Source organism: Passer domesticus, chromosome 4 (genome assembly GCF_036417665.1).
Source record: "Passer domesticus isolate bPasDom1 chromosome 4, bPasDom1.hap1, whole genome shotgun sequence".
NCBI classification, from domain to species: Eukaryota; Metazoa; Chordata; class Aves; order Passeriformes; family Passeridae; genus Passer; species Passer domesticus.
The window spans coordinates 5,561,587-5,632,662 of NC_087477.1; the positions used below are offsets into that span (position 1 = coordinate 5,561,587).

At 48.6% G+C, this 71,076-nt stretch overlaps 3 long non-coding RNA genes across 5 annotated transcripts; 2 read left to right on the forward strand and 1 right to left on the reverse strand.

The window, feature by feature from the left end:
- Window positions 1-19,534: 19,534 nt before the first annotated feature.
- Window positions 19,535-36,780, reverse strand: LOC135298463 (uncharacterized). The gene is made up of 3 exons (XR_010360439.1): window positions 32,570-36,780; window positions 21,240-23,673; window positions 19,535-19,553 (listed from the first exon to the last, which is right to left on the reverse strand). It is a non-coding gene; the product is annotated as an uncharacterized LOC135298463 (long non-coding RNA).
- Window positions 34,369-40,869, forward strand: LOC135298462 (uncharacterized). 3 transcript variants are annotated; one of them, XR_010360436.1, is made up of 3 exons: window positions 34,369-35,762; window positions 37,317-38,102; window positions 39,130-40,869. It is a non-coding gene; the product is annotated as an uncharacterized LOC135298462 (long non-coding RNA). The 3 variants fall into 3 exon arrangements; XR_010360438.1 differs by lacking the exon at window positions 34,369-35,762 and adding an exon at window positions 35,856-36,101; XR_010360437.1 differs by lacking the exons at window positions 34,369-35,762; window positions 37,317-38,102 and adding an exon at window positions 38,133-38,914.
- A 584-nt stretch (window positions 40,870-41,453) lies between these two features.
- Window positions 41,454-46,822, forward strand: LOC135298464 (uncharacterized). The gene is made up of 3 exons (XR_010360440.1): window positions 41,454-42,023; window positions 45,834-45,879; window positions 46,514-46,822. It is a non-coding gene; the product is annotated as an uncharacterized LOC135298464 (long non-coding RNA).
- Window positions 46,823-71,076: the final 24,254 nt, after the last annotated feature.

Here is a 71,076-nt window from a genome sequence, read left to right on the forward strand (position 1 = left end):
GCCCTCTTGCCAGCCACATCATTAACTCTGAAGTGAAGGATGAATGTAATGAAAATAATGGAATTAGCACTGAAAATATGATATAGAAAAATCCCTATAGCTAGCACATATTTTCTATTTTTCTGCATTAAAAAAAAAAGAAAAAACAAACTAAAATGAGCATTTGATACAAAATCCAAATAGTGACTACTGATTTTTGTCCAAAGGGATACTCTTCATTAGTTTCTTACATTTACTCTAATCCACATTAGTTTTGGAACAATTCATCAGCTCCTAGAATATGGACAACACCAGTGTTCAGAAAAACACCTGCCTGCTAAAGAGAATTAGAAAAATAGGTGAAACAAGAAAATACCTTGAGAAGACAAAAGGAGACTTGGAAGATATAAGAAAATATGTATATAGAAATGTTGTGGTATGACCAGGAAGTGAGTTTCTGGAAAAGTTGTGGTCAAACCAATCAGTGGCCAGATTTGAAATTGGCACTTGTTGTGGCTACTGAGGATCTGAGAACACACAGGGCTTAAAAGCAGAGGATTCCCAGAAGACTTCCTCTTTTAGAGTCCGGTGGTGAGTCAAGTCTGATCTCTCCCCTGCCCAGCTGCGTCTGGGTGGGGCAGGGGAGGCCATGTGGCCTGTGGGAAGGGAGGTCAGAGCCCTGCAAGGTGCAGGGGTGGAGGAGATCTGGGATGTCTGGGCAGCCCTCCTCCTGGGAGAGAGTGATAGAGACTGTGCTGGCAGCACAGCCAGCCAGAAGTGAGGGATGTGGCGAGAGAAGGTGCCCAGCTGCTGTGGGAGTTCTGGGCAGACAGAGGCGAAGATTTTAACTCCTTTGTAGAATAATGGAAACCTTACAAATACTGATTCTCCTGAATCAGAATGAGGAGAGAGAGATGAAACATGACAAAATGGCTAAGTGTGAGGAAAGTTTAGAAGAGGTGAGAAGAATCCTAAGTGGGAAGAGATGATAGAGTGGCCTTGAGCTGGACTCTTTCTTATATGGCCATGGACAGACCCATGTTTTTCTTGTGACCTGGAGACTGTATTTAGGGGGAGGTAATACTTTGGAGTCAAGAATGAAGTAGTAGTGTGAACAGAGACGGCTGAGGAGGGTGTGAGATGCCCTCTGTCTCCGTGGAGAGGAAGATCTCTGTTCACGAGGCTCCTCAGCCCCAGAGGGTAAATTTGGGGGGGGAACTGGTGTCCCGAAGCTGAGAGACTGCTGCTTTTGGAACTGGGTGGAGCATCCTTAAACGGAGAACCCTAAAAGCAGTTCTGGTCCATGTGCAGTGGTGAGAGCACTGGACATGGGGGGGAGAAGTCATGAGGGCCGATGTTCTCTGGGCGGTGCCACGAGTGACAGGGAAACACAAGAAGTTTCAATTGTGTTTCCGGGGGAAGCCTATGGTGCAAGGGTGGACTCCTCTCTCCCTGATGGATTTGAGGGTTGATTATTTGAAGGGTGATGATAGACTGAAAGTTGATTATCTGAAAGATGATGACGGGGTGGAAATCTATGGTGTTATTTCATTCTGAAGAGAAAATGGAGGGGAGGAGGAGAAGGAATGTATTTGGAGAGTTTTCATTCTTAGTTTTGTGTTTGTTCCTTTTTAGATATTGTAATTAATAAAGTGTTGTGTTTTTCCATCCATTCCCAAGTTGGAGCCTGCTTTGTTCTGTTTCTGGGTCACATCTCACAGTAACCATTTTAAACCTTTCATGAAGGCCCTGGCATTGTGCCAAGTTCAAACCATAACAAGAAAGAAGTTGTAAAACATTGCTTTTGTGATGAGGACTCTGGTATTATTAAAACAAATAAACAATTTAGTCATGGGCATGTGTATATTAATACTTCTATGAAAAAGCTGTAGAATAACATGAGTTTTCTACAAACAAACTCTTGGAAGTTACTTACATTGTGTAATATATTATAAAAGTCTTGTAATGACACAACAAAAAAGTTGTACCATTCCCTTTCCTGAAATCATCTTGGTTAAAGAGAGCTCAGCTGGCCCTCTGTTGTGTGTAGATATATACCCTTGGGGGTCTCACAGCAACTGGAGAGGTTTAAAAGGGTTAAAAATATCCTGAAATTATTACTGACAATTTCCTGATTCCAGTTCCATCCTTGCCTTAGCTATCCTCAAGTTATCAGCTACAATCCAGAGACATGATCTGGCTTTTTCCTTGTTCCAGTTACAATAAACAGCCTAGAGAAGGGAAATTAAATATTTCACCCTGGTGACATGACAAGGCACATGACAAGATTTTTGGTAATATTTTGCAGACTGTCCTGGTAGTTCTTTACAATGCCTCTTCATGAGACGCTCATCTGCCCCTGTCTCTCTTGTGAGCTGGTGCTCATCTCAGCTGCATGTCTGCTGTTGTTTCCAGGTGAGATCACTTAACATTTTAGTCCAAATACCAGAAGTAATCTAATTAAACCAGGCACTAATTATCAGATTAATTTAATATTTAATCAGGAAACTATATAAGCAGTTTTATTAGTTCTTAGCTCTCTCTTACATGCTAAAAATCAAATTAACTACCACCCCAGGTACTTGGGAAAAGGTACTAGAAAAAGCTGCCTTTTCATAACTGGTGTTATCTATAGCAATTTTGGAAAATTGTGCTAAAACAATGATAAAATATTAGTGAATTTTAGGCATTATGACAGAGGGAGAGGGACATACAGCATATTATTTCTTGAGTATATTTTAATTTTAACACATTTATAGAAATTCATGGCTCATTTGATATCACACAATTAACATGCATTCATGATGTTCTCATTATAAAATGAAATCCAATTAAGAAGTAATAAACTTCTACACAACAGGAACTTTGGAAAGAAAATATCAGAGCATTTTGAAGGCAACATCCATTTAGTGATTCATCTTTGTCAAATTTATTTCACAATCAGCAGTAAAACAGCATTGTTACCCCTTCCTCTGCAGATCTCCATATTGAACTAAAGTTCCAGGCATTTTGAAAACAATCTAGCTGCCACAGAGACACCTGGTTAAAACGTTCCTATGCTGAACTCACTGGGCTAGAGCTGCAAAGTTGGTGAAGCACAAAGGGCCAGGAAATTGCTGTTTAATCAAAATTTGTACACACAAGGTTCAGCAATGCAGTTCCAGAATAACTAATTTTTCCACATACTCTTTCTCAGCAATGGGTTCAGCTCCTACAGCATTATCCAAAGAGTAACACAGAAAATATAACCATGGTTGCAATGCCCAGAGTAGATGAGTTTTGTGTGCCCTTGGCATCCATCCCAGGTGGAAACAGCCAAGGTGTCACCAACAGGTGTGTTTTACTTTATAAATAATAGATCCATCAAACAATTGTCTTGCTGATCAAACCATTTGACTTAATCAGGACATATTTAACCATAATCAACCTTGATTAATCATTTTAAACTTTTGTCCAATAGGGAATTATGTGATAAGGAGATACAGCCGGCCAAAGGGACTGAACAGTAATCCAGGAGAGGTTTCACAGTGCATTAACCTGCAAGTAACTCTCTTACCAACCACAAAACTAACTGCATAAAATGTGACATACACCAAAGTCCTTTCAATTTGCCACATAATTTGGGCCAAGTTTGTTTTGTTAATTCTTGTAAAAAAGGCCAGAGAGGAGGTATTGGAGTCCAAGTCCCTCTTTTCCAATAGAGGAGGAAAGGCAGCTTCTGTGTACTGCTATGCTTCAGTCCAGTTCTGGAATGGCTGCCTCCAGGGCTGGGAATAGCTTTTTATCTGCCATACTAATTCATATCCAATTAAATATGACAGTTTCATTAACCACCTTATTTCTTATTAACTTGTTACAACAATCTTATTGTTACCACAGTGGCTAAAACTAATGAATGATCCAAATTTTTATCTGTTTAGCACTGGAAACTCTCTTATCCATGCTGCAGAAATGAAGGAGTAGCCACTAAACAACTTCAGCTATTTCTAAACCGGGGTAAATTCAGCTGTGTAATCTGTGTGGAATATTACCAGTATCTCAAGCCATGTCAATGTGTCTACTCACCATTGCATATAGCTAATTTTGTGAATTCCTATGACACCACAATTAAAAGAGGTTCTTCTTACATGTCTGCCCTTATTCAGCAGTGCCAGTGCTGAGTATTATTCCTCTGAAGGAACTGATCAGAGCTCATCAATCACATAGCTAAGCAATGCTTCTGCTTAGAGAATTCATTGGAACTGTTTCAGGCAGGTTTGCAAATGTCTGCAACACCAAGTGAGCACAATGACTCTTAAGCAAAACAAAAAACACAGACGATGCACAGAAGATGGGAAACTAGCACATATCAGAAAAAGTTGCTATTAAGTGATGCAAGCAGAAATGTTTTATTTAAAAGATACCATTCACTAGAAGCTTCTATCTTATTGTCAAAACCAGCAAGAACTTTAACAAGGGCTTCCTGAGGGTGATTATGAGTAAACAGGACACTGCGGAGCTTTAACTCATGAAGCCACATTAATGGAAGAAACTGTCCTAGCCTCAGCTTCAAATATTTCAAATCCCATAATGCTAGATTCTGAGCCAATTTGGATATCAGTGTGGTCCATCTACACAGAATTCATATGTGTGTCCAAAAATATGTGTATATAGCAGAGCAGCCCTTGCACCTTCTCATTTGAATCTTCTGAGAAAGGACCAACACTCATTATCTTTAGCTCACACCTTTTTTTTTTTTTTTTACAATCTAGCCTGTGTTTGATGATTTTGCAGTTTATTCACAGGAGAAAGAGAAGTAGACTGTAAATGAGTAATACAAACACAACACAGGTTTCTTACAATGTCTTCTCCAAAAATGCTTACTGTTGTGATCAGCATTTCAGCTACAGCTGTGCATTTTAAGTGCTTTATTCCAGTTGCACTCCCATTTGCCATAATAGATCCATGGAGTCAGTGGAGCAGCACAGGCATAACCAAGGGATTCATTTACTCATTAGCAGCTAAGGTCATGGCCACAAGCGATTTTAAGTCCTGCAGCATGTCACAAATGATAATCGCATTGAGCTGCTCACAGCATCTTCTTCTCCATTTTAATTTTCAAGGATACAGGAAGCAGCACAGTCTCAGAGTTCCCAGAGCACTTCCTTGAATATGTGCATCTTTCCTCGGATGCTTTTAAGGGCACAGCTCCCAGACTCATCTGCCCATCTGCCAGCTTCTCATGCAAGCATGCCTTGTATGCCTTCTGTTCAGCCAAGCTGAAGGAAGCTTCCCTTACACAGAGAAACTTGGAACTGACTGATTTCTCCCAAGGTATTCTACAGATTTCTTCCTCTTACAATGACTTAGGAGGAAAAAAATCACAAATAATTTACTTTCGGAGTTTAGAGAAAAAGGTGTCATGAATGCAAAACTCATCAGCATATAGGCAGAAAAAAATCCCCCAGTCCTAAATATATTGTATTTTCTTGCTCTGCATCATGTGACTTGAGGGCCACCAAGGTGATTACAGAGATGGAGCACTTTGGCAACAAGGAGAGACTATTTGCAGCCTCAGGTACTGCAGACTATTTGCAGTACCAGAATGGAGCCTACAGGAAAGATGAAGAGAAACTTTCTACAAGAGCCTGGAGTAACAGTACAAGGGGGATTGGCTTCAAACTGACAGAAGATTTGGATTAGATATTTTGTAAAAATTCTTCCCTGTGAGGGTGGAGAGGCCCTGGCACAGGTTGCCCATAGAAGCTGTGACTGTCCCAGGCATGGAAGTGTCCAAGCCCAGTTTGGATGAGGCTCTAAGCCACCTTGAACATGGGATGGTGTCCCTCCCTGGCAGGGGGTTGGAAGGAGATGATCTTTTAGGTAATTTCCAACTCAAACCATTCTGTGACTTGTTCCCAGGTGTGAGGAGCTGAGGGTACACTATCAGCCAGATTCCCATATGCAGTAAGGTTTTTCATCCCACTCTGACAGTGTAAAGATATTTGAAGAATATTTATTGCAACATTAAAACCCCAAAGAAGACTAAAGAAGCTTTGGCATAGATATAAATAAAGCCCTTCAGTTTCTGTGTAACAGCGATAGTGACAGTGATTGCATTTGCAGGTGAGCCAGCCTACACATGACTGTGCTATCCAACAAATGCAATTATAAGTGAAAAAAGAACATTGCCTGGGAAAATATTGCATGTAAAAATCACAGCAGTTTGATCTTCAGTACATCTCCCCAGCCATCAGGTACTCCACAGGACATAGACAAGTAATCTAAAGGTTTATGTTTTACCAGCAGGGCATCATGTAAACAAAAATTATTCACCCTTTCTTTGTCCTCTCTGCTCACATTTCATAAAATAGCAGAACTAAATGCCAAACACCTTCCATAGCTCTGCTGCCTTTGCTTACTTCCCTGCTCTTTTCCTTGGAGGTGCAGTGAGTACACTGAACTCAACACATTCTGACAAGGAGATGGGATTATGTGCTTGGCTTCATCTGTGGATGAGACACCCTAACACAATTCAGCAGAAGCTTCAGAAAAAAAAAACTAAGCTGAGAAGCAGGAGATGAATGAAATGAACAGAATAGAAGTGATAGTGTTACATTTCTGCCAGCATTAACATACTTCCAGTGTGACTATGGATATCACAGGGTGAAACCCTAGATCCACAGCAGTTCAAGATTTACCATTTCTGAAATATACTGCTATTTTCCTTAAACTTACACAGTTTTTGGTGTTTGAATGCTTGGACTCATTGCACACATGTAAATGGTGGGTTTTTTTGTTAAAAGTCAACCAGTACTTTCCTGCAATATCTTGTCAGAATAATTCTGGCCCCATTTAAAAATGAGTATTTTGTCAATCCCTCAGCACAAGAGGTTTAGTCAATTTTGAAGATAAAATTAGATAAAAATACATTATTTTGTTTATTTGTAAGAGAAATACCTGAACTTTTTTTGCTTCATAAAGAAGGGAGAATAGCTGGAGTCTCAGTCATACTGAACAAAGTCCATAGAAATGAGAAGAGAGGTAATGGTGATATGTATGTGGCATCCCCTATTGCCCGTTCTCATAGCCTCTTGTCCCTGGTCTGTGTGTGTGACACAGAGAGACACAAAATACACAAGGAGGAGCTGCCCCAGAATGACTCTGCAAGGCAGAGAACTTACCTGGCGATGACAGACATGACAATCCCCAACCTGGAGGTGAGCCCTCCCCTCCATTCCTGGCTAGAAGTTTGTATCAAAGCTCTAAGAGTTTGTCTCTCCTCTAAACTTGTTATACTTCTGTGTGCTGCCACAAAGAAAAAGACACTCAGCTGCACAGAGTTGGTACAGTCCTGGTTCCTCTCACTCTCTGAGTATTCCTCTTCACCCAAAAATATTGTTTCTTTCTTGGGAAGCCAAGTCATTCCTACTGTAAAAGTACAAAAATTTCTCAGCCTTTGCCTGATACTCATTGGCCAGGTTCCCTGACACTTAACCACAAGACAGAAGACTTTAAAATATTGCATGCTAGACACCAGAGAAACTACATGAAATAAAGCACTTTATGTATATCTTTACACTGGCACATACTTCAGTCAGAGCTTCTTTAACATGACAGGGTACTCAGCTACAATGCACAACACCAGAAGAAACCAGGCTCCCTCAGTTACAGCTCAAAAACTCCAAATTTGAGTTCTCTGCAGCACTGGGAACAGCTCTTGAGCTCAGAGCAGAGCCTTCAGTAGGGCTCACACTGGAATTCCTGGAGCTTTTGGTGGTTACTGACACTTGGGCTGTGACCATCACTTGGATGGATTGTTTCTCACAGAGCCAGTGGTGAAGAGCTTTGGACAGAGCCTACTCACACTGACAGCACCCAGGGCTACAGTGCCAGCCCCTGACGTTATCTAGCTGGGAAGCCAGTAAATGCCTTTAATGCCTCTGAATGCAACTAATATCTAATATCTAATTACGAAATAATTCAGCTTAAAAGAGCTTTTAATTATAGGAAGAAAAACTTCAAAATATGAATTCAGCGAATTCACAGCTAATGTAATCTGCATAATTTCAATGCATTTGATAGAATTGCACCATTTTAGATGAACTAAAAAGCTGGATTCAAAATGCTGCCCTTTACTTTGATTAACTACCTGGCAAGCACATCAGTCATGCTCAATTTATACAGGATACAAAATCTTTGCTCTTCTCCAGTATTAGCAGATGCTTTACCCACTTAATTAGTTAAGATACTGCAATGAGGTGGTCACTGACCCGGGAGAATAATTAGAGAGATACTCACTAAGTCTTAGATGATCAGCACAAAAATTAAATCTCCATATTTTCTGTGAAGATATAGCTCCAGGAATTTATTCAACACTGCCATCTGTACTTCTCAAAAAAGAAATACATTTCTAAAAAATAAAATGTGGAATCTTAGTAATAGACAAGTAAAGCCTAATATTTTGCCTAAATTTTCATCAGGGAGTACTAAAATGTTTTACTAACAACATTAAGCTTCAGACTGTAGAATCTTACCTTCTCCTGTGCAGTACTGCAATTTCTGCCCACTTCTCTAATTTCTCAAAGAGGACTGCCATTAGAAGCAATTACTAAATTAAACTATTTGTTTCAGAATCACTCCTAAAAGATCAAAACACACTTGGAGAAGCCTCTGAGAGCAGTTAGATAGACTGAAAGGAACTGGAGTTGAATTACGTACGCCCTACATATAAATCCTTTTGTGCACATTACAATACTTTTCAATTTATAGACATGATTGTTTCTTAAAATTCTCATTCAGAAATATGTAGAATAAATGACGTTTCTAAAATAAAGTTACCATTTCCACTGTACCTTTGCCAAAAGGTGTGACTGGTTGATCTCCTGTCTGTTCTGTTAAAAGTGGTGGCTTTTATCTGCCCTTTCTGAGAAAGTTTTGGGTCAGTGGCAATTTGAGAGTGACTCTGCAGTCTGATGGTTACTTCAGAAGTACAGTCTAAGAAATGTTTCCCTTTAATCATAAACTGGAACAAGGGGAAGAACTGAGATCTGAGATTATTTCCAGAATATTCTCTGCATCAGACATTAGATATTCTCAGGAGAAATGGCAGACCCACACCCAAATCCCCACTCCAATATGTCTGCTCCAAGGCAGGACAGTTCTCTTCTGTTTCCCAGAGGCACTGTACAGAGGTGTTTTACCACCATTATAAACAGCCCCTGATCATGGGTACAAGGTGAATCCTGGCACATCTCAGGTATGGGCTAAGACTGTCAACAAATAATTACACAAATACACAGAAAAATATTTATAGGTGCTTCACCAGCAAAATCGTCACTGCTGAGGGACAACTGCCCCCATGGTCAGTCAAAAGCTGAGTGAAGGTTTTTGTGAATGCTATTAACATCTAAATACTGGTATCTAAAAGAAGATTTAGTGTCTATTTGAGCCTGCAAATCAACCCTAAGGGGCCTTTTCCCATACTAGGCTTTCAAAAAGAAAAGATTAATTGACCATCAGTAACATTCTTTATCTTCCTTGCAAGCTCTTGTTGGATACAAAATGTAGATAATCATGTCAATCCATTTTCTTCTGTTGTTGACATGAAATATCATATACCTCCAGGCTGGAAAGCTTTCCTCGTTTTTGATATTGGAATAGTTTTAGGCAACTGAACCTCCAAACAGGGGAGTGAAATTGCCCAGGGAAGGGTGCAGGAGGACCAGTGCCATTTTGCACACAATTCATCATTACTTTTTAATCTCTAAAAATTTAGCCCTTCTACAGCCTACCCTGCAACTTTATCTGTTGTTCTTTCAGAGTGAAATGAGTCAGAAAGTTTAATAGTTCAGCAGAAAATCTTTGAAAGAGACTGACCTTAGAAACAAAACCCAAGGTACTCTCAATAGACAATATTCTGATTGTTGCAAAACCACTCCTGTAAAGCTGATGGAAGATAATTTAGAATTGTGCCATTTAAAATACAGCCACTCTCTAATCATTCCCTTCAGCTTAAATTCCACAGGAACAGTTCTCTGAAGATGCACTGGCAAGTCTGCATTACTGCATTCCTACTGCTTGCAGGCTTTACATGCATGTGTCAAAAAAAGACTGTAGAGACATTTATTCATCATCTTGCTGTCAAAGTTATCAGAGGTTCTGACAAGAAATTCACCCACCACAGTTCACAAATCATTGTTAGACAAGACTGTTGCTTCAGGACCATTAAATAGGTCAGTTCTACCCTCCTGCTGTACTGCACCTAACTGGCTTCCCACCAGAAGTTAACAAAAGAGTTGCAGGATTCTGTCAAAATTCTATCAAGACAACTGTCACCTAAAGGCACAACATTTGTGAACTCCACCAAATGCTGTCAAAAATGTCCTACAAGGAAAGGCACTCCTCAAATTCTCTTACAGAGATTTAATCTTAGTTACAGATGTTGAATAAATTCCCTAATACTGCCTTGCACTGGTATGCCCAGTATCTCCATGGAACTTTCCTGAGAAGAAATTAATTTCCTGCAGGATACAAATCACCACTGCTCGATTCTGTTGTCTGCCTGCTTCTTCAGCTAGAGAAAGCTGTCCTGTCTCAATCTAAATATTTATTTATGGCATCACAAGGACTCAGTGAGTTTGTCAAGATACAGCATGTTCATTAACTATATTTTTAAATTTAAAAATTAGTAGACTGGAAGTAGAGATAATATCAACTTACACCTAGCACAATAATTTATGCCATTTGAAGCAAAATTCTACTCCCTTAAATTTTCTTATGTCACTTTTCTCACAACACTACAAAAAGTGTAATCTCATACACTTTTTTTACACAAAGAAGTGTAACTGCCCATTTTATCTATACTTTGGTATAGATACAAAAATATATATGGTTTGGATTTGAAAGTTACATGAAATAAGGCTTTGCAATACCTTGATAAAGCAAGTGTAAAAATGCCTGAGACCACAAAGCTGGTTGCAGACTGTATGAAATATCCACTGACATTTCCTGGCCTAGTGAGAGAAACTTCCCTTCCTGACCTGGATATCCAGGCTTGGCACTTCTTACTAGTGCAGAATTCCCTTGGCAGTAAGTGGAAAGGTTTCTGCTAACAAATGCAGCCTAAGCAGGTTAAAAACAGTCCACGGAGATGGAGGTCCAGGCTCAGCCTTTGCATTTAGGCATGACAAATAGAGGTTAAATAAATTCAAAAGATCACAGACAGTACTGTCAAATTGTGTAACAGGATTATCAGAGAACATCACAAAACCCCAGTGTGGATGGTAAGTTCTGAGACAAATCAGTTCTTCTCCCTGAATCAGGTATTTTGTTTCCAAGGATCAATTTGCCACATCCTTGTAGCTTTCCTGATACTGAATAATTAAAAACATTTTGACACATTCAAAAAGCTCCATTCAAGTTCCTTTCAAGGAACAACACTGAGTCATTAGTGTCACTGGCAAACACACACAACACATAAATGAAATGGTTTAGAGTATGAGAGTAGCATAAAAATCACATCAAGAGTCAAAATAAACATCGCTTTAATTAAACTCGGTTTAAAAAAAAGTATAGATCTCATATATATAGACAATAGAACACCTGCAGAGAAATTAAAACCTGCACAAGAAAGCCTCCAAACATATTCTACCCAAGCAACAAGAAACTGTGATCCTAAGAATGCACTGGAGACGTTTTTCGGTTGGTTTCTTTCAATAACAACTATAAAAAAACCACTTGGTATGCAGTTTGTTGTGGAAATATTGCAATCATGTACATGTCAATTCTTCCAAAAATTCCCATCTCAGTCAGGGACACAACTGCAGAACAAAGTAATCAGGCCCTGCCCTCTATGTGTATGGCAGGCTGGGTATTCACCTGTGCTGCAGTTTCTCCCAAATTCCTTTTTAGTCTCTCCTTGAAAATGAAACCTTTTCAGTTGCCCTCTGGCTCATTATTTTCCTGACTTTTCTTGTCTGATACTACATTCAGGCCTTGCATATGCTGCAATTTGAACTATTTTCCTCTTTCTTATCCGAGTTATTCTTAGTCATTGCAAAATTTGTTAATCCAATAGTGGTATTAAAGAATGGAGAATCAAAACCATGCAGGGAAACTTGATCTCATATCCAGTAAGGTATTGGTCAAATGTACTGAAAAGGTTTGAAAGGTGATGAGTTCTGCACCAGACTGACATTTTTTAATATCATATCAGTGATATTCTACTCTGCAAAGTATGAACTTGTAGTTTGGGGGGTTTTGTGCATTTCAAGCTTTCAGAAATGTGTCACTTAGCAGATTAGATCTCAAAGTACATCTTTGTACATCAGCAGAGGTGTCCAAATTAATAACTAGGCAGCAGATGTTCGCAGCATCACTATTTGGCAGCAGCATTGCAAACTGCTTTCCTCTGAGGTGATCAGGAAACCCCTGGAGTTCTCTGCCTGAACCCCTGCTTCCTCCTCCCACCCCAGGCACTGCCCAAAATTCACAGTTTGCCCTTGAAGGCAGGAACATGTAATACAGGCAAATGTGATCCCATTTCAAAACAACTTAAATGTTGTTTTGAAACCTGACATAGAATTAATCTTGCAAGAATGAGGCAGATGATAATTCAGATAAGAGCCACTTCCCCCTCTTGTTCAGGACACTCTTGAGCTTCAGCCAGAGAAATGGGAATCTGTGAAAGGGTACCTTGCTGAACTGCAATGGACTATACCCAAAAGAAGATTAAGCCACAAGACAGAAATACCATGATGGATTTATTCCATTAGTCTGCAGAAAAGAGGAACATTTAATGTGAAAAAATTCTAGTTCAAATCACCAAGCCAATTTATTTTGTCTGTAACTAAGTTAACTGTCAATAGAGCTACAAGTAGAATAAATTTATCCTCTTTTGATAAATTGATTGATATTTTGATTTTGTGGCTTAAATACTTTATTATTTACCTGAGTAAATAATAAGTTATTTTTATATTATACTACCTTTTTGGTCTAAAGTAATAAGATTAATTTCCATTCCTGTGTTCAAAGTCATTATCTCCAAAGCATTTACTCAGATGGTAAATTTCACTTTAAATTTGATTCTAGCTTCAACTGGACTGTTTTTTAATTACATTTCTGGTGGAGGTTTTATCCTTATATCCATGTGAGCTGAGTTGTTCACAGTTAGAATTTTATTGCATCTAAATTACAAGTTTGGAATGTTGCTTCATATGTAATTAATATGAGTAATTGTCATGGGTCTGCCAAACAGGCCATGTTCATTGAGATGAGGCTTTATAAATCAGACAGGCAGTGGGTCTACCAGGAGAATTGGTGCAGTAGAGAAAGACTGCAATAGCTAGTGGTGTTTTCATGTGTAATTAGAAAATGCATCATTCTCCACTTAAGGAAATTAATTAAAATCAAGCAGATGGTAATCAAGGCATATTGCAATATAATGTTCTCTAGTGCATGCATTACTCTCAGAGCTATCAATGTACAGTATTGGTTTTACACTGTCAATTTAGCTCCAAGGTACATTATCCTGATTATCTATTTCTTAAGATAATCTTCTCACTTATTTTTCAATATCTTTCATTGAACTGTACAATTAATCCTGTGCTACACATAAAAGGCAGTGGCTACAAAATTGTTATTATGGGATTTTTTGTGTCCACAATAGTCCCGGGTCAAACACAAACTTAGATTAGCAAACATTTCATCCATATACAAATTAATCTCATTGTTATGTGATAGTATTGTGATGTGATAGCATTGATCATGTAATATAATGAGAATAATCATCATATTGACCCTGGAAAACCAAAAATGTTGCTCACTTTATAAACATTTAACATTGTCTATAAAAATAATTTACACAGAAACTGCATAATTTGTTATTTTCTTTCTAAACACCTCAGAGCTCCCAAGGCAAGATAGGTAATAAGACTGGCAAGAATGGCAAACATCCGACAAAAGCTAAAAATTACAAATGTCAAAACAACCTGTATCCCTGTACCATTTTCTTCATTATCAACAAACAATTCCGAATAATGGAGCCACATAGAAACCCCAGGATCAGTTTTCCCAGTTGCAAGTGCTGAAATTTAAAAAAATACAAGTGACAGTAGCTAGGGTAGCCCTCTCACTTTCAGTCATTCAAAAAGGCTAATTATGTTACTCTCCTTAACATACTAAAGATTTACATGTACACTCTATGTACTTCTTATAATGCATAATTTTAGTGAAAACAGATGGGAAAACATCCTTTCAAGCAATTTTTGATCCATTCCAGTTGTTAACAATATCTGGTTCCCTGTCCAAGGCTCTAAATACACTCCATTTTAAAGTGAGCTTGGCCAAAATATGTCAAGTAACTACAACAGACTTAGTGTCATGAAGCCAAAGTTTCTGGATCGTTCTGGCAAGTAAACTATGTCAGCATATAAACTGCACTTTCAGTTTACACACTGTTATAAATAAAAAATGCAAATTAGCCAATTTTAATAAAAATATGAAAAATATAATTTATTTTGCGACCGTAAAAACAGTCTCGACAGCCACCACCAAAACGGACAGCGTATCACCCCCGGGAAGTGATGCGGGTGAATGTGAGGAAAGGACCAACTGGCACCTAGACCTCCTCGTCCACACCAACTGCTTCAAGGTAGCAGTTCTTATACAGTTTATTTGGCCAAGGCAGAAAGTCTTTGTTTCCTTCTGAGTTCTTCATATTCAAGTTGGTTTCTTTCTCTGGACAAAGCCTCGTCCGGGGGTAGAATGGTCCATTTCCCTGGTTCCCAGAATCTGGCATTCAGATTCGAGGTGTTGATGGTTCTGGTCCCCACAGATAGGCATCTTGTCTGGGCCATCAGCACCTGGCGTCTTCTGGCGTTGGTGCTGATGACTGCTCCTCTCTTCGGACGCAAATGCCGTGATGTCCATCTGCCGCGGTTTCGAGGTCTCGTGATCTCGTCATCCGGTTGGATTTCTCAACCTGAAGGGAACGAAGGGATTTCCCCCCCCCCCCCCCCTTTCTCTCCCCGGTTTACTCTGTTCACATATATATATTTATATGCTGTTTATCTTCACGAATTACTACTTGTATTTCTAACACACACTAATGGGTTTTCTTTCCTTAGAGCCATAAGAAAATTGTACCAAAGTAGTTTTCTCCTTTCTAGAGAGGGGCACACACAGGGGCAGCTGTGTTCCAACATAGCTCGCCCACCTGCTGTCCCCGGCCTGTCCTGCTCTGCCACAGCGCCTCCGCCGCCTGCTGAAACCGGCCCCGCCGGGCTGCCCCCACCACTCTCATTCTTCTCAGTCACCATCCCGCACGGTGCCTGCTCCTTGCAGTGCTGTGGCCCACTGCTCAAGCCCGCCCGTGTTGCTTTGCACTCCTAGCTCCCCTTCAGCCCTCCCCTCTATTTACAGACACCGCCCCGCCCGCTGCTTGCTCCTGCCCCTCGCTCTTCCTGCCGCCGTCGTCCCCCTCACCGTCACCCAGCAGCAGGGTGCTGGCTCAGGGGGCGGCAGTACCGCTCCATGTCCACAAGGCGGCAGCACTGCCACGGAGCTCAGCCTGGGGCTGTCATGAGCATAACGGACAGGCAGAGAACGGAGGGAAAAAATAACGTCCAATCCCTTTCAAAAAACCCTCTAAAATAATGCCCCCCAAAACCCCAACTAAAACTAAAAAACCCCTGCCTCTAACCAAATGGAAATAAAAAACCCACATCTTTTAAACTGTATAAATTAATTAATCTAACACATCAAAACCACAAAAATAGAAAAACCTCTGTCAACACTAGTGAGCAGTACACACTAATCTCATCACAACATACAAACCCAAAACCTCTTTCTAAAACTAACATAACAAAAATCACAAAGTTTAACCCTATTAAAAACTCAAATAAACTTAACTAAAATAAAATTTAAAAATCCCATTATAAGTAGCCCAAACCCCCCATATGTTCTAAACATAAACTTCCTCCAAAATAAATATTTCAAAACCCCATGAAACTCTCAAATAAACATTTAAAATAACTACTTTTAAAACTTTACACCATTAAACACCTTGCCTAATCTATTAAAAAAAATCCATCTGCAATAAAACTTCCAAAAAACCTCCAAAACAACAAATACCAATTACCAAGTCAACAATACACTGCCAACAATACCAAACAACTCAAAATACTATAATTGTCATCCAGAAAATAATCCATAAACTAAAAAACCAAAGAATAATCAATAAAACCCACTCACCCTTCAACAATCCCATTTAACATGTATGCCAATCTGTAAAAAAAAAGACTATAAAATATAATACCTTAAATAAAAGAACTCCAGCTTTAAACACTACTGTGCCAAACATGTTAAAACTCCAATACAAACTGAAATCCAAAACAGCAAAATAATACACCACTGTTAACATTAGCAATACATTTTTCTCCATTCCTGTAACAAAACACAAACCTCAATTTATCTTCACCTAAAAAGTACAGTCTAAAACCAACTACTCCAGTAATAAAAACACAATCATGCCATCTACTATAAACTAATCCAAACTACATTTAAAAAACCAAAACTCCACATTATACACAATGCATCAGCATCATTATATTAAAAAATCATGTCAACACAAATATTTTTTAAAATCATCCAAGTTCTCCTAAAAACTCATTTCAACATCAAAAACCCAAAAAACCCAAAAAAACCAAACCAAGAAAAATTTACTAAAAAAAATCCAATTCCTAAAAATAACAAAGAAAAAACCTTTAAATTCTCACCAAAATCATCAGTAAAATCATGACAAAGTCTTCACCAACCAACAAAAAGACCCCATAAACTTTCCTGTTGTATTGCACTAAATAGTTTATTTACTTATTGTTTTTGCAGTGGGTGTTTGGTAATTTGCAATGATCATCACGGCCAACTTGGGCTGCTTTGACAGTCCCAAATACCTGGGGCAAACTTACATCAGGAACCTGGGCTAGGGACTTAAGTTTTCTAGGAGAAAAGTGGGCATTGTGGTTCATGGGCCTGTGGCTCTGAGAGGCCATCTGCCTGCTGAGGTTCCACACTGCACAGAATGCCTCCCAGACCCAAGCTGCCATCACTGCCAACTTGGGCTGCTTTGACAGTGCTGAGTGCTTCCTACAAGCTAACATCAGGAACCTGGGCTGGTGAGTTTTGTATCCTAAGGAAAAGGTAGGCATTTTTGTTCAGGGGCCTGTGGCCCTGAGTGGCTAGCTGCCTGCTAAGGTTCCGTATTGCGCAGGATGCCTCCCAGATCCAAGCTGCCACTACCACCTCGTTTGACAGTCCCAAGTACCTGCGGGAAACTGACATCAGGAACCTGGGCTGGTGAGCTTTATTTCCCAGGGAAAAGGGCCAGCATTGTTGTTCATGTGCCTGTGGCCCTAAGTGGCCGACTGCCTGCTGAGGTTCCACACTGCGCAGGATGCCTCCCAGACCCAAGCTGCCACCACAGCCAACTTGGGCTGTATTGACAGTGTCAAGTGCCTCCTACAAACTGACATCAGGAACCTGGGCTGCTGAGCATCGTTTCATAGGAAAAAGGCTGGCATTGGTGTTCATGTGAGGGTGGCCCTGAGTGGCTGGCTGCCTGCTGAGGTTCCACACTGCACAGGATGCCTCCCAGATCCAAGCTGCCACCACTGCCAACTCAGGCTGCTTTGACAATGCCAACTGACATCAGGAACCTGGGCTGGTGAATTTTGTTTCCCAGGGAAAAGTGGCAGCATTGTTGTTCCTGTGCCTGTGGCCCTAAGTGGCCGACTGCCTGCTGAGGTTCCACATTGAGCAGGTGCCTCCTAGACCCCAGCTGCCACCACCAGCAACTGGGGCTGGTTTGACAATGCCAAGTGCGTCCTGCCAACTGTCATCAGGAACCTGGGCTGGTGAGTTTTGTTTGCCTGGGAAAAGGGCCGGCCCACCCCAGGGTGCTGGGACTTCCAGCAACCCAGTAAGTTCTCCCCTTTTCTGTCTCCCCATTTAAGGATGCTGGGGTTTTGGGGTCCCAGGGGGGTTTGGGGGTAGCTGGGTGATGCTGATGATGGCAATGGAGACCCCGTGCTGGGTATGAACATTCATGAGGGGTTCTCAGGAAGGTTTTGTGGATCCTTGAGTTTTTTTGTGGTCACAGAGGATATTTGCGGGTTCCTGAGTGAAGTTTTCAGGGGTCCTGATGGGGGAATTTGAGTGATCCCAGGGGTGGAAATGGGGGTCCAATGGCTGTTTTGGGGTACCTGCTGGTGACAGAAATGAGAACCTCGTGCTAGGTATGAACCTTGTCAGGGGGGGTCTTGAGGGGTGTTGGGAAGTCCTGTGGGAATTTTGAAGTTCTGTGAGGGTTTGGGGGGGGTCTGTATGGGGTTTTGAGGTCTTTGAGGGTTTTTGGAGGGCCTAGGGATGGTTTTGGGGTCACGGGGATGTTGGGGTGTCCCAGGAGGGTTTGGGGGTCCCAAGAGGGTTTGGGGGTGCCTGATGCCAGTGACAGAGGTGGGACCCCATGCTGGGTATGAAGCTTCTCACTGTGCATGGGCAGCATCAGCATGTTCAGGAAGATCTTGGGGGGCCCGGGGGTCACCCCAAATCCCAGGGGACTCCAAATGCTAAGGGACCCCCCTGAATTCCCCTCACAGCTGTATCTTCTGCAGGCAGGGGGACACCAGCACTCAGCCCCCACCATCACAGGGGGGCTGTGGAGGAAATCTGGGGGTGCATGGGCAGGTCGGGAGGGACCTCCAAAGTCCTGGGAATGGGGAAACACAGGGGAACTCCCAGGAATCCCCACTGGGGGCTATGGGGGGACCCAGGAGGAGTTTGGGGGGGCTATGTCACTATAGTCAGGAAAGGGAACTCCAAGGGTCCCTGGTGTCCCCATTCCCATGAAAAGGTGGGAAACCTGGGCTGGTTGGGAACAGGGGTCCCGGGTGTCATTGGAGTTGAGGAAAGGATGGGCTGGGTGCTGGGAAAGGAAGGAATAGGAGTCCAGGGGTCTTTGGGTGAGGGAAAAGGGGCTCTGGAGGCTGGCGGAGGAGGGATGGCCGGGAAAGGGGTGCAAGGGTTGCTGGTGCCGGATAAGGGGGTTGCAGGGTGGAACCTATGCCTGGGAATGGGGTCTGGGGGTCCCCAGGCTCAGGGAAATGGAAGATCCAGGGGCTGGCAGAGGAAGAGAGCTGGGAAAGGGTGTGCAAGGGGTGTTGGGGCAGGATAAGGGGTGCAGGGGGTCCCGCACCTGGGGAAGGAGATGCGGTGGGGTCCCAGTGCCCAGGAATTCAAGGGGGCCCCCGGGGCATTCCCCAAAGCCCCTCCCAGGGGGGAGCAGGAGCTAGGTTGGGAGCTCTGGGCAGAGAAAAGGGGTGACCCCGGCATGGGGCAACATGGGGGAGTCACACATGCTCCCAGGAGGGACACGACCTCAGGGGACCCCCCCTTACCTTCTCCTGCAGGGGAGGCCGAGCCCCAGCCCAGCAGACGAAGCCCAACACGAAGCTCCCGAGCCCCGGCAGCACCTTGGGGGGCGTCTGGCGGCAGCTCCAGGGGTGGGAGGGGCAGGATCCGGGAAACGGCAGTGGCTGCTGGGAAGAGATTGGCATGGACTGGGACAGGCTGGGATGGACTAGGACACCGGGACACACTAGGACACACTGGGCTACACTGGGACACACCAGGATACATCACGGCCAGGACTGGGACCCACTGGGAGCAAGATCAGAGCACACTGGGAACCAGCAGGGCCAGAACTGGGGCAACAGGGATCATAATGAGACCAACTGGGATTGACTGGGATCATACTGGTGGAAACTGGAACCTTACTGGGCCAAGTGGATATGACTGGAAATGACTGTGAGTATGCTGAGGGCAACTGGGATATACTGGGTATGTCTGTAAACCATACTGGGAATGACTGGGAACACACTGAGAGTGACTGGGAGTGACTGAGTCTACAGTGGGGGCAACTGGGATTGACTGGGACCATGCTGGGGAAGACTGGGATCACAGTGGATTCATACTGGGATCATACTGGGAGTGACTGGGTCTATGCTGGGAGCAACTAGGATCAGACTTGGAGCAACTGGGATCATCATGGCATCAGAGTAGGATCATACTGGGAGTGACTGGGTCTGTGCTTGAGGCAAGTGGGATCACACTGAGAGGAAATAGGACCATGCTGGGGACAAATGGAATCATACTGGGAGCAACTGGCACCACACTGACTGAAGATGACTGGAGTCATTCTGGGACCATACTGGAAGTGACTAGGAGCAGGCTGAGGGCAACTGGGACCATGTCACGGCAACTGGGATATACAGGAAATGACTGGAATCATGCTGGAGTTGGCTGGGAATGGCTATGAGCAACTGGCATCATGTTGGAAGCCACGGGATGTGAGTGGAGGCACACTAGTGGCAACTGGGACATACTGGGAGAGACCAAGAGTGAGTGGGATCACAGAGGAACCATAAAAGAAGCTACAGGAATAATATTGGGCAAATCTGGGAGTGACTGGCATCATACTGGGAGTGACTGGAACCATACTGGGTGTGACTGGGAGCCACAGAGCCCATGCTGGGAGTGACTGGCTCAGCTGGGGCTCAGGGTTGTTCTCCCCCAGGGCTGCCCTGAATACTGTTGCCACCCTTGGCCCCACAGAGCCAAGGGACAGGGCACAGCTGAGGGACAGGGCACAGCTGAGGGAACATGGCCTGGCTGAGGGACACTGATCTCCAGCACTTTGGGCTGTTGCCCTTGGGCTCCCAGCACAGGCCAAGGGGCAGAATCCCTTCCAGAAACTGTTGTTTGCTTTAAGCTTTGCTCTGAAACATTTCCCATGAGCTCCTGCAGTGGCTGCAGCCCAGCTGGGTGCCCAGGGCCACCAAAGACACTCTGGCAGTTCCCTCCTGCCCCAGCAGGGCACAGAACCGCCAAGGAAATGCTCATGCTGGGCTCAGGGCAAGGACAGGGCATTCCCCTGGCCCTGCCACAGGTACAGCAGACCTGGCCTGGGCACAGGATTGGGATTGATGTCCCATGGAATCCCAGTGGGGATTACTTCTCATTGCACTGCTCTCATTGGATTGGTCATCAATTGAAATAATTTTCCCATGGAATTCCCATGGCAGTGGGTTAGGGGGGAGATCCATCCATGGAATTCTCACCTGACTGGGATGAGAGTGAGATCTGGCCATGGAAATTCCATGGCAATTCTTGCATTTCCAAGTCCCCCATTCCCATAGGAATTGCCCTTCCACTCTGACACCCACCTTTGTACTCCAGAGCCTCCCAACCATATCTGATGTATTTTGGGGCACTTCCACACAGGTGTGTGCCAGGTAATGCTTCGTCTGCTCCACCATGATCCCTTTGGATTCCCAGCACCTCTGGGTGATCCAGGTGGCAACATAGGACCCTACAAAGCTCCTGGCTCCCAGCTGGAAGGAGATTAAATCCCAGCTCTTGTAGCCTTACCAGTAGGATCCATGGATGCTCTGTTGGACAGGAAGTCACAGGTGGAAACTACCTGCAGCGTGTGGAGACCTGGGAACGAGGAGAGAACGGACCCATGGAGTTGTGTCCCAGTCCTACAGAGCCCCTTGGAGTTCCCTGGATTTCCATTCCAGCCCCACAGACTCCCCCCATCCCCAGAGATCACATCCCAGCTCCTCAGTCCTCCATTCCCACAGATCCCAGCTCAGCCCCCAGCTTCCCCCACTCCCCCCACTCTGGTTGTACCAGCCCTGTCTCCAGGTCACTGTCGGCCAAAGGGCTGTTCCTGTCCTTGAGCCAGCTCTCTCTATCCCAGTATCCCAGCTCTGGCTATCCCAGTATCCCAGCTCTGGCTATCCCAATGTCCCAGCTCTGGCTATCCCAATATCCCAGCTCTGGCTATCCCAATATCCAAGGTTTGGCTATCTCAATATCCCGGCTCTGGCTATCCCAATATCCTGGAGAACTGGGGGGAGGGGGGGACAAGGAGATTTGGGGGAGGTGGGAGGCTGAAAGTGAGAGTTTGGGGATCCAGGGGGGTCCACAGTCCAAGGAAAGGGGGAACGTGGAGAGCTGGCAGATCTGTGAAGGAGGCTCAGGGGCTCAGAGTCAAGGACAGGGGATGCAAGGACTGGGAGAACTGGGATGGGGTGTCCAGGGAATCCAGGAAAGGGGGTGCCAGGGCTCCTCAGTATGAGGAGGGGAGAGGCTGGGGGCTGGGAAAGGCAGGAATGGGGGCCCAGGGGTCCCAGGTCAGAGAAGAAGGTGGGGCTGGGGCTGGGAGAGGCAGGGGACCGGGAAAAGGTTGAATTGGTGCTGGATAAGGGGGTGCAGGGGGGTCTCAGTGCTGGACATAGGGGTAAAAGGGCGTCTGGGTTCTCTGGAATGGGGGTGCAGGGGGATCTCAGGATCACAGAAATGGGGGGGGCAGGGATGTGGAGAGGTAGAGGGGAGTTCCAGGGAGTCCTTGATCCCAGGAAAAAGGAGTCCAGTGAAAGGAAAAGGGGCGCTGTGCCCTTCTTTGCCTGCATCACTTTATAACACTAGTTCTGGAATTTCCCCACCTCCCGACTTGGCTGGACTTTTCCCTGGAATGACCTTTTCGGTGGTCTCCACTGAAGACCCTTCATCTACTGTACAACCACCGTGACAGATGGACTGAGATGGCATAAGCCTCTCCCTCAAGGACTGAGACATGAGATCCCCATATGGAAGAGCTCCCCCTTCCTCCCAAGGACTGAGACTGAAACCCTAACACAGGGGCGAAGGTGTGTGGGGGAGGCAAGCTGACCAAACCAAGATGTTTGCTGATCACTGGACCAAGAAGACAATGGTTCTCTCCCATTGCTGAGAACATGGACTATTGTATCTGTTTCCCCCTCCTTTGCAATTTTCAATAGAGTTATCATAATAAAAACCCCTGAGTTAGCTAGAGATTTTGAGATCTCTCCTGACGTGCGTACGTGTGGCAGAGAGAATAGGGACAGGCGATCGGAAGATTTCGGGCTGTCACGGAAACCTGATAGGGCCTCTCTCCCCTGACTACCTAGAGATAAGAGATAGCCGCAGGACAAAAGGCCAAGAATGTAACCCCCCCTAACACGGCCTCCACCCAGTTTCCTTACTAACCATATAAGGCAAAAGTCAGACCCCGGAAGGTAGGAGGACCAAGGGTATATATACTGAGGAGAAAACCAATAAAGGGCTCTTGGACCGTCTATCATATTGATGTCTGCGTGTCCTTAGCCCGAACGGCCCAAAAAGCATTGGGTCGTCGTGCTGCGTTTCCTTGGAACCAGGTCGTCACGCCTTATAAGGCAACACATATGACAAACTTTGTCAACTGGACTTTGAAGGACTATGTCACTCCATGTTTCCTTTTCTTTCCCCCCCTCTTTTTCCTTATTCTTTCCCTTTTTCCTCATTCCCCCCTCCCTAATGCATTTTGCTGTGGTCATTCAATAAAGGTACATTTGTTCTTGACTATCACTGCAAACCCCCTTGTCATGTCAGTTTTTTGCACCCTGAGATCAGTAACAAAGCATCACGAAACCCGTTTGTAAGGATGGCTTGTGACATTAAATTGGTGTCATGGACAGGATTCTGAAGACAGAGGAGTCTGCAGCTTGTGTGTAGTCTGTACCAGGTGGAAGGAAGTTTCATGTCAGCCACACCTAGACCGTCAATTTTCCCAAAAGGGGTTGAACAGACCTAGGAGGCAAGGGGTATGATTAGAATTTCCTGCAAACTGCACACACCTAAGTGAAAAGCATTCTCCATACTCTTTTTGAGGATTCTGTCTCTAGAATTTCACAAAAGATCTCTCGGTGCAAAAGGGGGAAAAACTGTTTCTGTTGTTTTTGTGTATCTGCACTGTTTGGGAAGGAAGGGACAACTTGAAGGAACTAAGCAGAACCTCCCAGGCAGATTAGTTCCTTCACCTACCCAGGGAATTGAGGAGAAAACACAGTAAAGGCCGTGTGGTTGTGTAACATAGCTTGTACTTCCCTGCCATAGTTTTGGTCCCTTCACAAAGAACCATTCTAGTGTGTGTGTGTGTGTGTGTGTGTGTGTGTGTGTGTGTGTGTGCACTGTCTGGGAAGGAAGAGACGCTTCTGGAGTAATTAAATAGGGCCTCTCAGACAGACTATAGTCTCTTCACCCACTCAGGGAAAGGTTAAGTGAAGGGAAAACACAGCGTGTGATTGCATAACTTAAATACCGCCCTGTTGTGGTTTCTGGTCCCTTCACAAGATGAGTGAAAACCTCAGTGCCAAGGTAAAAGCTGAATTTTATGCACTACTGGCCAAACACAATGCAAAACCTTCACCCGGCAGAGAGGTCTGGGCAGAGAACAACTGGTTTAATTTAGAAAATGTTATTGATAGAATATGCTCTCTGCAACATGAAACAAGACTTGGGTAAAAACAAAACCATCTTATGCTCAGTCTTGGGAGCCTGCCTCACAGCAGCCATAGAAACTTGCTTTAAGCAAAGAAGTGAGGAAATAACAATCATAGACTCCCTTCAAAATCTAGTTGAAATTTTGCAAAAACAATTAAATGAAGAAAGAAATGAGATCTATAAGTTACGAGCCGCTCTTAGAGAGGAACAGGTTAAAAACGCACATAGTGCCGATTCCTCTACAGAGTCAAAAACAGCGGCAGAAGAAAATGAAACTCCTTGCATTAAACAAACCTATCCCCATAAGGAACTTGAAGCAATGAAAAATTGTGGAGAATACTGCTGTCCTTGCTGAAGATCTTTAGTCAAAACAGAATATAATTATATTAATGAGGAGGATCTTGAACTACATATCACAACTAAACAAATACCATTCAGTGCTACCAAAGTAGCTAAACTGAAAAAGGAATTTGGGCACCTCCCACAAGAATTGGAGACAGAATATGTCTTTCGATCTCACTGGTGGGGATAAAATTAAGTTAACTGAACAAGAAGACAGTGGGTACTGGGGACATGGAGTTTTCTTAACAGCAGGAGATAAACATGACACATGGTCCCTGACAGAGCGTGCAGCTTTTTGGGCCAGTAGAATTAATCCTTTAGAAAGAGGTGATCCCGTGGCAATTTTTGGCAACACTGATCAGCTTTTGGAAAGCATTCACAAAGCCGCCTGCTTGCAAATGATTCATGAAAAGAAATTAATTCCTGGCTTTGAATCCTCAGTGCAATTACCTGTGAAACCCAAGCACATGACTCCCTTAATTCATGGGCTCCCAGAAATACTGAAATCAACAGCAATCACTTTACAGAAAACCATAATGGCTTTAAGCCCTTTAGAAAGTTTATATAGATTCCTTAATAATTCCACTGACCAAACTGGATCTACTGTACCTGACTTCACCCCATACTCTTCCCCTTCACAAGCCTCAACTTCTCAATCCGATTCACCTGTCAGTAGCTGTAAAGTTTGGACTTGGGGAGAGGTCGCAGTAGATCTGATTAATTATTGTAGGCAATATGGACATATAAAAACCCCATAGGAAAAGGTAGAAAAAATAAAAGGTGTTTGGTTTATTGGGACTCCTCACACTGAAAATGTAGAGAAAGAAAAACAAATTCTAATTGCAACCGTTGGTGGCTGTTAGGGATTAAAAAGGGAGTCCCCAAAGACATAATGGATGGCTTGCCCCTGGATAAACTGCAGAAAATAATAACTAACTGGCACTATAGAAAGCCAAACACATCGGCCCAGCCCAGTAGCCCCTCCCTTCACAAGAACTAACACACACACCTTCCTCTAACACGCTACCTCCCTCACAGCCTCTCCCACAGAACATAGGCAACGAGCCAAAATTAACCCTATCCCAGCTTCTCTCTCACAATCTGGCCAGTGGAACATTCACTCTGTCACTCCCACAAAACACAAAATTAATCCTCTTGCAACTCCTCTCTCAGAACATAAGTAACACAACACTCTCACACACCCTCCCACAGACCATAAGCAGTGAACTAAAACCAAAAGGGATTTCTGGAAACTAATATCTCTGTTCCTAAAATGTGGGTGAAGGGACAGAGCTTGGATTTACTTAAGAATGCTCACTAAAAATGAATCTGGAGATATATTAATTACAACTATCACAGGCCCTAAGAAGGTTCTTGTAATCGTTTTAGTCAATACCGGAGCTCAAATGTCTGCACTAATACATAAAGACACCCAGAAATGTGGAGTTATTCCAACTAAAAGACAATGCCGTGTTCTTAACACTCTAGGAACTACAGAATCTATGAATGTTGCCTTAGTCAAACTCACTCCCTGGAGATGAAAATCTCCTAATTGTCAAAATGGTAATAGGGGACATTCCAAATGATCTATTAGGGATGAATGTCCTAGTTGGAAGACAGTGGGAGGAATCTAACAGTTACCTGTGGTCTTTTGGCACACCGCCATTTAACATTAGGCTACTTCAAACTGCACCCCCACTGACCTTTAGCAAAACAACCAATGTAAAACATACTCTTTACCTTCTGGTGCCAGGGAAGGTATCAAACCGGTTATACAAGATTTGAAGAGCCAGGGCATAATAAGTCACACACTTTCTCCTTACAACTCACCTGTCTGGCCTGTTAGAAAAGCCAATGGAAAGTGGAGATTAACAGTGGATTTTCGCCAGCTTAATGCCAACACAGACCCTCTCACAGTGGTCCCAAATTTATCTTGAATTCATAACATCAATCCAAGAAAAAGCTCACTCAATCATGGCAACTATAGATGTGAAAGACATGTTCTTTATGATACCTATACAGCCAGAAGATATGGACCACTTTGCCTTTATATGGGAGGGACAAGAATATACATTTACCAGGCTTCCCCAAGGCTACAAACACTCCTCCACTTTAGCCCACCATGCTTTAGCACAAGAATTAGAAAAAATACCCAAACCTGACAATGTAGCTGTTTATCAATACATCAATGACATTCTGGTAGGAGGTGAGGAAATACAGGCAGTGGAGGAACACCAGCAGAAGATAATGTCTCACTTAGAAAGCCTTGATTTGCAAATTCCCCCAGAGAAAATCCAAAAACCTCCTCAGGAAGTGAAATTTTTTGGGTATTTTGATGGAAAGCTGGCATGACATGTATTCACCCTGATATCTTAACTTCTTTAGATCAGATTAAAATGCCTAAATCCAGGAAAGATCTCCAGCAAGCTCTAGGACTGTTAGTGTTCTGGAGAAAACACATCCCAGACTTCTCAATAATTGCTAGGCCCCTTTATGACTTGCTGAGGAAAGGGGTAAGATGGGACCCCTTCTCAGGAAGAAGCATTACAATTACTGATTTTTGAGGCAACAGCTCACCAAGCACTAGGCCCTATCCATCCCACAGATCCCTTTCAGGTGGAATGGGGGTTTGCCTCCTCAGGGCTATCAGTACACATCTGGCAGCAGGGTCCCAAGGGCCCAACAAGGCCTGTCGCTTTTTATTCCCGTGGTTTCAAGGATGCTGAGAGAAGGTACACCACCTTGGAAAAAGGGTTGTTTGTGATTAGCTTAGCTCTCATAGAAGTGGAAGAAAATCTCACTACAACAACCTCTTGTATTAAGAGGTCCCTTCAAAGTAATTAAAGCTCTAACAAATGGGACCCCCCCGACTGACAGGGTAGCCCAGGAAGCTTCTGTGAGGAAGTGGTATGTCCAAATTGAATATTACAGCAATAATTTTTCAACAGCAGAAGATGCTGCCAAGAATTTGGCAATTCAGGACACTGAGAGCCTGGCTAGCAGCCAAGATAAACCTATCTCTGTAATCAAGGTGGCCTCCCATTCTCCTCCGAACTAGCAGCAAGGTCCTGGTTCACAGATGCCTCCGCAAAACAGGAAGGGAAGATTTGGAAATATAGAGCAGCTGGCTTACACATTTCATCTGGTGAAAGGATTATTACTGAAGGTGAGGGAAGCGCTCAGGTCAGAGAACTCATCACTGTCTGGAGTGTCTTCCAATGTGAAGCACAAAACATTTCTCTTGTCTGCATTTACACCGACTCCTATGCAGTGTACAAAGGTTGTACTGAGTGGCTTCCTTTTTGGCAGCAAAATGACTGGGAAGTTAACAGAATCCCAGTGTTGCAAAAGGAAAAGTGGCAGGAAATCTTAGATATTGCAAGTTGAGGAAATTTTGCTGTTGGTTGGTTGGCTTCTCACCAAACAGATGGAAACCCAGCAGGGGAATGGAATAACAGAGCTGATGAGCTAGCAAGGCTCAGCCCCCTAAAAAGGGAAATAATTACTAGGGATTGAGATAAACTATTAGAATGGTTGCATGTAAAAAGGCAACACACAGGTGTAAAAGATTTGTACAAAGAAGCTCACACTCAGGATTGGCCAGTTACCAGGGAAATGTGTAAAACATGTATATCAGCCTGTGAGCAATGTCACAGGTGACTAGAGAGACATCCTTTAGAAGATGACCCTCTGCATTTAAGAAAGGGTAAAGGCTTATGGGACACATGGCAGGTAGACTATATCAGCCCCTTTAAGAAGTCAGGAGATAAACACTTTGTGCTAGTAGGAGTAGAAATTGTATCTGGGTTGGTTCAAGCTGAGGCTTTTAAAAGAGCTATAATACAGTTAAAGCTTTGCAGGGGTGGTTTGGAACTTACCCAAAGCTGTAGGAAATTCAATCTGACAACGGGTCACACTTCACTGCTAGAGTTGTACAGGATTGGGCAAAAGGTGAAGGAATTAAGTGGACTTTCCACACACCTTACTACCCGCAAACTAACAAGATCGTGGAAAGGACTAATGGTCTTTTGAAACGACTCCTAAAACCGCAGGAGAGAATTTGGGACAGTCAGTTATAGGAAGTTGTTAAAGGAGTGAACAGTAGATGGGGGGTGAATGGATGTCCCAAAACCACTGCCTTTTACCCAAAACCTCCAAGCATCATTCCCTCACTGCAGGGACCTGACGATCCAAAAATTCCATCACATTACCCTGGACAAACCTGTTCTGGTGGACCTCCCTGCTGTAGAGGAAGTACCACTAGTGCTGAAAACCTCTCTGAATAAATATGCACAAGTAGCCTCTGATGCTCTAGGAAAAGAGCATTGGAAAAATACACACTGGATAATCCCATCATTTTAACTCTTTTCTGCTTCTCAGTGGCAGGATTTGTTTACAGAAGAACTCTGTGGGACATGAAAATTTGTGGTGAAAGCTGTGTGGGGTACTTCCAGGATGAGTGGAGAGATGAGAATCTCGACTCCATGTTTCAAAAGGCTGGTTTATTATATTATGATATATATTATATTAAAATGCTACATTAAAACTATAATAAAAGAATAGAGAGAAAAGGATTCATCAGAAGGCTATAAAGAACAAGAATGGAATGCATAAGACTTGTGACTCTCAGAGTCCGATGCAGCTGCATCTGTGATTGGCCATCAATTAGAAACAGCCAACATACACTAATCACAGATGCACCTGTTTCATTCCACAGCAGCAGATAGTTATTGTTTACATTTCTTTCCTGAGTCCCTCAGCTCCTCAGGAGGGAAAAATCCTAGCAGAGGAATTTTTCATAAAATATAATGGCTACAAAAATTATCTGAGCCATGATAATGCTGGTGATAATTTTCTGTATCCTACCACAACTCCATGAACAAGATTGTGCTGAGTGGTCATGGTCTGAAACTACCATCCAGCACACCAGTGTTCTAGGATAGTATCCCAGGGGTCACCACTGAACCTAGTGACTATAGTGCTGCATGACTCTGAGGTATACTGTCCAAGTGAGTGGCAATGGGATCAGAATGACTGGATTAGAACCCTAACTGGAACAATTGGTGAGTCGATTGTGGTAGCATGCAGAAAAGTGGAAGGATCTCTCCATGAGAAAGCCACCTCCATCACAGTTGCTGAAAATTTTATGGAAGCAGGGGGAAAAAATTATCTGGATATCCCTTCAGCGAGACTGTGCCCCACAAAGAAGTGGGAATGTGCCGGACAATTTCCCCTCACTCTCTGTTGCCGGCAGGAGTATATTGGTAATTATACTCTAGGCCTCAAAACTAACAATGTTGCAATTAGGAAGGACTGCAAAAATGAACTGGTTGATTGCTGGCACAGTTTTACTTTGGTTAAACCAACTTATGTGACATCCGCTGGCAAGGTAACTCAACTGACCCGTTAGGTTTGGGAGGCTTGGTCTATAAATTTAAGATAGATGCTGTAACAAAACCCACATTAAATACAACAGTTACGCCCCAATTAGCAGAAGACACCGAGAGCCCCTTTACTGAATGGCCTTGGTCCCAGGCCTTTGTACAATTTACCAGATCCATGGGAGATGTAAAAGGTTTGAACCTATCAACAGTGGTTATACATGGAAATCAGTTATACACTAAGCAGGAATGGGAAAAACAAAAAACCTGGCAGCTTCAGGGAGTAGTGGGAGAAAAAATTAGCATAGGATGCAGAATGATTAACGGAACCACCTTTAATAAAACAATCTCAATCAGTGTTTCAACAAACCAGGCAAACAAACAGCAGCAGCAGGTGTGTATGCACCCAAGCCTACGAGACTGTTGGCACAGTTTTACATTAACACAAACTGCAGAAGTAGTTTGTCTTTGGTCCAAGAATAGTGGAGGCCTTTTTAAAAAATTCATAATAAATGCTATAACCCAATTTTCTACTATCACCACTCCATTCCAACCACCAGTCATGCTTAGACCCAGAATTTTTGAAATTAGACCATATATAATCAGGAAAACTGGTCAGCAACAAATATTGTTCAATCCGGCCTGGTGTCTTAAACAAGTCAAATTGATGATGCAAAACTGTCTCAGAAATTCAACTGGCCTGCTCAGCTTTCTTGCAGACCTCTTTCAAGGGCTGGATGACCTGGCTGCGAAAGCGGAGCTCCTTTAGAAAACGAATGCCAAGAGACATAACCAGTGTTGTGGGAACAGGCTTAGGAATTCTCAACAGTATGGATTCGTAAGTATTAATGAATAAATTGGCTGCTACAACTAAAGATCTGACCAAATTACAGCAACCACTGCAATCATCCTTATTAGCTTTAGGAACACATCAATGGCTGCTATCAAACATACTACCAAATTGGGAAAAGGTAAATGTAGATGATTGCAAATTGGTAATTGACGCACTCGGAGCTATACAAAATAATGTTTCTTTGGCTCTCAACTGTATACAAGTACAATTGTGGATGCAGTCAGTTGCTGCCTCAATTTTAAGAGAAGGTGAAGAAGGCACTTTTCCCACTGAAATTCGGAAAATAATTTGGGACAGTGTCACTGATTTTGAAAGAGAATTCCAGTCCTGATGGATCTTGGTGAATTTCACTTATGACCCCATTTCAAACACAGCCACAGCTTTTGTGTTAATCATACGCAATGCTTCAGTACATTTGATTTTTCCTATTATTGCATTAGGGTTGAATCACAATGGAGCTGTTCTCTATCCTTCTGAACATAGAGAATGGGCTCGTCAAATTGGTGAGAAATGTCATTCTGTCAATTTGGAATCCTGTATTGTCTGTGAACAACAAGGGTTCATCTGTGAAAGCAATGCAATCATAGCTCAGGGCATTTGTTTGGACACAGAACAAAATATATGTCACTTTGAAATTCATCCTAACGAGACTTCTGAAACAGTTCTTATATACATAGGCAATGGATGTGCATGTTTTAGAACTACTTGTGATGTTGTATTCATAGAAAATGTAGTAGTGGGTACTAAAAATCATTCAAATTTTTGTGCTTGTAACTTTACCAAAATTGCAGGATGTGATTTTTCTTATGAAGCTCCAGTTACCTCTCACTACCTTTTGCAATCCAGCTACACACTGATTCACAAACTGATGCCTACTCCCATTGGGATAAACTTCACTTTGGTAAAGCAGTTGTTGCTCCATCAGACTTAATCAAAATTTTGGGAAATATCAAGAAAAATGGACAGAAAACCCTGGTAACTGTTCATCACAATGTGAAACAAATACACCATGTCATGGAAAGAGTGAAGAAAGATGCTGAGCACAGGTGGTGGGATACTCTTTTTGGGTGGTTACCAACTGCCACAAGTGTCCTGAACAATCTGTCATCCCATTGTTATTCTTTTGATTCCAGTTTTAATTGGTTTTATTCTATTGGCAATCTTTTTTGTTATGAATTGGAGAATGATGAAATGGTTAACAAGACTGATGTCTGTAGTTAATGCACACAACTTGGCTGATGTCCTCTTTACTGTGGACATCCCCAAGACTGTTGACACAAAGCAATTATGAATTAGTATATGTGTTTTGGAAAAACTCTTGATTTTCTCTTTTGTGATTTTGTTAAAATTATTTCTGATTTTTAGTTGAATTGTTTTGAAGAATTATTTTAAAATAATACTCATTTTATGATTTGTTTATTGCTTTTTCCTTTTAACCATTTGCAATTTGTTTTAATAATTTAAAAATTGTTTAAAATAATATTATTTTTAATTAATATTAATTATGTTTATTGTTTCCTTTTCCCCCTCCTTTTTCCTATACTTTCTTTTCCTCCTTTTCTCTCTCTCTCTCTCTCCCTCCCTGTCTTACTGTCTCTGCTTTGTACGACAAGTCCTGAAGACTTACAATGATGCTCCAGAAATCTGCTGATGAAGATCCTTTCAAGACAATCATGAGTCAGGGGGTCGTGTAAGTCTCTGTCTGAAATTTCTCTCATTTGCCTCATGATCATTGTGAAAAGGACAGAAAGCGGGACTACCAAAAAAAGAAGGATCCTGTTTTGGGATCCTGGTCCTGCCTGAATTGTCACCCACCAAGACCCGGAAGCCTGAGCAAAGCTTGTGTCTTGCCAGGTCATTGTTCACAGGTGTGTTTGCCCACCCCATGGAACACTGCACCAACTGAAAAGAGAAAAGGGGCACTGTGCCCTTCTCTTCACCTGTATCACTTGACAACAGTGCTCCTGGAATTTTCCCACCTCCCAGCTTGGCTGGACTTTTCTGGAGTGACCTTTCGGTGGTCGCCACAGAAGACCCTTCATCTACCACCCCTTCTACTGAGGTGGTAGAAGCCTCTCCCTCAAGGACTGGGACATGATGGAAAAGCTCTCCCTTCCTGCCAAGGACTGAGACCGAAACCATCTAACCGGGGGAAGGTGTGAGGGGGAGGCAAGCTGACCAAACCAAGATGTTTGCCTGCAGGTTGTGACCACTGGACCAAGAAGACAATGGTTCTCACCTACTGCTGAAAATATGGACTATTTGTACCCTTCTTCAATAGACTATTATTTATTACATTTGATTTGATTTTGAAACGTGTCCCCTTCCCCCAGTCAAAAAGACTATAATAAATATTAGAATTGACTAGCATCCCTGAGATCTCCCCTGATGTGACTATGACAAGCTCCGTCGACTGGACTGCAAAGGACTATATAGTTCCACGTTTGGTAGCTATATACCTTCCTTTCTCTCTCCTCTCTTTTTCCTTATTCTTTCCCTTTCTCCCCAGTTCCCCCCAACACATTTTGCTGTGGTCATTCAATAAAGGTACATTTGCTTTTGATTATCACTGCAAACCCCTCTTGCTGTGTCAGTTTTTTGCACTCTGAGATCAATTAACAAACCACTATGATACCCATTCGTGAGGATGGATCGTGACACTCTTCACTGACCTCTGTGTCTTCATGTTGCTCCTCTGTGTGCCTTCACTTTGTCCTTTTCTCTCACTCAAGGGAGGATGGAAGCACTGAAAGAGTTAATATCTCACCCAGGGCCTGCAGACGGTTATGTGACCGCGTCTGGGCTCAGTCCTTGCGGCCGGAGCTGTTTTACCATGGAGGTTTCTGCAGCGGCTGTGCTGGGGCTGTGTCAGGATGGGCCACGCTGGGGGGAGGGCCATGATCTCAGCAGCCAGGCCAGAACACAGCAGCAGCACGGCCGGGGCCAATGGCTTCTCCTCCCCCTGCCCAGTGGTTGTGGGTGAACCCCAACAGTGGCAGAATCTTGGCCGAGCCGGCCCGGCCTGGGGCTGGTCCCTTGGTTTCATGAGGTCCCCACAGTGTCCCAATGATCTCCATGGGAAGGAAAGATCTGAGCCCCAGTGTTTCAGGGGCAGTCACCAGGGACCAAGGCCAGACAGACTTGATGGTACTGGCAGATTTTGCCTGGGAGCAACCCTAGGATATACAAAATTTCAGAGGTGGAATCCCAATTTCAGACATGGACATGCAGAGGAGAAGATGGTTATTTTCATAGGAAGGAAAGCATAGAACACCAGTGTTTGAGACACAGATGAAAGGTGGCCATTGGAGGCCTATGCCAGCCAGACCTCTCTGTCTTGGAAGCTTTTGTCATGGAGGAATCCTTGGATATATGGAATTTGGGAGGAGGAATCTCAATTTTGACAGTGGACACCTTGAGAAGAAGGACAGTTCTTTTCCACTGGAAGGAAAACCCAGAGCCCCAGTGTTTTGAAAGCAGATGAGAGGCAGCCCCCAAGAGGCCAAGGGCAGCCAGACCTGTCTGTCCTGGCTGCTTTCACTGGGGAGCAATTCTTGGCTGTATGGAGTTTTGGAGGTGGAATCGCAATTTTGGCCATGTGCACCTGGTCAAGATGGATGTGGTTTTTTTCCAATAGGAAAGAAAAGCACAAAGTCCAAGTGTTCTGGAAGGAGATGAGAGGTGGCCACCCTTAGGTCAAGCCAGCCACACCTGTCTCTCCTTGCACTCTTCGTCTAGGGGCTATCCTTGGACATAGGGCATTTTGGAGGTGGAATCTCAGTTTTGGCTGTGGGCACCTAGACAGGAAGAAGAGTTCTTTTTATTAGGAAGGAAAGCACAGAGCCCCATTGTTTCAAAGGCAGATGAGTGTCAACCCTCAGGAAGTCAAGGCCAGTCAGACTTATCAGTCCTGGCAGCTTTTATCTGCAAGCTATCCTTGTATATAGGGAATTCTGGAGGCAGATTCCCCAGTTTTGGCCAGAGACGCCTGGTTGAGTATGGCCAAGAAAGAAAAGCACATGGTCCCAGTGTTTCAAAGGCAGATGAGACAAGGCACCCAGGTGGCCAAGGCAACCAGACCTGTCTGTCCTGGCAGATTTCATCTGGGAACAATATTTGCATATAAGGAAATTTGGAGGAGGAATCCCAATTTTGGCAGTGGGCCTCTGGAGGAGAAGCACAGTTCTCTCCCAGAGGAAATAAATCCCAGAGCCCCAGTGCTTCAGGCACAGATGAGAAGCAGCCCTCAACATGCCAAGGTCAGCTGGACCAGTCAGACAGCCCCCAGGAGGCCCAGCCAGACAGAACAGTTCCATGTTCCCTTGGTTTTGTGGAACCCCACAGTGTCATAAAGGTCTCCTTGGTTCCATCAGGCCCTGGAGTGTTACAAAGCTCCCTTGCTTCTGCAGTGTCACAATGGCCCGGTGCTTCCATGAGACCTTGCAATGTCACAATGGCTTAATGGTTCCACAAAGTCCTGATGTGTCACCATGGCCCCTCAGCTCCATGTGCCCTCGCTGTGTCACAATGGCTCCTCCGTGACACTATGGGCTCCACAAGGTCACTATGGACCCTTGGCTCCTTGGGGCCCCCAGGTTTCACAATAGTCTCCTTGATTCCACGAGGCACCACAGTGTCACCATGGCCCCTTGGTTCCATGAGGTTCTGTAGTGTCACCATGGTGTCCTTGGACCCTCATTGTTCCAACTGACCCATAGTTCTATGAGGTTCCATAGTATCACCATGGTCACTGTCAGAGGCTGGATGAGATCGATGTCCTGAGACACCTTGGGATGCTCGGAACGCCCGTGTGGGGCCAGGTCAGGCCTTGGTTTGTGGTGGGTCGGAGCCCTGCCCCCAGCCCTGGCAGAGCTGTCAATCACACAGCAGGAGCGGTGCTAACCCAGGTCTGATTGGCTGAGATGTCAATAAATCAATCAATCACACAGCAGGCAGTGCTAACCCAGCTCTGATTTGCTGTCAATCAATCACACACTATCAGCTTGACTCTGATTGGGCAAGCAACTGGCAGTCCCACCCCAGGGGTGGGCCCATGAAGGCCCAGGGTGATACAAGCCAGACCATGAGGCCAGCCCATGGTCTGGATCCTGCCTTCTCCTGGAGTTCCTCTCTTAGCGACGCTGGAACCTGAGCAGTTGGTACCTATGTGCATGTCTTTGTTTAGATCTTGTGTCTTTCTGTTGTTCTCTATTTCTTCTACTTACCTGGAACATTTTTGGGTAACTTAACATCTTAAGGCTTAAAGGTTTTTAGGTTAAATGGGCTGAGTTAATGAAGTCAATGCTAAGAGTTTTGTGTTGAAGTGGATGTTGTATTAAACCCTTTGCCAAAGTTCCTTGATTGTCTATATTTTGCCAGTAAATTTTGTGTCATTTTGACCTCTTAACTCAGTTGGTTAGAGCATGGTGCTGATATCACTAAGGCTGTGGGTTCAATCCCTGTGTGGGCCATTCACTTAAGAGCTGGACTTGATGACCTTGTGAGTCCCTTCCTACCAAGAATATTCTTTGCATCTGCCTATGTTGAGAATATCTGGTTGGTGTTTCTTCTGTGCACCAAACTCAAGGGAAGGAACCTTTGGTTCCCCCCAGCATTTCAGTGTTCTGGGGGTGTTACAGCCCTGCAGGCTCACAATGGCCTCTTGTTTCCATGAGACCCCAGAGTGTCACATTGGCCCCTTGGTTCCATGGGTCCCAACAGTGCCATGACAATCCCCTTGGTTCCACAACTTCCCACAGTGTCACACTGGCCCCTTGGTTCCTTGAGGATCTGGAATGTCACACAGGTTTATGACATTTGTCCTTCCTGCCCCTCACATCCCACTGCCCCACAAACAGCCCCAAGCCACCCGTGAGGGACAGGCCCTGCTGGCCCAGGCTGGGCTCAGGGCTTGGCCTTTCTGCTTCCCCCAAACAGCCCAGGCCTTGCTCAGCATTGCAGTTCCCTGCTCAGAGTCTTTGGCTCTCTGTTATCCTGGCCTCAAGGATCTGCTCTCACCAGTTCCTGGGGAGCCTTTGGCAGTCCCTGCCCTCAGTGGGGCTGAGGTGCTCCAAGGGACTTGGAGTTTTGCTCCTGATTCCTTGAGCAGCTTCTTCAACCTTCTCTCAATGCCTGAAGGTTCTGGACTCAACCCCAAATCTACTGTGGGGATCATCAAAATACAGAAAGACCTTGGGGGCACTTTTTCTTCCTTCATGGTCTTCAAGTCTCCAGGGCTTGTGCAGCTGATTGGAGTCAGTTTGGAGTTCCTTTAAGGAGGAAGATTTCAAAGTGCACCTCATGATTTTTTTTTCTTTAATCAAGTGAGTATGTTTGGTTGGTTTTTTTTGTTTTGTTTTGTTTTGTTTTTCCAGTTCAGAGAAGAGATGAGAGAAGCATTCCGTAGCTGATTGTGATGCTGAATGTCTCCTTTGGAGGTCTGTGCATGGAGAAGGATGAGCCCATTGAGGGCTGACCCCGTTTGAACAAGCTGCTCCTCACCTCCAGCCTCACTGTGTCTGACATCACCCACCTGGGACTGACATCCCTGTGCCCTGCAGCAGAACCTTGTCTCCTGAGATCTGCAGCTCCATGTCCCAGCCCCCTACATCGTGTCCCACCTGCTCTCCTCAGGGCTCTGCCTGCACACAGGCCCAGGAGAAGTTTTCCTGTTGGGAAGGAAACAATGGAAAAGCCTGAGGTTTCCTCAACATCAAACCCCACTCAGGAACCACCTGCTCAGTACTGGCTGCCTGGAATGGTGTCACCTTTCTACAAGGGATAGTGTGACCAGAAATGATCTCTGGAAACAGAATTCCGAGTCTTGCAGCATAATTCTCTGTCCCTGTCCTTTCCCTGGATCTCTGTTGCAGATGGAAGCATCCTCACTTTTAACCTCTCTTTGGAATGCAGAGATGTTCCCAAGTGTGTTGAGCAGGATTTGCTCAATGTTTCTACAAGACTTTGTGTTCCTCATGGAACAAAGGGGCCATTTTGACACTGAGTGGGCAACATGGAAGCAAGGAGTGAATTGTTACACTGGGGTCCCATGGAACCAAGGGGCCATGGTGACATAGCAGGGCCATGTGGATCCAGTGGTCCATTGTAACACTGTGGATCCAAGGAGTTCATTTTGACACTGAGGAAGCTCATAGAGTGAGGTAGGCCATTGTGACACTGAAGAACTTCATGACACTAAATATCCATTGTGACACAGCAGGGCATCATGGGATCCAAGGAACTGCTGTTGGCAGTATGGAAACTCATGGAACCAGGGGCCGTTTTGGCACTGCAGAACAAACACAGCTGCTGGACCTTGTCCCCTGGCCCTGCACAGTTCCTTGGGAGACACGGCAGGAGCAACACCCTGGGAGCCTCGGGAATGCCCCCCTGAGATCCATGGCACACACTCCCTGGGGCTGTAATTCCAGTTCCCAGACAGGAAAAGACGTTCTGCCCTTGAAGGCAAAGCTCTCAACAAGGAGCCAAAAGCCAAGTGAAGCAAGATCTTACAGTGACATTTCACTGCCAGCCTTCATAACTTTACCCATGGTTGTTGTAGCTCATGGATTGGGAATTAAATCAGGGGAGAGTCTTTGGTGGGAACTGCCCTGGGTCAAGAGAGACACTGAGAGAGAAACAGAGCAGGCAAAGAGAGGCAGGAAAGAAAGGAGGGCACAAACACAATCAGCTGAGAATGTGGCACCCTGAAAAACAAAATGGAACTGATAGAAAATGAATGGGACAGAAATCAATAATTCTGAAAGTTTTATTTACTCTTAAAATACATCCCACACATCCACCCCCACACAATCCCAATCCCACTTCTCCAAATTTGGATGCCACTTCTCCCAGTCTCCTTCCAACCCCATCTCATCCTGGAGGCTGTGGAATCAAATAGTCTTGACATGGGACTGCATCTTTTTTTGAGGTTGGAACAAGCCATTTTGAGATGGGATTGAGCCCTTTTGGGGTAAGAAAGAGTTGTTTTCAGTGGGACTGAGTAGTTTTGAGGTGACAGATCAATCCACCTTGACTTTTGAATGCAAAGAGATGGAGAACACTGCCCAAAATCCCCCAAGAACCCACAAATCTTCCAAAATATGTCCCCAAACCATAAAATTGCACCTCAAATAGCTGTGAAATGGCGAGACTTTAGACATCTCTGATCAATTTCTTTATTTTTAGTCCTATTTCAGGCAGTTTTAAGGGATGAAGACAGATCAGAAGCAAATGACAGCTATACCGAAAGGAGAACCAGCCAGGTGTCTTCCCAACATGGATCACAGTGAGTGTGGGCTCTGACCAACATGGGTCCTCCCCATGGGAGGACCTACAATGCATGAAGTTCTTCCTGCAGTTAGGACACTCACAGAACTTTCCTTATTGGTGCCTCCGTTGCTGTTGCGTCAAGTAAGAGCTGCTGGAGAAGCTCTTTCCACACTGGGGACACTCGTAGGGCCATTCCCCAGTGTGGATTATCTGGTGGCTGATCAGGGTGTTGCTTCACCTGAATCTCTTCCCACACTCCAAGCACTTGTGGGGCTTCTCATCATGAAGCTATTCAGGGACAACCAGCTCCAAGCTCTGGCTGAAGCTCTCTCCACCTTCCTGGCACAGGGTGGGGCTTTCCTCCTCAGAGCACCCTGGGCGGGGTTTGCAGCCCCTCCACATGTTGGATTTCAGAGATTTTTCCTCCCTGTTGGATTCCTGCACCATGGAGCCACTCAAAACGGCCTCTTCCATGAGGTTCTGACATGGGGATTTGTCCTCCATCGTCTCCATTCTCAGTTCCTTGTCTGGGGGAGGAAGGACAAGGAGAGGATGGGATTTGCCTCCATGCCAGAGGGAAAGGGAAGTAGATCCCTCCAGGGCTTCCCTGGCAGGACGATATTGGCAGTGGGGTTGTCCTGCAGCCAGGGGCCATGCTGGGCTGGGAGATGGAGCAGGAGAGAGGGGGAAAGGGGCAGTGACTTCCTCCTCACCTTCCTGGGTGTCCCGGGGCATCATCTCAGTTTGAAAAGACAGCTGTCTGCTAAGGAAGGCCGGAGCCTCCCTTGAAATGGAAAATGTAAAGCCCCTCCCTCTGAATTACAATTTTCAAAATTAGGGGCTCCCAGGCAAAAGATACAGGAATAGGAATAACTGTTTTTTAGTAGAAAAATTAAAAATAAAAATGCCATAGTACTAAAAAACTACTTACAGAGTCAGACTACAACCTGACACCCAGTGGGTCAGGGTGGTGGTAGCAATCCCATTAAATGGTGGCTGCAGTGCTCCTGCAGTGACAGATGTGGTTCTGTTGAAGCAGTGATTTTGTAGAAGGGTGGAGTTTTCCTCTGAAGGTCCAGTGGTGGTGTAGGTGGGCCTGGTCTTCCTCTGGGATCTAGTGGAGAAGAAAGCTGCTCATCTGGGAATCCTGTGGGAGAAGGCTGGCTATTGTGTTTCAAGCCTCAGATTATATCCAGATAGGAATGCTTGGCTCCTCCCTCTGGGCAGAGCTTCTCATGATGGGATGGTGTAATTTTTATCAGTCATGCAGTGACACTCAATGGCCCAATAACAGATGATATCTCCCTAGAGTGAGAATTGGTTGTGGAAAAGATAAAGTAAACTGCCCAATTAACAGATGATAACTGCTCCACCTTTAACAGATGGTAATTGAATATACACCCAGCTAAACTTGAGACACTGTTCCAGCCTTGGAAACCAGGATTTGGTACTAGGGCTTGTTAGGGAATGCAACCCTGAGTGAAGACAGAGAAAGGATCTCCAGAGCCTGCAGCCAGAAATGGAGAGTTGTGGGATAATCATACCAACATCTTCTCTTTTGCAATTATTTTGAATTATTATTTGTTTTGTCTATCTTATACTTTTGTAATTTTTTGCAAATTTGCATTATCTAAATTACACTGTTTCTTAAGTTGGTGTCTGTGTCTTTGGTGTTAACCCTGCCCACTGGCAAAACAGGGCCCCATCCTCCCTGGGGAGGATGGGGAGACAAAAGCCATCACTCCAAATATCCCCCTTCCTCTTTGCTCCCCTCACTTCATACACTGTGCATGATGTCCTATGGTCTGGTATATCCCTGGGGTCAGTTGGGGTCACCTGTCCTGGCTGTGTCCCCTCCCAACCTCCCTCACAGCCCCTCCCTAGCGTGGCTGGAGGACAGGCCTTGGCTCAGTGTGAGCTCAGCAAGAACAAAACCATCTCTGCATGCTCAGCCCTGTGCTCAGCACCTGGCCCAGCAGTGTCAGTGCCAATGTCTGTGCCCTCAGTCCCTGCCAGGGCTTTCCATGGCAACTGCCAGGACAGGTGACCCAGGTGTCACCCCCCAGTGAGGGTTGCCATGGAAACAGTGCCAGCACTGCCCCTTTCTGTCTGGCTGACCTGGCCTTTGGCCCTGGCAGTGCCTTTTGCTGCTGGTTCCTGGTGCCTGAGTGGCCAGCGCGGCACAGGGCAGGTGGCCATGGCACAAGCCCCCAGCCAGGGATCCCCTCTGGCCCTGGGAAGTGACACCAGCCTGCCAGGGCAGGTTTCCATGGCAACCAACCATCACAACAGGTCCAGGCCTTGGTTGCTGTGGCACCAAACTAAGGAATGGGTCCCTGTGGCCGTTGCCATGGCACCTGGTGGCACCAATGAGTGTCACTGCAATTCTACCTGGAACAGCCCTGGCACTGCTTTGTCCTGAGGGTTGCTGTGGCAGCCAAGGACAGCAACAGCTCTGCACGCAAGTGGCCATGGAATCTGGCTGCAGAAATGGCTCCTTGGGGTGGTTTCCAAGGAAACTTGAACTGATGAGGGTTGCCATGGCACCCAAACGCAGCAGTGGGGTCAGTGCAGTGTCCATGGCAACAGCCCCTTTCAATGGCCCAGTGCAGGCTGGGATGATGATCCATCCTCACAGCCGACCCAGGGCAGGTCTGCAGTGGTCTTGCTGGCACCTTGGGCTTGGCACACACTTGAGGAGGGTGTTTTCAATGGGGGCCTCAGGAGATTTAGATTGCTTCAAAAAATTAAAAAGGCAAAATCCCTCTTTGGTTGGGTTCAGCCAGTTCTCCAAGCAAATCAGGTCCCAGGTGAGTGAGGAGAGACAAGGATGGGGCTGGGGAATGTGGATCAAGGTCATCCACACTGGTCCATCCTCAAGGCACAGCTTCTCTGACCAGGCCAGAACTCCTCAAAAGCGTCCCTGGGTCAGTATCCATCATAGAATGCTGCAATCACCTCTTGTGTAATAAGAAAAGTAATAAAATACACCCTTTAAAATAGGAACATATATTTCCTAGAAAGCCTTTGAAATATTTCTCCAGCAGGAAACCTTCCAAATGAACTGCTCAATACCAGAGGGAAATCAGGGCAGCACCATGGTTTGTTAGGACTTGTTTGATCCTAATGAGCCCTATGGTGCATTTGGAGCTGAGCCCTTGAACCTCAGGCCCTGAGAGGAGATTGCACAAAACTTTCCAGGAGTCCAAGTCAGAGGAAACACCCAAAGTGTCTCAAAGCATTAATAGATCCCACTGAGGTCCATCCCCAACACAGGCTTCTCATGGACTCCTTGGAGGAGAGAATTGGAGGCCAGGATGGCACAAAAACCTCTCAGAGACACTGTGGAATGAAAAATCCAAAGTAAATTGAACACCTTGAGTATCTCAAAGCATTAATGAGCCAAACTGAGTGTCAGTACAAAGCTCTCAAGGGACTAATTAACACAGATAATTGGGGCCATGATTGCACAAACCTCTCATAGAGTCTGTATTAAAAGATACAGACAGAAACACAGAATACAGATACAGAATCACCAAGTAACTTAAAATAACTGAAGTACCTTGAAGCAATAATGAGCCCAATGAGTGTTGTTACTAACAAAGCCTCTCTAGGGACCGATTACAGCAGATAATTGGAGACCATGATTGCACAAACCTCTCAGAGACTCCAAGGCAAAAGTAAAACACAAAGTCCTTTGAAAACTTGCACTTCCTGGGAGCAGTAAGGAGCCCCCCCCAGGGCCATTCCTGAGCAAGGCCCCAGGGACTCCTTCCAGTAGATCCTTGAGGCCACTGGGATGTGGGCTATGGGGGGATGCTGAGGGCAGGACAAGGGGCTGACAGTGCCCAGCCTGGCTGGGGCTGTGCCAGGAGGCCCCAGGGCCTCAGGACAAGGTGTTTCCTCCCAGGTCTTGGTGGCACAGACCCTGCTGCTGTGCCCCAGGGCACCAAGGTTTGGCTTCTCTTTGTCCCCACCTGCCATCACTGCCTCCAGTTCCTTGCTCTGGCTGGGGCCTGGGGACACTTTCTCAGTCATGTCCCTCTGTTGAGTTGTGTTCCTAATCAGTTGCAGTTGAATTAAGTTATGCTTTGTAAGTTGGTATGTTCCATTCTCCCCTTACGTTAAGAGTGGTTCTGCCGTGTTGCCTCCTCCCTTGAGCCCCTCTCCGTTTCCCTATCTCCTCCCCAGTTGCCCCAGCAACCACTATATCCTTTGTTCTATCCCTCCTCGGTGCCCTGCCCATCACTCGGTGACCCGACCCTTTCGTCGAGAAGCTTCTCTCTAGGGCATTGAGTGATTGGTTCAGGGGCCGGGGCCCCTCCCCAAGATACCCCGGACTGGATGAGTTAAGTTGTCTGTATCCCTTTACCCACTACCCCCTGGTCCTCTATTGGTTAGAGACCAGGTTCCACCTTTGTACCCACCTCCCTTTATAAGTTGCTGTCACCCTGTTAACCGTGTCTCTGCCTTCTGGCTCCCCTCAACTTTCCATCTCCCTGCTCCTCAACAAACCCGGTTATCCCAGAAGACAGAGTCCACGTTTTTCCTCGCTTCTGCTGTAGCTAGCCAAGGGTCCTAGAAAGTGTGCACTCTCCGTCACACCGAAGTGGAGAGAGTGCCCTCACCACTGCAGCTCAGGTGCCATTGGGCTCAGCAAGGCCGCCCTGAAAAGGGGCTTTCGGACACGCACGGCTGCATCTCTCAGTGAGACCCTTTAAAAGTCAAAGAAACTTTGGAGTTGGATTCTGACTTGGAGTTCTTGCGAGGTTTCTTCAGCTCCCTCTCAGGGACTGATGTTCAGGGCCTCAGCACAAAGCCCCAGAGGGTCATTAAAGCCCTTGTGCTGTGTCTGTGCTGCTGAGCTGGGCCAGGCTCCTGCACAGAGGCAGCTCCTGGTAACCAAGAAGAGCTTCAAAAGCACATTTCTCTTGATGAGCAGCTCTTCTGCCAGCCCAGCAGGGCTGGGGCACTGCCTGCAGCCACCCCAGGCACAGCACAGAGGCACAGAGAGCTTCAGTCAGTCAGGGCTGGGAAGGAGCTGAGAAGTGCCTGGGGGAGAATCACTGACAGCCCTTGGCAAAGGAACCTCTGGCTGCAGGACAATGCAGCTACAGGTCCTGGAGTGATCTTCTAAAGCTGGAACATCCCAATGCCTACAGACTCTGAGTACAACTCTGACTATTTCTGGTGCAGGGGAAGCGAAGTGCTCGTGAAGGTTTCACATGCTGAGGGGTATATCAGTCATAGGATATTTCCAAGACAAGGATTTTGTTAAAAATGAGGAAATTACCTTAGACTTTGTGTTCAGTTTTCTACTATTGGAGAATGGCAGGGAGGGGGAGATAAATAGTAAAGGTTGATTATGGCTCTTCACAAGTGCCTGAGACATCTGAACTGTTACTTTTAGTGATCACTAGGAGATCCCTAATGTGCTTTCAGCCACTCTGCCCATGGACAGAAGCAGCATCACCTTTGCTGGACCCATCAGGCTCAGTCTGAGCTGTCCTTTCTCCAAGCTGCAAACCTGCCCCAGCCAGTGCCCTGCAAACAGGCAGGGTTCTGTCGGGCCAAGGAGAGTGCACAGAGATTTGGGGTCTGTGAGTGCTGGCAGGGAGAGATCAGGCACAGGGAAACACCTGCAGGAGGAAAATCTCCAGGAAGCAGAAAGAAGATTGGGGAAAGAGAGAAAACAAACACAGAAATGTTGTGGCATGGAGAGTTTAGAAATGCCCACAGCAGCCCCTCCCTCTGAATAAGCCCCCTCCCTCCTGTCCCCCAGCCAAGCCTCTGCCCTCAGGGCTGGGGCTCCAAGGTGTGAAGCCCCTCCTGTGCAGGCAGAGCTGCAGCAGAGCCGTGGGGCAGCTCTGCGGCCCTGGGCCCAGTTCTCTCTGCAGAGCACAGGGCTGGGAGCAGCTGCCCGGCCCTGGGGGCTCTGGGAGGGGGCACAGCTGGCTCAGGGTGATGCTGTCCCCAGCGCCAGGCTCTGGGCAATGCTGTCAGTGCAGCCAGGGAAGGAGCTGCATCTCCCTAAATCCAATGCCATCATAAGGACACCTGGAAGTCCCTGTGAGATTTCAGTCCAAGCTGGGAGCTTCAATCCAGGATGCAAACCTGTCCTGGAGCATCCCTGAGTTATAAGATTCATGGGGAAAGGCAGAGGTGTTCTGACACTGAAAATGCTGTTGGGTTGATGAAATGAGCAACGTGAGTCCTTGGCTACAAATGTGGAGCTAGGCTATGGTGGATCCATCTGCTCCCTGCAGTACCTGGGGGTTTTTAAGAGAAACTCAGGAGTGTCAACATTCTTCATTTGAGACAAGTGAAAGCTCAGAGAAAATCCAATCAGAATGAAGTGACAGATCATCTTCCCTCAGTCTCCACTCTTAATCTTGCCTCAGGGAACTGTTCTACCAGAGGGCAGCAGAAATGCTGAGGGTTTCTGGTATCCAAGAATACCCAGGGAGACATGGAGGAAACTTAAAAAGAAAATCTCAGAACTCAAACACAAAAGCATGTCCATGTGTGTTCCAGAGGAGGGGGTATGGGAAATGGCTTTGATTTTGGTTACAGGTCTCTCCCCTAACTGTCCTCTTCACTGTCCTTTTCTCCATGAACAGGTCCCCATGCGCAGCCACAGCAAATGTCCAACAGCAGCTCCATCAGGTACTTCTTCCCGCTGGCATTGGCAGACACACAGCAGCTGCAGCTCCTGCACTTCTGCCTCTTGCTGGGCATCTCCCTGACTGCTCTCCTGGGCAACGGCCTCATCATCAGCGCCGTAGCCTGCGGCCAGCACCTGCACACGCCCATGTTCTTCTTCCTGCTCAACCTGGCCCTCAGCGACCTGGGTTCCATCTGCACCACTGTCCCCAAAGCCATGCACAATTCTTTCTGGGACACCAGGACCATCTCCTATGCAGGATGTGCTGCACAGCTCTTTTTGTTTTTGTTTTCTGCACAGCAACAGAGTTTTCCCTCCTGACCATCATGTGCTATGACCGCTACATGTCCATCTGCAAATCTTGGCACTATGGGACCCTCCTGGGCAGCAGAGCTTGTGCCCACATGGCAGCAGCTGCCTGGGCCTGTGGCTTTCTCAATGCTCTGCTACTCACAGCCAATACATTTTCCCTGCCCCTGTGCCATGGCAATGCCCTGGGACAATTCTTCTGTGAAATCCCCCAGATCCTCAAGCTCTCCTGCTCATAGTTCTACCTCAGGGAACTTGGGCATCTTGTGTTTTCCATCTGTTTAGGACTTGGAATGTTTTGTGTTCATTGTTTTCTCCTATGTGCAGATCTTCAGGGCCGTGCTGAGGATCCTCTCTGAGCAGGGACGGCACAAAGCCTTTTCCACCTGCCTCCCTCACTTGGCTGTGGTCTCTCTGTTTATCAGTACTGCTACATTTGCATACCTGAAGCTCCCCTCTGTTTCTTCTCCATCCCTGGATCTGTCAGTCTCTGTTCTGTACTGAGTAGTGATTCCAGCACTGAACAACCTTATCTACCGCCTGAGGAACCAGGAGCTCAAGGATGCCTTGAGGAAAGTGGTGATTGTATCTTTTCAGAAACAATAAACTCTCTTTTTTCTGCTCAGAACCTTCAGAATGTAACTTTTTACAATCTCAGCTGTTTTTTTCCCTATTTGTCCATTTTTCATTGGGAGGGACCTTATTAGTTTTCTAGTTTTATAATGATTTTTATAAAAAACATTATAGCATTTCTTCATAAAAAGCTCCTGGTAGCTTGGTTACTGTCCTGCTGCATGTCTGTGCTGTGACCTCAGGCAGGGACAGGCCATGGGACTGCTGAGACACAGCTGGGCTCCAGCACAGCAGCTCCACCAGCAAAGGGCATCTCCTGAGCACAGAGCAGGAAGGCTTTGTTCCTCTCCACAGTCACTTTCAGGACTCTCAAGAGACTCCTTGTGTTCCTTGTTCTCCCAGAGCTAAGTGGGATGAAATAGGGGTCTCACCATGGCCTTCAGGGGACTCAAGTCTAGGTCAGGTTTTGCTTTTTGGTGGTCAGTGCCCATCCGATGCTGACTGGTCTGTGCTGAACCTTCCTGGGGCTCTGCAGCTTGTGCCAGGGCTGATGGCTGGGGAATGTTTGTCTGGAAGGCCTTGGGAGCTGCCAGGAGAACACAGGGGACCTGCAGGGATAGTGTGTGCCAGGGACCAGCAGGGAGTGGAGCTCACTGGGCACAGGTCTGACCAGGGTGGGGTCACCCCAGATCAAGGACTGAATGTCTGGTGTGAGTCAGGAGAGCTATGCAGCCGGGGGACACAGCAGGCCCAGGGAAAGGAGTCTGGGCACTGACTCCTCTGACCCTCAGGGAACTTCCCCAGGAGGATCCAGGGCAGTCCCAAGCCTCTCTGGCAACCCTGGAACAAGGCAGGCACCTCTGAGCCCACTCCATGGCCCTGCAGAGCCTGTGTGGGAGGGAGTCAGTGCTGGGAGCACCATCAGCTGCCTCTGTGTGCCAGGCTGAGCAGCAGAGCCCAGCAGAGGCAGCCCAGGGCCCCGGGCAGCACAGCCCCCGTGCTCTACAGAGCAGCAGCCCCAGCTCGGGGCTCTGGGCAGCAGGACAGGGGCTGCAGCAATGGCTGCTCGGGCCAGCACAGATGTGTTCCCCTGGGAAGGGCTCTGGGGGCAGCTGGCATGGGCCAGGAGCAGAGCAGGAGCCCGTGGGTGTGCAGAGGAGCCCTGGAAAGAGGCTGCCCTGTCCCTGGGCCAGCAGGAGCTGCCTGAGGGGCCCCGGGGCCAACTCTGCTGCTGGGCTGGGCAGCGGGGCTGGCCCTGGGGCTGCAGGAACTGCCCGAGCTGAGCATCTGCTGAGCATTCCAGACCTAGAGTGGCTGCCCCTGACCTCCAGTGCCTCCAGTTCCTGCTGCAGGGCCAGACCTCACTCTGCTGCTCTACTGGGCTGTGGCGGGGGCAGAGAAATGTTGAACTGGGCAGTGCCAGGGAGAGGAAAATAATGGACCCTTGTCCCCATGAGTTCCCACATTGTCAGAATGGTCTCCATGGTTCCATGAGGCCCTGCAGTGTCACAATGGCCCCTTGGTTCCATGGAGACCCACAGAGTCACCATGGTCCCCTGGTCACAGGAGGCCCTGCAGTGTCACAAGGTCCCCTTTGTACCATGAAGCCCACAGGGTCAGTTTTGCCAGTGGGCAGGATCAGCACCAAAGACACAGACACCAAATGAAGGAATTGTGTAATTTATATAATGTATGTCTGCAAGAAATTACAAAAGGAGAAGCTCAACAAAGCACCCAACCATCACCACCAAAGATTGCCTGCAGTGATTAAGAAAGATCCAGCACCAGTTACCCTCAGAGTTTACCATCACCCAGCTCCACACAGCAGCTGGGGGAAGCTGTCACAGACAAGGGCTGCAGAGCCACTCCTGGACACAGGGAATTCCTGCAGGTGCCTCCAGCCACAGGTGAGGCTCCAACCTCACTGTGAGAGGGCCCAGCTCTGATAGTGCTGAATGAACAAACTGACAGCACTTCTAGTGCAGGAACATCTGGTTTCATCCTCCTCTTGGGTTCCTCCCAAAGCCTGGCCAGGGCCCAAGGAGGAACCAAGGGAGATGACTTTGATCCTTCACCCCTAAACAAGGCCAGATGTCAGATTTCATGGCCTTGTCTGGCTTCTAAATACAGAAAGGTCAATACACATTTCACTAATGAGTGGCTACATCTATCACAGTGCTAATGACCATGCATTTTTCATTAATGAGCAAATACAAAGATAACCTTTGGTTGCAAGGTTCATCCAGAGGCCACCTTTGGCTCAGGGCCTGCTGTTCAAGCCTCACTCAGGGCTGTTGTCCAGGCCTTGGCACTGCAGGGATGTGGTTTAGTGTTGGGCTTGACACTGCTGGGTGACCACCTGGACTGGATGAGCTCAGAGGTCTTTTCCTACAGAAAGGATTCTGTGATTCTATTATTCTCTCTACTGAATTCAGCTAGGTCCATGTTAGCAGCATTCATTTGCTCAGAAAGTCTCCTCTTGCCCAGCTCTTGTGGCCTGAAGCTTCAGCTCCTTCAGCTCCTGGTGCTAAGCTCCTCATGCTGAACGAGACAACTTGGAGAGAAGAACACACTCCATCCAATTCCTTCTGGGACACAGAGAAGGGAGAGTGTGGAAACAGGAGCATGGTTTGGTGTGGCCTCCTCTCTGCCCTTCACACCTTTCAGCACTTTGAACCAGCCAAGAGCTTTCTCCAAAAGTGCAGTGAAGCAGCTGTTCCTGCTCCCGGCTCTGGCTCTCTCCAGTCTCTGACCTTGCCTGTTTGTGTCCCTCTTTCTGTGCCCTCTGTTCTTCCAGGGCTCAGCGGCTGCTGCCCAGGACTGTGGGACTGGCACAAATCCAGTGGTTGAGACCCTCCTTTCTCTGCCCTTGGAGCGCCCTGGGCACAGCAGCCTTTTCCATCTGGAAGCTCCCCATGGACAGGGTGTCCCCAGCTTTGTTCCTTGCACAACCTCCAGGAGCCCAGGGCTGCCATCTCAAGTCCCTGCTGGCACTGGGGGCTCCCAGGTGCCTCAGGCTGCTGTGACACCGCTGCACACGGGAGGGAAGAGTGGCAGGGGCTGTGCTGAAAGTCAGCTCCATGTGCTGCTGCTGCTGCTGCTGTGGGGTCATTTGTCCAGCCCTGGCCCAGAGCCAGGGATCAGATCCATGTCCTGCTCCTGCTCCCTCAGGATCAGCCCCAGTTTGGGTGTTGCTGTCAGGGCCAGCAGAAGCGGTGGCTGGAGAACCAGATGCTGACAGTGCCTCAAGCCCCAGGGCCAGAGCGGTCCCTGGGCTGGGGCTGGGAGGGAGCTACTCCTTGTTCTCCCTCTGCCCCAAGCAAAGCTGGGCCAGGCACAAGTGGGGCAGCACAGCAAACAGGGAGCCTGCAAGTCTCTTCCAGGCACGACTGCTCAGAGTTTGGGCCTTGGAGCCTCAGGTGGACAAAAGCAGCTGCTTCTGGTCCCTCTGTGTGCCCCCAGGTTCAGCAGTGCTGCTCCATCAGTCTGTGGCCAGCAGTGGGGAAAAGTCTCAGCCCTGCAGGACCAGGAGCTGCAGGAGATGCCTCCTGCAAACTGACATCAGGAACCTGGCTTGGTTAGTTTTATTTCCCTGGGGAAAGGCCATGGTTCCTGGCCAGGTTCCACTCTCCCACAGTGGCCGGCTGTGTGCTGAAATTCCCAAAGCCTCCAGATACCTCCCAGAAGCAAGGTGCAAGCAGATGCACGAGTGGCTGGTGGAACAGTGCCAAGCGCCTCCTGCAAACGGACATCAGGAACTTGGCCTGGTGAGTTTTGTTTCTCTAGGGAAAGGCCATGGTTCGTATCCTGGTTCCTGTGGTCCGGGGCGGCAAGCTGCCTGCCGAAATTCCGCATGTCTGAGGATGCCTTGAGGAAGCAAGATGCCACCACTGGCAACCATGGCTGGTTGGACAGTGCCAAGTGCCTCCTGCAAACGGACATCAAGAACCGGACCTGCTGAGTTTTGTTTCTGAGAGGGAAGGCCATGGTTCATCTCCAGGTTCCGGTGGCCCACAGTGACCGCCTGTGTGCTGAAATTCCCAAAGCCTCCAGATACCTCCCAGAAGCAAGATGCAAGCAGAGGCAAATGTGGCTGGTGGAACAGTGCCAAGCGCCTCCTGCAAACGGACATCAGGAACCTGGCCTGCTGAGTTTTGTTTCTCTGAGGTAAGGCCATACTTCATGTCCAGATTCCGGTGGCCCAATGTGGCCTGGTGCCTCTTAAAATTCCGAACATCTGAGGATGCCTCCCAGAAGCAAGGTGCAGCCAGAGGCAAATGTGGCTGCTTTGACAGTGCCATATGCCTCCCGCAAACTGACATCAGGAACCTGGCCTCGTGAGTTTTATTTCTCTGGAGAAAGGCCATGGTTCCTGGCCAGGTTTTGGTCTCCCACAGTGGCCGGCTGTGTGCTGAAATTCCCAAAGCCTCCATATACCTCCCAGAAGCAAGGTGCAAGCACAGGCAAGTGTGGCTGGTTGAACAGAGCCAAGCGCCTCCTGCAAATGGACATCAGGAACCTGGCCTGCTGAGTTTTGTTTCTGAGAGAAAAGGCCATGGTTCATCTCCAGGTTCGGTGGCCCAGTGTGGCCGGGTGCCTCTTAAAATTCCGAACATCTCAGGATGCCTCCCTGAAGCAAGGTGCCACCAGGGGCAAGTGTGGCTGGTTTGAGAGTACCAGGTGCCTCCTGCAAACGGACATCAGGAACCTGGCCTGCTGAGTTTTGTTTCTGAGAGAAAAGGCCATGGTTCATGTCCAGATTCCGGTGGCCCAGTGTGGCCTGGTGCCTTTTAAAATTCCGAACATCTGAGGATGCCTCCCAGAAGCAAGGTGCAGCCAGAGGCAAATGTGGCTGCTTTGACAGTGCCATATGCCTCCTGCAAACTGACATCAGGAACCTGGCTTGGTTAGTTTTATTTCTCTGGGGAAAGGCCATAGTTCCTGGCCAGGTTCCGGTCTCCCACAGTGGCCGGCTGTGTGCTGAAATTCCCAAAGTCTCCATATACCTCTCAGAAGCAAGGTACAAGCAGAGGCAAGTGTGGCTGGTTGAACAGTGCCAAGCGCCTCCTGCACACTGATATCAGGAACCTGGCCTGGTGAGTTTTGTTTCTCCAAGAAAAGGCCATAGTTCATGTCCAGGTTCCTGTGGCCCAGTGTGGCCTGGTGCCTCTTAAAATTCCGAACATCTCAGGATGCCTCCCAGAAGCAAGGTACAAGCAGGGGCAAATGTGGCTGGTTTGAGAGTACCAGGTGCCTCCTGCAAACGGATATCAGGAACCTGGCCGGGTGAGATTGGTTCTCAGGGGAACGGCCATAGTTCCTGGCCAGATTCCGGTGGACCATAGCTGCAGGGTGCTTCTTAAAATTCTGAACATCTCAGGATAGCTGTCAGAAGCAAGGCACCACCAGAGGCAAGTGTGGCTGGTTGGACAGGGCCAAGTGCCTCTTGCAACCTGACATCAGTAACTTGGCCTGGTGAGTTTTGTTTCGCTGGGGAACGACCATACTTCATGTCCAGATTCCGGTGCCCCGCAGTAGCCGTGTGCATTTTGAACTTCCGCACGTCTCAGGATGCCTTGAGGAAGCAAGATGACACCACCGGCAAATGTGGCTGGTTTGAGAGTGCCAGGTGCCTCCTGCAAAAGGACATCAGGAACCTGGCCTGCTGAGTTTTGTTTCTCTGGGGAAAGGCCATGGTTCCTGGCCAGGTTCCGGCCTCCCACAGTGGCCAGCTGTGTGCTGAAATTCCAAAAGCCTCCATATACCTCGCAGAAGCAAGGTGCCAGCACAGGCAAGTGTGGCGTGTTTGACAGTGCCAAGTGCCTCCTGCAAACTGACATCAGGAACCTGGCTTGGTTAGTTTTGTGTCTCATAGGAAAGGCCATCGTTCGTGTCCTGGTTCCCGTGTTCCGGGGCGGCAAGCTGCCTGCCGAAATTCCGCACGTCTGAGGATGCCTTAAGGAAACAAGATGACACCACCGGCAAATGGGGCTGATTTGAGAGTGCCATATGCCTCCTGCAAACGGACATCAGGAACCTGGCCTGCTGAGTATTGTTTCTCTGGGGAAAGGCCATACTTCATGTCCAGATTCCGGTGGCCCAGTGTGGCCTGGTCCCTCTTGAAATTCCGAACATCTGAGGATGCCTCCCTAAAGCAAGGTGCAGCCAGAGGCAAATGTGGCTACTTTGACAGTGCCATATGCCTCCTCCAAACTGACATCAGGAACCTGGCTTGGTTAGTTTTATTTCTCGGGGGAAAGGCCATGGTTCCTGGCCAGGTTCCGGTGGCCCACAGTGGCCGGCTGTGTGCTGAAATTCCCAAAGCCTCCAGATACCTCCCGGAAGCAAGGTGCAAGCAGAGGCAAGTGTGGCTGGTGGAACAGTGCCAAGCGCCTCCTGCAAACGGACATCAGGAACCTGGCCTGCTGACTTTTGTTTCTCTGGGGCAAGGCCATAGTTCGTGTCCACCTTCCGGTGGCCCTTAGTGGCCGTGTGCATTTTCAACTTCCGAATGTCTCTGGATGCCTCCCTGAAGCAAGATGCCGCCACAGGCAACTGTGGCTGGTTTGATAGTAGGAAGTGCCTCCCACAAACTGACATCAGGAATCTGGCCTGGTGAGTTTTGTTTCTCCAAGAAAAGGTATCCTTCCTGTCCAGGGTCTGGTGACTCAGAGAGGCCAGGTGCCTGCTGAAATTCCTAACCTCCCAATATAGCAGCCAGAAGCAAGGTGCCACCACTGGCAACCATGGCTGGTTGGACAGTGCCAAGTGCCTCCTGCAAACGGACATCAGGAACCTGGCCTGCTGAGTTTTGTTTCTCAGAGGGAACGCCATAGTTCATGTCCAGGTTCCGGTGGCCCACAGTGGCCGCCTGTGTGCTGAAATTCCCAAAGTCTCCAGATACGTCCCAGAAGCAAGGTGCAAGCAGAGGCAAATGTGGCTGGGGGAACAGTGCCAAGCACCTCCTGCAAACGGACATCAGGAACCTGGCCGGCTGAGTTTTGTTTCTGAGAGAAAAGGCCATGGTTCATGTCCAGGTTCCGGTGGCCCGCAGTGTGGCCGGCTGCCGCTTGAAATTCCGAACATCTCAGGATGCCTCCCAGAAGCAAGGTGCCACCAGAGGCAAGTGAGGCTGCTTTGACAGTGCCATATGCCTCCCGCAAACTGACATCAGGAACCTGGCCCCGTGAGTTTTATTTCTCAGGGGAAAGGCCATGATTCCTGGCCAGGTTCCGGTCTCCCACAGTGGCCGGCTGTGTGCTGAAATTCCCAAAGTCTCCAGATACCTCCCAGAAGCAAGGTGCAAGCAGAGGCAAATGTGTGGCTGGTTTGACAGTGCCAAGCGCCTTCTTCAAGCGGACATCAGGAACCTGGCCTGCTGAATTTTGTTTCTCTGGGGAAAGGCCATAGTTCGTGTCCACCTTCCGGTGGCGCGTAGTGTGCATTTTGAACTTCGGAATGTCTCCGGATGCCTCCCTGAAGCAGGATGCCACCAGAGGCAACTATGGCTGGTTGGACAGGGCCAAGTGCCTCTTGCAAACGGACATCAGGAACCTGGCCTGCTGAGTTTTGTTTCTCAGAGGGAACGCCATAGTTCATGTCCAGGTTCCGGTGGCCCACAGTGGCCGCCTGTGTGCTGAAATTCCCAAAGTCTCCAGATACCTCCCAGAAGCAAGGTGCACGCAGAGGCAAATGTGGCTGGTGGAACAGTGCCAAGCGCCTTCTGCAAACGGACATCAGGAACCTGGCCTGCTGAGTTTTGTTTCTCAGAGGAATGGCCGTAGTTCCTAGCCAGCTTCCGGTGGACCATAGCTGCAGGGTGCTTCATAAAATTCCGAACATCTCAGGATAGCTGTCAGAAGCAAGGCACCACCAGAGGCAAGTGTGGCTGGTTGGACAGGGCCAAGTGCCTCTTGCAACCTGACATCAGGAACTTGGCCTGGTGAGTTTTGTTTCTCTGGGGAAAGGCCATACTTCATGTCCAGATTCCGGTGGCCCATAGTAGCCGTGTGCATTTTGAACTTCCGAATGTCTCAGGATTCCTCCCTGAAGCAAGGTGCCACCAGCAGTAAATGTGGCTGGTTTGAGAGTGCCAGGTGCCTCCTGCAAACGGACATCAGGAACCTGGCCTGCTGAGTTTTGTTTCTCTGGGGAAAGGCCATGGTTCCTGGCCAGGTTCCGGCCTCCCACAGTGGCCAGCTGTGTGCTGAAATTCCAAAAGCCTCCATATACCTCGCAGAAGCAAGGTGCCAGCACAGGCAAGTGTGGCGTGTTTGACAGTGCCAAGTGCCTCCTGCAAACGGACATCAGGAACTTGGCCTGGTGAGTTTTGTGTCTCATAGGAAAGGCCATCGTTCGTGTCCTGGTTCCCGTGTTCCGGGGCGGCAAGCTGCCTGCCGAAATTCCGCACGTCTGAGGATGCCTTAAGGAAACAAGATGACACCACCGGCAAATGGGGCTGATTTGAGAGTGCCATATGCCTCCTGCAAACGGACATCAGGAACCTGGCCTGCTGAGTATTGTTTCTCTGGGGAAAGGCCATACTTCATGTCCAGATTCCGGTGGCCCAGTGTGGCCTGGTCCCTCTTGAAATTCCGAACATCTGAGGATGCCTCCCTAAAGCAAGGTGCAGCCAGAGGCAAATGTGGCTACTTTGACAGTGCCATATGCCTCCTCCAAACTGACATCAGGAACCTGGCTTGGTTAGTTTTATTTCTCGGGGGAAAGGCCATGGTTCCTGGCCAGGTTCCGGTGGCCCACAGTGGCCGGCTGTGTGCTGAAATTCCCAAAGCCTCCAGATACCTCCCGGAAGCAAGGTGCAAGCAGAGGCAAGTGTGGCTGGTGGAACAGTGCCAAGCGCCTCCTGCAAACGGACATCAGGAACCCGGCCTGCTGACTTTTGTTTCTCTGGGGCAAGGCCATAGTTCGTGTCCACCTTCCGGTGGCCCTTAGTGGCCGTGTGCATTTTCAACTTCCGAATGTCTCTGGATGCCTCCCTGAAGCAAGATGCCGCCACAGGCAACTGTGGCTGGTTTGATAGTAGGAAGTGCCTCCCACAAACTGACATCAGGAATCTGGCCTGGTGAGTTTTGTTTCTCCAAGAAAAGGTATCCTTCCTGTCCAGGGTCTGGTGACTCAGAGAGGCCAGGTGCCTGCTGAAATTCCTAACCTCCCAATATAGCAGCCAGAAGCAAGGTGCCACCACTGGCAACCATGGCTGGTTGGACAGTGCCAAGTGCCTCCTGCAAACGGACATCAGGAACCTGGCCTGCTGAGTTTTGTTTCTCAGAGGGAACGCCATAGTTCATGTCCAGGTTCCGGTGGCCCACAGTGGCCGCCTGTGTGCTGAAATTCCCAAAGTCTCCAGATACGTCCCAGAAGCAAGGTGCAAGCAGAGGCAAATGTGGCTGGGGGAACAGTGCCAAGCACCTCCTGCAAACGGACATCAGGAACCTGGCCGGCTGAGTTTTGTTTCTGAGAGAAAAGGCCATGGTTCATGTCCAGGTTCCGGTGGCCCGCAGTGTGGCCGGCTGCCGCTTGAAATTCCGAACATCTCAGGATGCCTCCCAGAAGCAAGGTGCCACCAGAGGCAAGTGAGGCTGCTTTGACAGTGCCATATGCCTCCCGCAAACTGACATCAGGAACCTGGCCCCGTGAGTTTTATTTCTCAGGGGAAAGGCCATGATTCCTGGCCAGGTTCCGGTCTCCCAGAGTGGCCGGCTGTGTGCTGAAATTCCCAAAGTCTCCAGATACCTCCCAGAAGCAAGGTGCAAGCAGAGGCAAATGTGTGGCTGGTTTGACAGTGCCAAGCGCCTTCTTCAAGCGGACATCAGGAACCTGGCCTGCTGAATTTTGTTTCTCTGGGGAAAGGCCATAGTTCGTGTCCACCTTCCGGTGGCGCGTAGTGTGCATTTTGAACTTCGGAATGTCTCCGGATGCCTCCCTGAAGCAGGATGCCACCAGAGGCAACTATGGCTGGTTGGCCAGGGCCAAGTGCCTCTTGCAAACGGACATCAGGAACCTGGCCTGCTGAGTTTTGTTTCTCAGAGGGAACGCCATAGTTCATGTCCAGGTTCCGGTGGCCCACAGTGGCCGCCTGTGTGCTGAAATTCCCAAAGTCTCCAGATACCTCCCAGAAGCAAGGTGCACGCAGAGGCAAATGTGGCTGGTGGAACAGTGCCAAGCGCCTTCTGCAAACGGACATCAGGAACCTGGCCTGCTGAGTTTTGTTTCTCAGAGGAACGGCCGTAGTTCCTAGCCAGCTTCCGGTGGACCATAGCTGCAGGGTGCTTCATAAAATTCCGAACATCTCAGGATAGCTGTCAGAAGCAAGGCACCACCAGAGGCAAGTGTGGCTGGTTGGACAGGGCCAAGTGCCTCTTGCAACCTGACATCAGGAACTTGGCCTGGTGAGTTTTGTTTCTCTGGGGAAAGGCCATACTTCATGTCCAGATTCCGGTGGCCCATAGTAGCCGTGTGCATTTTGAACTTCCGAATGTCTCAGGATTCCTCCCTGAAGCAAGGTGCCACCAGCAGTAAATGTGGCTGGTTTGAGAGTGCCAGGTGCCTCCTGCAAACGGACATCAGGAACCTGGCCTGCTGAGTTTTGTTTCTCTGGGGAAAGGCCATGGTTCCTGGCCAGGTTCTGGCTTCCCACAGTGGCTGGCTATGTGCTGAAAGTCCCAAAGCCTCCATATACCGCCCAGAAGCAAGGTGCAAGCAGAGGCAAGTGTGGCTGGTTGAACAGTGCCAAGCGCCTCCTGCAAACGGATATCAGGAACCTGGCGTGCGGAGTTTTGTTTCTGAGATAAAAGGCCATGGTTCATGTCCAGGTTCCGGTGGCCCAGTGTGGCCGGGTGCCTCTTAAAATTCCGAACATCTTAGGATGCCTCCCTGAAGCAAGGTGCAGCCAGAGGCAAGTGAGGCTGGTTTGAGAGTGCCATGTGCCTCCCGCAAACTGACATCAGGAACCTGGCCTCGTGAGTTTTATTTCTCTGGGGAAAGGCCATGGTTCCTGGCCAGGTTCCGCTCTCCCACAGTGTCCGGCTGTGTGCTGAAATTGCCAAAGTCTCCAGATACCTCCCAGAAGAAAGGTGCAAGCAGAGGCAAATGTGGCTGGTGGAACAGTGCCAAGCACCTCCTGCAAACGGACATCAGGAACCTGGCCTGCTGAGTTTTGTTTCTGAGAGAAAAGGCCATGGTTCATGTCCAGGATCCGGTGGCCCGCAGTGTGGCCGGGTGCCTCTTGAAATTCCGAACATCTCAGGATGCCTCCCAGAATCAAGGTGCCACCAGAGGCAACTATGGCTGGTTTGACAGTAGCAAGTGCCTCCCACAAACTGACCTCAGGAACCTGGCCTCGTGAGTTTTATTTCTCAGGGGAAAGGCCATAGTTCCTGGCCAGGTTCCGGTCTCCTACAGTGGCCGGCTGTGTGCTGAAATTCCCGAAGTCTCCAGATACCTCCCAGAAGCAAGGTGCAAGCAGAGGCAAGTGTGGCTGGTTGGACAGGGCCAAGTGCCTCTTGCAACCTGACATCAGGAACTTGGCCTGCTGAGTTTTGTTTCTCTGGGGAAAGGCCATACTTCATGTCAAGATTCCGGTGGCCCGTAGTAGCCGTGTGCATTTTGAACTTCCGAATGTCTCAGGATGCCTCCCTGAAGCAAGGTGCCACCAGAGGCAAGTGAGGCTGGTTTGAGAGTGCCAGGTGCCTCCCGCAAACTGACATCACGAACCAGGCCTCGTGAGTTTTATTTCTCTGGAGAAAGGCCATGGTTCCTGGGCAGGTTTTCGTCTCCCACAGTGGCCAGCTGTGTGCTGAAATTCCCAAAGCCTCCATATAGCTCCCAGAAGCAAGGTGCAAGAACAGGCAAGTGTGGCTGGTTGAACAGTGCCAAGCGCCTCCTGCCAACGGATATCAGGAACCTGGCCTGCTGAGTTTTGTTTCTCTGGGGAAAGGCCATAGTTCGTGTCCACCTTCCGGTGGCCCGTAGTGTGCATTTTGAACTTTGGAATGTCTCAGGACACCTCCCTGAAGCAAGATGCCACCAGAGGCAACTATGGGTGGTTTGGCAATAGCAAGTGCCTCCTGCAAACCGACATCAGGAACCTGGCCTGCGGAGTTTTGTTTCTGAGATAAAAGGCCATGGTTCATGTCCAGGTTCCGGTGGCCCGCAGTGTGGCGGTGTGCCTCTTGAAATTCCGAACATCTGAGGATGCCTCCCTGAAGCAAGGTGCCACCAGGGGCAAATGTGGCTGGTTTGAGAGTACCAGGTGCCTCCTGCAAACTGACATCAGGAACCTGGCCTCGTGAGTTTTGTTTCTCTGGTGAAAGGCCATGGTTCCTGGAGAGGTTCCGGCCTCCCCCAGTGGCCAGCTGTGTGCTGAAATTCCCAAAGCCTCCATATACCTCCCAGAAGCAAGGTGCCATCAGAGGCAAGTGTGGCTTGTTTGACAGTGCCAAGTGCCTCCTGCAAACGGACATCAGGAACTTGGCCTGGTGAGTTTTGTGTCTTATAAGAAAGGCCATCGTTCGTGTCCAGGGCCTGCTGGCACGCAATGGCCGGCTGCATTCTGAAATTTCGAATGTCCCAGGATGCCTCCAAGACGCAAGGTGAAAGCACAGGCAACTGTGGCTTGTTTGATAGTGCCAAGTGCCTCCTGCAAATTGAATCAGGAACTTGGCCTGGTGAGTTTTGTGTCTCATAGGAAAGGCCATGGTTCGTGTCCTGGTTCCCATGGTCCGGGGCGGCAAGCTGCCTGCCGAAATTCCGCACGTCTGAGGATGCCTTGAGGAAGCAAGATGCCACCAGAGGCAACTATGGGTGGTTTGAGAGTGTCATATGCCTCCTGCAAATGGACATCAGGAACCTGGCCTGCTGAGTTTTGTTTCTCTGGGGAAAGGCCATGGTCCCTGGCCAGGTTCCGGTGCCCAGTGTGGCCTGGTGCCTCTTAAAATTCCGAACATCTCAGGATGCCTCCCAGAAGCAAGGTGCCGCCAGAGGCAGGTGAGGCTGGTTTGAGAGTACCAGGTGCCTCCTGCAAACGGACTTCAGGAACATGGCCTGCTGAGTTTTGTTTCTCTGGGGAAAGGCCATAGTTCGTGTCCACCTTCCGGTGGCCCTTAGTGGCCGTGTGTATTTTCAACTTCCGAATGTCTCAGGATGCCTCCCTGAAGCAAGATGCCGCCACAGGCAACTATGGCTGGTTTGACAGTAGCAAGTGCCTCCCACAAACTGACCTCAGGAATCTGGCCTGGTGAGTTTTGTTTCTCCAAGAAAAGGTATCCTTCCTGTCCAGGGTCTGGTGACTCGGAGAGGCCTGGTGCCTGCTGAAATTCCTCTCCTCCCAATATAGCAGCCAGAAGCAAGGTGCCACCACTGGCAACCATGGCTGGTTGGACAGTGCCAAGTGCCGCCTACAAACTGACAACAGGAACCTGGCCTGGTGTGTTTTGTTTCTCAGGGGAACGGCCATAGTTCCTGGCCAGCTTCCGGTGGACCATAGCTGCAGGGTGCTTCTTAAAATTCCGAACATCTCAGGATAGCTGTCAGAAGCAAGGCACCACCAGAGGCAAGTGTGGCTGGTTGGACAGGGCCAAGTGCCTCTTGCAAACTGACATCAGGAACCTGGCCTGGTGAGTTTTGTTTCTCTGGGGATAGGCCATACTTCATGTCCAGATTCCGGTGGCCCATAGTAGCCGTGCGCATTTAGAACTTCCGAATGTCTCCGGATTCCTCCCTGAAGCAAGGTGCCACCGGCAGTAAATGTGGCTGGTTTGAGAGTGCCAGGTGCCTCCTGCAAACGGACATCAGGAACCTGGCCTGCTGAGTTTTGTTTCTCTGGGGAAAGGCCATGGTTCCTGGCCAGGTTCTGGCTTCCCACAGTGGCTGGCTATGTGCTGAAAGTCCCAAAGCCTCCATATACCGCCCAGAAGCAAGGTGCAAGCAGAGGCAAGTGTGGCTGGTTGAACAGTGCCAAGCGCCTCCTGCAAACGGATATCAGGAACCTGGCGTGCGGAGTTTTGTTTCTGAGATAAAAGGCCATGGTTCATGTCCAGGTTCCGGTGGCCCAGTGTGGCCGGGTGCCTCTTAAAATTCCGAACATCTTAGGATGCCTCCCTGAAGCAAGGTGCAGCCAGAGGCAAGTGAGGCTGGTTTGAGAGTGCCATGTGCCTCCCGCAAACTGACATCAGGAACCTGGCCTCGTGAGTTTTATTTCTCTGGGGAAAGGCCATGGTTCCTGGCCAGGTTCCGCTCTCCCACAGTGTCCGGCTGTGTGCTGAAATTGCCAAAGTCTCCAGATACCTCCCAGAAGAAAGGTGCAAGCAGAGGCAAATGTGGCTGGTGGAACAGTGCCAAGCACCTCCTGCAAACGGACATCAGGAACCTGGCCTGCTGAGTTTTGTTTCTGAGAGAAAAGGCCATGGTTCATGTCCAGGATCCGGTGGCCCGCAGTGTGGCCGGGTGCCTCTTGAAATTCCGAACATCTCAGGATGCCTCCCAGAATCAAGGTGCCACCAGAGGCAACTATGGCTGGTTTGACAGTAGCAAGTGCCTCCCACAAACTGACCTCAGGAACCTGGCCTCGTGAGTTTTATTTCTCAGGGGAAAGGCCATAGTTCCTGGCCAGGTTCCGGTCTCCTACAGTGGCCGGCTGTGTGCTGAAATTCCCGAAGTCTCCAGATACCTCCCAGAAGCAAGGTGCAAGCAGAGGCAAGTGTGGCTGGTTGGACAGGGCCAAGTGCCTCTTGCAACCTGACATCAGGAACTTGGCCTGCTGAGTTTTGTTTCTCTGGGGAAAGGCCATACTTCATGTCAAGATTCCGGTGGCCCGTAGTAGCCGTGTGCATTTTGAACTTCCGAATGTCTCAGGATGCCTCCCTGAAGCAAGGTGCCACCAGAGGCAAGTGAGGCTGGTTTGAGAGTGCCAGGTGCCTCCCGCAAACTGACATCACGAACCAGGCCTCGTGAGTTTTATTTCTCTGGAGAAAGGCCATGGTTCCTGGGCAGGTTTTCGTCTCCCACAGTGGCCAGCTGTGTGCTGAAATTCCCAAAGCCTCCATATAGCTCCCAGAAGCAAGGTGCAAGAACAGGCAAGTGTGGCTGGTTGAACAGTGCCAAGCGCCTCCTGCCAACGGATATCAGGAACCTGGCCTGCTGAGTTTTGTTTCTCTGGGGAAAGGCCATAGTTCGTGTCCACCTTCCGGTGGCCCGTAGTGTGCATTTTGAACTTTGGAATGTCTCAGGACACCTCCCTGAAGCAAGATGCCACCAGAGGCAACTATGGGTGGTTTGGCAATAGCAAGTGCCTCCTGCAAACCGACATCAGGAACCTGGCCTGCGGAGTTTTGTTTCTGAGATAAAAGGCCATGGTTCATGTCCAGGTTCCGGTGGCCCGCAGTGTGGCGGTGTGCCTCTTGAAATTCCGAACATCTGAGGATGCCTCCCTGAAGCAAGGTGCCACCAGGGGCAAATGTGGCTGGTTTGAGAGTACCAGGTGCCTCCTGCAAACTGACATCAGGAACCTGGCCTCGTGAGTTTTGTTTCTCTGGTGAAAGGCCATGGTTCCTGGAGAGGTTCCGGCCTCCCCCAGTGGCCAGCTGTGTGCTGAAATTCCCAAAGCCTCCATATACCTCCCAGAAGCAAGGTGCCATCAGAGGCAAGTGTGGCTTGTTTGACAGTGCCAAGTGCCTCCTGCAAACGGACATCAGGAACTTGGCCTGGTGAGTTTTGTGTCTTATAAGAAAGGCCATCGTTCGTGTCCAGGGCCTGCTGGCACGCAATGGCCGGCTGCATTCTGAAATTTCGAATGTCCCAGGATGCCTCCAAGACGCAAGGTGAAAGCACAGGCAACTGTGGCTTGTTTGATAGTGCCAAGTGCCTCCTGCAAATTGAATCAGGAACTTGGCCTGGTGAGTTTTGTGTCTCATAGGAAAGGCCATGGTTCGTGTCCTGGTTCCCATGGTCCGGGGCGGCAAGCTGCCTGCCGAAATTCCGCACGTCTGAGGATGCCTTGAGGAAGCAAGTTGCCACCAGAGGCAACTATGGGTGGTTTGAGAGTGTCATATGCCTCCTGCAAATGGACATCAGGAACCTGGCCTGCTGAGTTTTGTTTCTCTGGGGAAAGGCCATGGTCCCTGGCCAGGTTCCGGTGCCCAGTGTGGCCTGGTGCCTCTTAAAATTCCGAACATCTCAGGATGCCTCCCAGAAGCAAGGTGCCGCCAGAGGCAGGTGAGGCTGGTTTGAGAGTACCAGGTGCCTCCTGCAAACGGACTTCAGGAACATGGCCTGCTGAGTTTTGTTTCTCTGGGGAAAGGCCATAGTTCGTGTCCACCTTCCGGTGGCCCTTAGTGGCCGTGTGTATTTTCAACTTCCGAATGTCTCAGGATGCCTCCCTGAAGCAAGATGCCGCCACAGGCAACTATGGCTGGTTTGACAGTAGCAAGTGCCTCCCACAAACTGACCTCAGGAATCTGGCCTGGTGAGTTTTGTTTCTCCAAGAAAAGGTATCCTTCCTGTCCAGGGTCTGGTGACTCGGAGAGGCCTGGTGCCTGCTGAAATTCCTCTCCTCCCAATATAGCAGCCAGAAGCAAGGTGCCACCACTGGCAACCATGGCTGGTTGGACAGTGCCAAGTGCCGCCTACAAACTGACAACAGGAACCTGGCCTGGTGTGTTTTGTTTCTCAGGGGAACGGCCATAGTTCCTGGCCAGCTTCCGGTGGACCATAGCTGCAGGGTGCTTCTTAAAATTCCGAACATCTCAGGATAGCTGTCAGAAGCAAGGCACCACCAGAGGCAAGTGTGGCTGGTTGGACAGGGCCAAGTGCCTCTTGCAAACTGACATCAGGAACCTGGCCTGGTGAGTTTTGTTTCTCTGGGGATAGGCCATACTTCATGTCCAGATTCCGGTGGCCCATAGTAGCCGTGCGCATTTAGAACTTCCGAATGTCTCCGGATTCCTCCCTGAAGCAAGGTGCCACCGGCAGTAAATGTGGCTGGTTTGAGAGTGCCAGGTGCCTCCTGCAAACGGACATCAGGAACCTGGCCTGCTGAGTTTTGTTTCTCTGGGGAAAGGCCATAGTTCATGTCCAGGTTCCGGTGCCCAGTGTGGCCTGGTGCCTCTTAAAATTCCGAACATCTCAGGATGCCTCCCAGAAGCAAGGTGCCGCCAGAGGCAAATGTGGCTGGTGGAACAGTGCCAAGCACCTCCTGCAAACGGACATCAGGAACCTGGCCTGCTGAGTTTTATTTCTCTGGGGAAAGACCATTGTTCCTGGCCAGGGTCCGGTCTCCCACAGTGGCCGTCTGTGTGCTGAAATTCCCAAAGCCTCCAGATACCTCCCAGAAGCAAGGTGCAAGCAGAGGCAGGTGTGGCTGGTTGAACAGTGCCAAGCGCCTCCTGCAAACGGACATCAGGAACCTGGCCTGGTGAGTTTTGTTTCTCTGGGGAAATGCCATACTTCGTGTCCACCTTCTGGTGGCCCGTAGTGGCCGTGTGCATTTTGAACTTCCGAATGTCTCAGGATGCCTCCCTGAAGCAAGATGCCACCAGAGGCAACTCTGGCTGGTTTGAGAGTAGCAAGTGCCTCTTGCAAACTGTCATCAGGAATCTGGCCTGCTGACTTTTTTTTCCCTGGGGAAAGGCCACAGTTCTTGTCCAGGTTCCTGTGCCCAGTGTGGCCTGGTGCCTCTTAAAATTCTGAACATCTCAGGATGCCTCCCAGAAGCAAGGTGCCGCCAGAGGCAAGTGAGGCTGCTTTGAGAGTACCATGTGCTTCCTGCAAACGGACATCAGGAACCTGGCCTGGTGAGTTTTGTTTCTCTGGGGAAAGGCCATGGTTCCTGGCCAGGTTCTGGCTTCCCACATTGGCCGGCTGTGTGCTGAAATTCCCAAAGTTTCCAGATACCTCCCAGAAGCAAGGTGCAAGCAGAGGCAAATGTGGCTGGTGGAACAGCGCCAAGCACCTCCTGCAAACGGACATCAGGAACCTGGCCTGCTGAGTTTTGTTTCTGAGAGGGAAGGCCATGGTTCATGTCCAGGTTCCGGTGGCCCAGTGTGGCCGGGTGCCTCTTGAAATTCCGAACATCTGAGGATGCCTCCCAGAAGCAAGGTGCCACCAGAGGAAAATGTGGCTGTTTTGAGAGTACCAGGTGCCTCCTGCAAAGTGACATCTGGAACCTGGCCTGCTGACGTTTGTTTCTCTGGGGCAAGGCCATGGTTCCTGGCCAGGTTCCGGTCTCCCACAGTGGCCGGCTGTGTGCTGAAATTCCAAAGCCTCCATATAAATCCCAGAAGCAAGGTGCCAGCAGAGGCAAGTGTGGCTAGTAGAACAGTGCCAATCGCCTCCTGCAAACGGACATCAGGAACCTGGCCTGCTGAGTTTTGTTTCTGAGAGAAAAGGCCATGGTTCATCTCCAGGTTCCGGTGGCCCACAGTGGCCGGCTGTGTGCTGAAATTCCCAATGTCTCCAGATACCTCCCAGAAGCAACGTGCAAGCAGAGGCAAATGTGGCTCGTGGAACAGTGCCAAGCACCTCCTGCAAACGGACATCAGGAACCTGGCCTGCTGAGTTTTGTTTCTGAGAGAAAAGGCCATGGTTCATGGCCAGGTTCCGGTGGCCCAGTGTGGCCGCGTGCCTCTTGAAATTCTGAACATCTCAGGATGCCTCCCAGAAGCAAGGTGCCGCCAGAGGCAAATGTGGCTGGTTTGAGAGTGCTAGGTGCCTCCTGCAAACGGACATCAGGAACCTGGCCTGCTGACGTTTGTTTCTCTGGGGAAAGGCCATGGTTCCTGGCCAGGTTCCGGTCTCCCACAGTGGCCGGCTCTGTGCTGAAATTCCCAAAGCCTCCATATACCTCCCAGAAGCAAGGTGCAAGCAGAGGCAACTGTGGCTGGTTTGAGAGTGCCAAGTGCCTCCTGCAAAATGACCTCAGGAAAATGGCCTGGTGAGTTTTGTGTCTCATAAGAAAGGCCATCGTTCATGTCCAGGGCCTGCTGGCACGCAATGGCCGGCTGCATTCTGAAATTCCGAATGTCCCAGGATGCCTCCGTGACGCAAGGTGCCAGCAGAGGCAACTGTGGCGTGTTTGACAGTGCGAAGTGCCTCCTGCAAATTGAATCAGGAACTTGGCCTGGTGAGTTTTGTGTCTCATAGGAAAGGCCATGGTTCGTGTCCTGGTTCCCGTGGTCCGGGGCGGCAAGCTGCCTGCAGAAATTCCGCACGTCTGAGGATGCCTTGAGCAAGCAAGATGCCACCAGCAGTAAATGTGGCTGATTTGAGAGTACAAGGTGCTTCCTGCAAACGGACATCAGGAACCTGGCCTGCTGAGTTTTGTTTCTCTGGGGAAAGGCCATGGTTCCTGGAGAGGTTCCGTTCTCCCACAGTGGCCGGCTGTGTGCTGAAATTCCCAAAGCCTCCAGATACCTCCCAGAAGCAAGGTGCAAGCAGAGGCAAGTGTGGCTGGTTGAACAGTGCCAAGCGCCTCCTGCAAACGGATATCAGGAACCTGGCCTGCTGAGTTTTGTTTCTCTGGGGCAAGGCCATAGTTCGTGTCCACCTTCCGGTGGCCCGTAGTGTGCATTTTGAACTTCGGAATGTCTCAGGATGCCTCCCTGAAGCAAGATGCCACCAGAGGCAACTATGGCTGGTTTGACAGTAGCAAGTGCCTCCTGCAAACGGACATCAGGAACCTGGCCTGCTGAGTTTTGTTTCTGAGATAAAAGGCCATGGTTCATCTCCAGGTTTCGGTAGCCCAGTGTGGCCGGGTGCCTCTTAAAATTCCGAACATCTCAGGATGCCTCCCAGAAGCAAGGTGCCACCAGGGGCAAATGTGGCTGGTTTGAGAGTACCAGGTGCCTCCTGCAAACGGACATCAGGAACCTGGCCTGGTGAGTTTTTTTTTCTGAGAGGGAAGGCCATGGTTCATGTCCAGGTTCCGGTGGCCCAGTGTGGCCGGTTGCCTCTTAAAATTCCGAACATCTCAGGATGCCTCCCTAAAGCAAGGTGCAGCCAGAGGCAAGTGAGGCTGGTTTGACAGTGCCATGTGCCTCCCGCAAACTGACATCAGGAACCTGGCCTCGTGAGTTTTATTTCTCTGGGGAAAGGCCATGGTTCCTGGCCAGGTTCCGGTGGCCCACAGTGGCCGGCTGTGTGCTGAAATTCCCAAAGTCTCCAGATACCTCCCAGAAGCAAGGTGCAAGCAGAGGCAAGTGTGGCTGGTGGAACAGTGCCAAGCGCCTCCTGCAAACGGACATCAGGAACCTGGCCTGCTGAGTTTTATTTCTCTGGGGAAAGGCCAAGGTTCCTGGCCAGGATCCAGTCTCCCACAGTGGCCGGCTGTGTGCTGAAATTCCCAAAGCCTCCATATACCTCCTAGAAGCAAGGCACCACCAGAGGCAAGTGTGGCTGGTGGAACAGTGCCAAGCGCCTCCTGCAATCGGACATCAGGAACCTGGCCTGCTGAGTTTTGTTTCTCTGGGGAAAGGCCATACTTCGTGTCCACCTTCCGGTGGCCCGTAGTGGCCGTGTGCATTTTGAACTTCCGAATGTCTCAGGATGCCTCCCTGAAGCAAGATGCCACCAGAGGCAACTCTGGCTGGTTTGACAGTAGCAAGTGCCTTTGCAAACTGTCATCAGGAATCTGGCCTGCTGAGTTTTGTTTCTCTGGGGAAAGGCCATAGTTCATGTCCAGGTTCCGATGCCCAGTGTGGCCTGGTGCCTCTTAAAATTCCGAACATCTCAGGATGCCTCCCAGAAGCAAGGTGCAAGCAGAGGCAAATGTGGCTGGTGGAACAGTGCCAAGCACCTCCTGCAAACGGACATCAGGAACCTGGCCTGCTGAGTTTTGTTTCTCTGGGGAAAGGCCATAGTTCGTGTCCACCTTCCGGTGGCCCTTAGTGGCCGTGTGCATTTTCAACTTCCGAATGTCTCTGGATGCCTCCCTGAAGCAAGATGCCGCCACAGGCAACTATGGCTGGTTTGACAGTAGCAAGTGCCTCCCACAAACTGACCTCAGGAATCTGGCCTGGTGAGTTTTGTTTCTCCAAGAAAAGGTATCCTTCCTGTCCAGGGTCTGGTGACTCGGAGAGGCCTGGTGCCTGCTGAAATTCAGAACCTCCCAATATAGCAGCCAGAAGCAAGGTGCCACCACTGGCAACCATGGCTGGTTGGACAGTGCCAAGTGCCTCCTGCAAACTGACAACAGGAACATGGCCTGGTGAGTTTTGTTTCTCAGGGGAACGGCCATAGTTCCTGGCCAGCTTCCGGTGGACCATAGCTGCAGGGTGCTTCTTAAAATTCCGAACATCTCAGGATAGCTGTCAGAAGCAAGGCACCACCAGAGGTAAGTGTGGCTGGTTGGACAGGGCCAAGTGCCTCTTGCAAACTGACATCAGGAACCTGGCCTGCTGAGTTTTGTTTCTCTGGGGAAAGGCCATACTTCATGTCCAGATTCCGGTGGCCCGTCGTAGCTGTGTGCATTTTGAACTTCCGAATGTCTCAGGATTCCTCCCTGAAGCAAGTTGCCACCAGCAGTAAATGTGGTTGGTTTGAGAGTGCTAGGTGCCTCCTGCAAACGGACATCAGGAACCTGGCCTGCTGAGTTTTGTTTCTCAGAGGGAACGCCATGGTTCATGTCCAGGTTCCGGCGGCCCACAGTGGCCGGCTGTGTGCTGAAATTCCCAAAGTCTCCAGATACCTCCCAGAAGCAAGGTGCAAGCAGAGGCAAATGTGGCTGGTGGAACAGCGCCAAGCGCCTCCTGCAAACGCACATCAGGAACCTGGCCTGCTGAGTTTTGTTTCTGAGAGGGAAGGCCATACTTCATGTCCAGGTCCCGGTGGCCCAGTGTGGCCGGGTGCCTCTTGAAATTCCGAACATCTCAGGATGCCTCCCAGAAGCAAGGTGCTGCCAGAGGAAAATGTGGCTGGATTGAGAGTACCAGGTGCCTCCTGCAAACGGACATCAGGAACCTGGCCTGCTGACGTTTGTTTCTCAGGGGAAAGGCCATGGTTCCTGGCCAGTTTCCGGTCTCCCACAGTGGCCGGCTGTGTGCTGAAATTCCCAAAGCCTCCATATACCTCCCAGAAGCAAGGTGCCAACACAGTCAAGTGTGGCTTGTTTGACAATGCCAAGTGCCTCCTGCAAACGGACATCAGGAACTTGGCCTGGTGAGTTTTGTGTCTTATAAGAAATGCCATCGTTCGTGTCCAGGGCCTGCTGGCACGCAATGGCCGGCTGCATTCTGAAATTCCGAATGTCCCAGGATGCCTCCCTGAAGCAAGGTGCCATCAGAGGCAAGTGTGGCGTGTTTGACAGTGCGATATGCCTCCCGCAAACTGACATCAGGAACCTGGCCTCGTGAGTTTTATTTCTCTGGGGAAAGGCCATGGTTCCTGGCCAGGTTCCGGTCTCCTACAGTGGCCGGCTGTGTGCTAAAATTCCCAAAGTCTCCAGATACCTCCCAGAAGCAAGGTGCAAGCAGAGGCAAATGTGGCTGGTGGAACAGTGCCAAGCACCTCCTGCAAACGGACATCAGGAACCTGGCCTGCTGAGTTTTGTTTCTGAGAGAAAAGGCCATACTTCATGTCCAGGTTCCGGTGGCCCAGTGTGGCCGGGTGCCTCTTGAAATTCCGAACATCTCAGGATGCCTCCCAGAAGCAAGGTGCCACCAGAGGCAACTATGGCTGGTTTGACAGTAGCAAGTGCCTCCCACAAACTGACCTCAGGAACCTGGCCTCGTGAGTTTTATTTCTCAGGGGAAAGGCCATGGTTCCTGGCCAGGTTCCGGTCTCATACAGTGGCCGGCTGTGTGCTGAAATTCCCAAAGTCTCCAGATACCTCCCAGAAGCAAGGTGCAAGCAGAGGCAAATGTGGCTGGTGGAACAGTGCCAAGCGCCTCCTGCAAACGGACATCAGGAACCTGGCCTGGTGAGTTTTGTTTCTCAGAGGAATGGCCGTAGTTCCTAGCCAGCTTCCGGTGGACCATAGCTGCAGGGTGCTTCTTAAAATTCCGAACATCTCAGGATAGCTGTCAGAAGCAAGGCACCACCAGAGGCAAGTGTGGCTGGTTGGACAGGGCCAAGTGCCTCTTGCAACCTGACATCAGGAACTTGGCCTGCTGAGTTTTGTTTCTCTGGGGAAAGGCCATGGTTCCTGGCCAGGTTCTGGCTTCCCACAGTGGCCGGCTGTGTGCTGAAATTCCCAAAGCCTCCAGATACCTCCCAGAAGCAAGGTGCAAGCAGAGGCAAGTGTGGCTGGTTGAACAGTGCCAAGCGCCTCCTGCAAACGGATATCAGGAACCTGGCCTGCTGAGTTTTGTTTCTCTGGGGCAAGGCCATAGTTCGTGTCCACCTTCCGGTGGCCCGTAGTGTGCATTTTGAACTTCGGAATGTCTCAGGATGCCTCCCTGAAGCAAGATGCCACCAGAGGCAACTATGGCTGGTTTGACAGTAGCAAGTGCCTCCTGCAAACGGACATCAGGAACCTGGCCTGCTGAGTTTTGTTTCTGAGATAAAAGGCCATGGTTCATCTCCAGGTTCCGGTGGCCGAGTGTGGCCGGGTGCCTCTTAAAATTCCGAACATCTCAGGATGCCTCCCAGAAGCAAGGTGCCACCAGGGGCAAATGTGGCTGGTTTGAGAGTACCAGGTGCCTCCTGCAAACGGACATCAGGAACCTGGCCTGGTGAGTTTTTTTTCTGAGAGGGAAGGCCATGGTTCATGTCCAGGTTCCGGTGGCCCAGTGTGGCCGGTTGCCTCTTAAAATTCCGAACATCTCAGGATGCCTCCCTAAAGCAAGGTGCAGCCAGAGGCAAGTGAGGCTGGTTTGACAGTGCCATGTGCCTCCCGCAAACTGACCTCAGGAACCTGGCCTCGTGAGTTTTATTTCTCTGGGGAAAGGCCATGGTTCCTGGCCAGGTTCCGGTGGCCCACAGTGGCCGGCTGTGTGCTGAAATTCCCAAAGTCTCCAGATACCTCCCAGAAGCAAGGTGCAAGCAGAGGCAAGTGTGGCTGGTGGAACAGCGCCAAGCGCCTCCTGCAAACGGACATCAGGAACCTGGCCTGCTGAGTTTTATTTCTCTGGGGAAAGGCCAAGGTTCCTGGCCAGGATCCAGTCTCCCACAGTGGCCGGCTGTGTGCTGAAATTCCCAAAGCCTCCATATACCTCCTAGAAGCAAGGCACCACCAGAGGCAAGTGTGGCTGGTGGAACAGTGCCAAGCGCCTCCTGCAATCGGACATCAGGAACCTGGCCTGCTGAGTTTTGTTTCTCTGGGGAAAGGCCATACTTCGTGTCCACCTTCCGGTGGCCCGTAGTGGCCG